The sequence below is a fragment of the Tasmannia lanceolata genome, unplaced genomic scaffold, assembly GCF_043159265.1.
Source record: "Tasmannia lanceolata isolate RefF3 unplaced genomic scaffold, GAP_Taslan_0.1 ptg000023l, whole genome shotgun sequence".
In the NCBI taxonomy this organism is placed as follows: domain Eukaryota; kingdom Viridiplantae; phylum Streptophyta; class Magnoliopsida; order Canellales; family Winteraceae; genus Tasmannia; species Tasmannia lanceolata.
The window spans coordinates 2042213-2112819 of NW_027518700.1; the positions used below are offsets into that span (position 1 = coordinate 2042213).

General features: G+C 38.6%; 5 protein-coding genes and 1 long non-coding RNA gene across 12 annotated transcripts; 3 read left to right on the forward strand and 3 right to left on the reverse strand.

The window, feature by feature from the left end:
- Positions 1-2551: 2551 nt before the first annotated feature.
- Positions 2552-12113, reverse strand: LOC143856353 (uncharacterized). The gene is made up of 2 exons (XR_013238169.1): positions 11618-12113; positions 2552-2754 (listed from the first exon to the last, which is right to left on the reverse strand). It is a non-coding gene; the product is annotated as an uncharacterized LOC143856353 (long non-coding RNA).
- A 4924-nt stretch (positions 12114-17037) lies between these two features.
- On the forward strand, positions 17038-18048 carry LOC143856323 (protein TIC 20-v, chloroplastic-like). The gene has a single exon (XM_077366517.1). It carries the CDS (start codon positions 17200-17202, stop codon positions 17851-17853), a length of 654 nt encoding a protein of 217 aa, XP_077222632.1. The 5' UTR covers positions 17038-17199; the 3' UTR covers positions 17854-18048.
- Positions 18049-25233: 7185 nt separating this feature from the next.
- Positions 25234-31712, reverse strand: LOC143856304 (transcription factor BIM2-like). 5 transcript variants are annotated; one of them, XR_013238156.1, is made up of 8 exons: positions 31523-31712; positions 31304-31425; positions 30790-30895; positions 29061-29130; positions 28870-28965; positions 27168-27616; positions 25796-26097; positions 25234-25575 (listed from the first exon to the last, which is right to left on the reverse strand). XR_013238156.1 is itself a non-coding variant. In XM_077366484.1 (8 exons), the coding sequence occupies exons 2-8, from the start codon at positions 31392-31394 to the stop codon at positions 25465-25467; spliced, it is 1056 nt and encodes a 351-aa protein (XP_077222599.1). In that variant the 5' UTR covers positions 31395-31425; positions 31519-31710; the 3' UTR covers positions 25234-25464. The 5 variants fall into 5 exon arrangements, 3 of the variants coding, with proteins under 3 accessions (XP_077222599.1, XP_077222598.1, XP_077222600.1); XR_013238155.1 differs by having other exon boundaries at positions 25234-25718; XM_077366484.1 differs by having other exon boundaries at positions 25965-26097; positions 31519-31710.
- Positions 31713-34739: 3027 nt separating this feature from the next.
- On the forward strand, positions 34740-36530 carry LOC143856785 (uncharacterized). Its single transcript, XM_077367065.1, has 2 exons — positions 34740-35275; positions 35925-36530. The coding sequence occupies exons 1-2, from the start codon at positions 34823-34825 to the stop codon at positions 36024-36026; spliced, it is 555 nt and encodes a 184-aa protein (XP_077223180.1). The 5' UTR covers positions 34740-34822; the 3' UTR covers positions 36027-36530.
- A 680-nt stretch (positions 36531-37210) lies between these two features.
- LOC143856813 (O-fucosyltransferase family protein) lies at positions 37211-47371 on the reverse strand. The gene is made up of 10 exons (XM_077367096.1): positions 47088-47371; positions 46176-46260; positions 43577-43647; positions 43399-43487; positions 43046-43289; positions 41437-41549; positions 41261-41351; positions 41022-41150; positions 39917-40470; positions 37211-38019 (listed from the first exon to the last, which is right to left on the reverse strand). The coding sequence occupies exons 1-10, from the start codon at positions 47262-47264 to the stop codon at positions 37560-37562; spliced, it is 2013 nt and encodes a 670-aa protein (XP_077223211.1). The 5' UTR covers positions 47265-47371; the 3' UTR covers positions 37211-37559.
- A 3260-nt stretch (positions 47372-50631) lies between these two features.
- SYP81 (syntaxin of plants 81) lies at positions 50632-69665 on the forward strand. 3 transcript variants are annotated; one of them, XM_077367097.1, is made up of 9 exons: positions 50632-50813; positions 60705-60872; positions 60962-61041; positions 61171-61254; positions 61596-61700; positions 64367-64516; positions 66798-67037; positions 67193-67324; positions 69365-69665. In XM_077367097.1, exons 3-9 carry the CDS (start codon positions 60964-60966, stop codon positions 69506-69508), a joined length of 933 nt encoding a protein of 310 aa, XP_077223212.1. In that variant the 5' UTR covers positions 50632-50813; positions 60705-60872; positions 60962-60963; the 3' UTR covers positions 69509-69665. The 3 variants fall into 3 exon arrangements, with proteins under 3 accessions (XP_077223212.1, XP_077223213.1, XP_077223214.1); XM_077367098.1 differs by having other exon boundaries at positions 50813-50915; XM_077367099.1 differs by lacking the exon at positions 50632-50813 and adding an exon at positions 53163-53660.
- Positions 69666-70607: the final 942 nt, after the last annotated feature.

The window sequence follows — 70607 nt, forward strand, 5'->3', positions numbered from 1 at the left end:
CCAAAAACTTCCAAAATTTCAGATTTCATGAAATTTTGGTTTCGGTTTCAACCGAATTACGAAATTTCAGATTTCGGCCGAAATTTAAAACGATGGTATGAGAAAGAATGTAGTGTAGATTGAGTAGCGCAATTCATATACCATAAGAAACACATTGGTTTTGTATTCTTTGTATTTATTCTTTCTTAATAGCCTTCTACTCTGATCATCTCGATCTCTAGGGCATTTCGCGGTTTTCTTTTTCTTTATGAATATAATTCTTTGCCATTAAAAAAAAAATTGAATCGACTTAAGTATAGAATACAACCTAGGTCGGGTTGGGTCGGGTGGGGTTGAGCTTTTGTTAAAATTGAATTGGAATCAACATAAACCTGACTCGAATTAATGGTAAAAGCTCAACCTGAATTCCCAAAACTCGACCCCAGTTGCACCCTTACTTAAGTAGGGATATCTTTGTTACCTCCTGATGTGCACTTGTAATCCTTTCTTTTAATAAAAGGTATCTTTATAAAAGAAAATTAATGATTCTTAGATGGTTATGATCATCGTATGAGATCGAGTTTTGGACCATGAGACCATGTGTTAGAGGGTGCGGAAAGATGAATCCAAGGTGGCCCCACATGTTCAATGGTAGGTGATCTCCCCATTGATATGAGCTAGATTATTCTTGATTTTTTGGTAAAACATTTAGAGTGAGATGATTTAATTACCTGAGTAAAGAAGACTGATTTAGGGGGAATCTTCATGTAATGGGCGATCTTGAAATCATTGATAAATCCGATGGCAGAGAGAGGCTGTTATAGCTGTAGACCCTGTAAGTCAAGCTAGCAAGTGGTTTTCCAGGGTAGTTGAAATATGATTTAGGTAGAATAGATTACCAAGTTTTTTTAAAGTCTACCTGATTTGTAGTGGCTATCATAACTGATATTGGGATTATAAAAATCATGCCTATACCACATGCTAGTATAACTCCCCAGTAAGGAAGTTCGAGTTGTTCTCCAAACCACTACAAGTGATCGTTGAAACTAAGATGGATAAAAACCACCACTGAGGAACACGCTCATACTTCTTCTTCAACCTGTTATGAACATCCCCGCTTTGGTTTTTGCCATGGAAGGCGTCTTTATAATGCCGGAAAATCGTACCAAGGAAAAAAAAAATGATGATTAATAGCCTTGGCTTCGTATAAGAGATAGATAAATAAATAAGTCAATATTTTTTTATAAGGAAATGTTCAGCACTATTGTATTTTGATGAGGGCACTCCTCGCTTTATTAAAAGTTCGCTATGGCCCGCACCATAGGATGATCCAAACCATCCATTAGATGGGCCACAGCCTAAATAGGTTGTGCCCCAAAAATCATTTCCATAGGTTGATCCTAACCCTCCAATCTGAATGTTAGAGGGTTGACCCTAACTGTCTATCGATCGGAGGGTTAGCCCATCTAATGGATGGTTTGGATCATCATATGGTGCGGGCTATACCATACTTTTAATAAAGTGAGGAGTGCCCTCATCAAAATACAGTAGTGCTCCCTTTTTATATGGTGTTCATGTGTAGTGTGACTTCTAGACAGTAATGGTGAATTAGAGTAGAAGTAGAATATTAGTAAGTAGTAAGTAGTGTCTGTTTTTTAATTGAAGTAGTTTCCTAGAGTGGAGTGTCGTTAACAAAATATGGAGGCAGTAGGGGAGTTATTACAGCTATAAAGGAGCCTAGGGGGGCAATTATTTGTTTGGGTTGGCTTTGCTAAAAAAAGGATTGGAATCAACCCGAACCCACACGATCTGATTTTATGGTAAAAGTTCAATCCAAATTCCCATAAATTGACCCAAATTGCACCCCTAGTCGTACCCCATTACGTGTAGCTACGTGCCTACACCATATAATTTTGCATAAATCAATATAATGAGGAAGAAGAGTTTCACCTTCCATGGAAGAAAGCAACATAAGTCAAAGTTGAAGAGCAAACCGCGAATCTCAGCCCGTAACAAAATGGGTAGAAGGTGTTAAGATAAATCGGCGACTACTCATCGTAGCCTTGTTGATTGAAACTGAAGGTTTTCTCGTCTAAAACCCGCGAAATGTTGTAAATTTTCCCATCAGAATCAAACAGATGGGAAGTGAAAATTGAAAATTTCTTGGCACTCATTATGTTATTCCAATAAAGAATGGGGTTCATTATGTAAACTAGTACTATAAATCCAGCCATTAAATTAAGGAGTGTAGAACCAGGAGTAGCAAAGGGACTTCCTGTGTAACCAGCAATGGTAGACCAGTCTAAGCCAAAGGAGCCAAGGCCAAGGCCAAAGCGACCAGAGCCAATTTGTTGCGCGGTTACTGAATCCTTTTAAATCCAACAAACAAATGAGAGTACATATATGGAAGGAAAGAAGTAGTTAGGGATGATAGCATATGCGAAGCTTGAGATTAATGCTATAAGAAAGAATTGGAGTCTTGTTAACTGTCCCTTCGACCTTACTTCGTCTTCATGTAATGCCCTACACAAGTAAAAAAATGGATACCCTGCCACGCTCCAAGATTAGGATGTTAATCTAAATCCCAGGGTGGGACACATCACAAACCTCAAATAAATGATTTGAGTACACTAATATAGAAAAGAACAGTATTCATCAAACAATATTAGAAAGAGACATGTAGAGAGACACATCAAGTAGAGTTGAAGGCCACCACATGTATGGATTGTCTACAAGGAGCTTCATAAGTACACCGGCACATCCGTATCCCATCAGCTATAACAAGTACAAAACATGTATATGTTGTTAAAGTATAAAAGATTAAATAACGCCTTCTCTAACAAGCTTTTGGAGCAACTGGTTGTTTCATATGGTATCAGAGCAAATGCTTGGGTTCAAACATCCCGGATAGCAAAAATCCATATGCAATGGCCAAACCCAAAAGAGGGGCTACGTGCATGTGTAGGCCACCCAAAGAAAGAGGGGCCACTCGTGAAGGGGAGTGTTAAGGTATAAAAGATTAAATAACGCCTTCTCTAACAGCTTAAGCTTTTGGAGTAACTAGTTTGTTTCATATATGTAAGTTTTCGAACATCAATCTAGGGTTTGATGGAAACATAAATAAATAGACAAGCTAAAAAAATTGTCGTATAAAACACACAAAGTTTACGTGGTTCGTCATGTTATGTGAATCACTCCACGGGTCAAGGCCTTCCAGGAGCTTCCACTATACATAAGGATTATTAAACATGATACTAAAATTCTTCCACTCATTAGTAAAACGGGCTAGACTTATCAAAACTTATTATGTAAAACCATAAAGCCTTTCAAAGGTTGGAACTTAACACTATTGGTATATATTAAAAGGGTAGGGCAGTGATAAATCGACCCCCTATGTGTCTTTTGGAGAAAAAGACACATAGGGGGTCAATTTAAGATATTTGGGGGTCGATTTATCACTCCCCATATTAAAAATACGGGATTTGCAGGCAATTTTGCTGAAAGCCATTTCACGGCTGACTTTTGCACGGGAGAATAGCCACACATACTCACTTTTTAGCAGATTTTGTCTTGTCCATACATATTTATATATTGAGTAGAATTCGTTATGCAATATTGGTCATTGTGAATTCAGTTCGAACGTATATGTAATCAACTTCCAACTAGGAAACCAGATCAGGGATTTTGGTTTTGACATTGTAATATTTTCTACCCGGATGGGGTGGGTTTGGGTCTTGGGTATGCTCGATATTTTTTTTTGAAAAGGGCAACAGATTATATATATATATATATATGTAAAAACAGAACCGAGGTGGTCCTGAAGGAACAAAGATAATACAAAGATAGCAGTACAATAATTCAAGGAGGTAGATAGTCAAAGCACTCAAACGCGGCCCGAAAGACTCCTTTCTTGGCAAGGGAGTCTGCTTCCGCATTGGCTGATCTCCTGACATGGCGAAAAACTATTGAGGAGCCCTTAGCCCTGTCCTCTATTTCCTCTAAGAGAGGCAAAAATCGCCAAGGGGGAGAAGCGTTACCCGAAAGCCAGCGAATAACATTTAAGGAATCCCCTTCGACGATAATTTTGTCGCACTCTAGACGAGGCATCGAGAGAAGCCCGCTATGAACGGCTCGGACCTCTGCCTCGTTTGAGTCTGCCACTCCGATAGGTCCCGAGTAGACCCAGAGGACTTCCCCTTTGTGGTTTCTACATAACCCCCCTACTCCTGCCATTCCTGGATTGCCGATAGACGATCCGTCAAAGTTAAGTTTCAGGGATCCCGGAGGAGGAGGAATCCAGGAGGGGAGGATTTTCACTTTGGTAGCCGATTCCAAGCATATGATTGACCATCCTTCCCAGAGGTCGAAAGCTGAAACAAAACGAAACAGAGGAAGGCTTCGAGCCCAGGATATGACCGCAGCTATCAACTGAATATAAATCCAATAGGGAGATCTAGCCTTCCCTTCAAAGATACGAGCATTCCTCTCTTTCCACAAGAACCACCATGAGGCCAGGAGACACATCTTCCACAGCGTTCTGCCTTTCCTTTTCCAAGGAGTCCAGGCCCAACTCTGAATGAATTCAGCCATAGAGTTGGAGGGGACCCAACTGATTCCAAAACGAGAAAAAATAAGACCCCAAATATGGCGAGCAACCTTACAGTGTATGAAAAGGTGGTCAATGGATTCCCCAGCGGATAAACATAGAGGACAGTGATCTACCAACCACATTCCTCGTTTCCTCAAAAAATCCATAGTTTGAATGCGGCCCCAGCTAACCGACCACCCAAAGAAAGCAACTCTCGGAGGGCAAGATTGTCTCCAAAACGAGGAGGACACATGCTCCACTGAAGAAGGGATCAGATGGTTATAAAAAGATTTGACTGAAAATATCCCCGAAGGATTCCAAATCCAAATCCGACGATCTACGCCCGAAGACTTGATGAAGCAAGAATCCAATAAGGAGAGGAGGGCGTTGTAAGAGTTTAACTCCCTAACAAAGAAGTCTCTGCGAAACTTAAGAGACCAAGCCACCTTCCCATGTTCCCTTACAAAACATTCCGACACCCAGACCTCTTTCTGAGATGAAACGATGAATAAGTCAGGAAACATCACTTGAAGAGGATCGGCCGAACACCAAGGATCCTGCCAGAACCGAATCCGATCCCCCCTATATACTCTGAATCGGACGCCAGGAGCAAATAACGACTTCAACTTCAAGATGTCCCTCCAAGCCGTGAGACCTTTGAGTTTAAAATTATCAACAGAGTCCCAATGCCCATGATCTGAACCATACTTACTTCCAATGACCCGGACCCACAAAGAGGATTGTTCTTCGCCAAATCTCCACAGCCACTTGCCCATAAGGGCCTGGTTAAAACTTTGAACCCTCCTGATACCCAAACCTCCATTTTTAGTAGGCAAGCAGACCATACTCCATTTAATCAGGGAGACCCCCTTGGAAGACCCTGATCCGCCCCACAGGAAGCGTCTCTGAATTTGTTCGATGCGTTTAGCAACCGAGGCGGGACATTGAAAAAGAGATAGAAAATATATCGGCATATTGGATAGAACGGCCTTTATAAGCACCAATCTACCTCCTTTGGAAACCAACCGGCGCTTCCAGGTGGCCAAACGTCGCTCAATCCTTTGAATAATAGGAGCCCATAGGTTGTGTTTCGGTCGACCCACACCAAGAGGAAGACCCAGATAGGTTGCTGGAAAGACATCTAAATCACACCCCATAATTCCGGCGAAAAAGGATGCATCGTTCTCAGAAACGTTGATCGCGAACAACCGAGATTTTGCGAAATTAGATCTTTGACCCGAAACCATCTCATAACAACGAAGCATAGCTTTAAGGTTAAGAATCTGGGATATGACCGGAGAACAGAACAGAAGAGTGTCATCCGCAAACTGAAGAAGCGATACTTCCACCTTGCTCTCGCCAATAAGGAACCCTTGATATAGCCCCAACTCACTTCCTTTTTTCAGCAGTCTGCACAGTGATTCGGCCACAATCAGGAAAAGAAAAGGAGAGAGAGGATCGCCCTGCCGCAATCCTCTAGAAGATTTGAAGAATCCTTTTGCTGATCCGTTGATGAGGACAGAAAACCAGGCGGACGATAAGCAGTTCCGGATCCACCCTCTCCACCTTCCCCCAAAGCCCATACGACCCATGAGAAAATCTAATGCTGCCCAATCCACTCGGTCATATGCCTTCTCCATGTCAAGCTTGCATAGAATGCCGCCTTCCCCCTTCCTCCGATAATAGTCAATGGCTTCATTGGCTGTTAAAGAACAATCAAGAATTTGCCGGTTGCTTATGAAGGCACTTTGACAGACCGATATAATTGAAGGAAGAACCACTTTGATACGATCCGCCAGAACCTTTGCGAGGACTTTGTAAAGGCTGCCCACCAAGCTAATCGGGCGAAAATCCGAGCTTTTTGTTGCTCCTTCAATTTTTGGAATGAGGACGAGAAAAGTTGCACCTGTCCCTTTGTCAAGGATGGCTCCCTCAAAAAATTCTATGAAGAATCGAAGAATATCCGATTTTACTGTTTCCCAGCAAGTTTGAAAGAAAGCCAAACAAAAACCATCGGGTCCAGGGGCTTTATCTTTTGCCAGAGAAAATAGTGCTGATCGGATTTCCACCTCAGAGAAAGGGATTTCCAATCCGGCTGAGGCTTCCAGGCTTAAGCTAGCAAAACAAATGTCTTGAGGAATTGGGCGTAACATCCCATCAGCTGAGTATAAAGATCTGTAGAATTCAATAATTTCTTCAATAATTCGCTCCTTGTCAGATACAATCTCCCCCTCCACTTCTAAGGATTCAATTCTGTTCCTTCTTCTGCGAGCACTAGCCATGGCATGGAAGAAGGCTGTGTTTTTATCTCCCTCCAACAACCACTTGACTCGAGATCTTTGGCGCCAAGAGATTTCTTTAAGCATCAACAACTCTTTATGCTCTTGAATTAATCTTCCTTGTTGCTCATAATCCTCCGCCGAGGCCAAACCACTCTCTGCCAATGTATTTATCTCCATCAATCTGTCCTCAAGAATCCTCTTCCTGCCTTGGTCCACTTCTTTCTGCTCCTTATCCCACTCTTTTAATTTCCCCTTAATGAAGCGTAATTTTTTGCCTATAACTACGTCCCCTGGACCTTCAAAGACGCTTTCAGACCACCATCGGACTAAGAGAGCCTCCATTTGGGGATTTTCCAGCCAAGCTAATTCAAATCTGAAGGGGGGCGGGCCCCAGAACTCCATTTTAGGAGACAAAAGGAGAGGGCAATGGTCGGAAACTGAATGGGGTAAAGCCTGCTGATAGACTTCAGAAAGAATTGCCAACCAGTCACCCGAGAGAAGAAATCGGTCAAGCCGACTCCGGTTCGAACCTCTGGCCCAGGTGAAAGAGGAGCCACCCAAAGGTAAATCTGCGAGCTCGTTGATTGCGATGAAATCAGCGAAAGATCTCATGCCCGCAGTGACTCGCTGACCCCCAAGTCGATCTCTTGATCCTAGAACTTCATTGAAATCCCCCCTGATACACCAAGGAGCGGAACATAGGCGACGCGTCTGATTTAATTCTTCCCAAAAAAGACACTTCTCAGAGGATGACAAAGGACCATAGACACCTGAGAAGAACCAGACTGAATTATCATTGCATTTACGGAAAGCAACGGAGAGAGAGAAAACTCCACGCCAAACATCTGTGCTGGCCCACAAGACTGAATCCCAAGCCACCAAGATGCCCCCTGAAGCTCCTTTGGATGCTAAGAAAGCAAAATTCCAGTCAGTATTGAACCCCATGCTTCTCATATCTATGTTACGGATTTGCTCCATCTTTGTTTCCTGGAGACAAACAACCTCAGGGCGCCGATGTTTAACTAATGCTTTGATTTGAATTCTTTTCTCCAGAGAGCCCAAGCCGTTTATATTCCAGGATAAAATCTTCATTAACAACTATATTCCGATGAATTCCTCCCCGCCCTGATACCAGACTTTCTTCCTTTTTTCTGGGATGTGAGACCTTTGCTATGCGATCCAGAATCATAATTGATATCCGATTGAAGTCTCACCAATTCGCGCTCCGTGCGTTTCAGGTTTACTTCGGATATGGAGACTGGAGATGACACTCCAGCGACCTCTCGTAGTTCTGCCTCCTTTATGCTAGACCTATATTCCTCAACGGGACCCGGAAATATTAGACCCAGATGAGAACTAATGTGCATGGTATGATCCACCATCAATTCAAGCACCTGTTGGGAAGAAACCAAGCCCGAGTCATTCCGTGGAGGGACATAAGATAGTTCTGAGTCACAAGGCAGGAGCTGAAAATCCGCCTTGCTACACCATCTCAGTGGACAAAGATGGGAGAAACTTCCAAGCGATACCCTGACGAGCGAGCGAAAAGACCACTCCCTAACTTCACCAGAGAATAAATGCTTTATACCTCCCAAACCACTATAATCAATGATCACCTTCCTTTGCCCCACCCGGCACTGAATGAAGAAACGGTCATCACGAGAGATAAGGATACATCTACTCTTGTGACTTTGCAGACTATGCCCCCACACCCGGTTGTCACCGAGCTCCTCCTCAGTCTCAGAATACGTGAGAGTAGCGCCCATTGTGCTTGAGTCGTGGATGAGGCTCTCCTCCTGGTTCCCAGGACTCGCCAGTGGAGAAGCCCAAAGGTCCTCTGAAGCAACTTCTCTTTCAGAAAATTCCATTGGACCCGAATCGGGCACGTAGATTACATCTACTCGAGGAGAGTCGCTGTGGTGCGGAGGGGATAAGGCTGAGATAATATCTTCAAAGCTGTTGACCTTAGAGTAAGGAGTAGCTGTTGCTGATGAGTCTTGAATAGGACCAGCTACACTGGACCACCTGTATGCATGTGAGGGACCCTCTTTTTGAAATTCAGCATTTTTGCCAGGTGAGATGCTGCTAACCGGTGCCGCTTTCTGCGCACAATAGGCTGAATGTGAAGGAATCTCCGACTCCACCAACCCGGCGACCCCAGCATTTATCTCCGGCACCGACAGCAATGATGAGGTTTCATTGATGGCATTGAAGACATCATAGATTGCAGTTATGGGATGGTGAACTACTTCAGCTTCACTTACCCCTTCAGTAGGAATATTTAAAGGAAGACCCAACTCTTCTTCGGAAACCATCTGCCCAGCCGGAGAAGGAGAGGAGATTTTTGCAAAGTCGTCGTCAACTCTTTCCCGGGAGGCTAGAATCCAACGAATTGTGCCATCGATAGAGCTTTGGAGAGATAGTTCACTTCCGGGGCGTCCTTCAGACATGATCAGCATCCTACCCACTTCATATCCGAAACCCGCATAACACGACAAATCTACCTCCACCACCTGGCCTATTTTCCTCCCTATACGCTGAAAATTATCGGCGCACCATGCTTCAGGCGGAACTCCTTCTATTTTCCACCAGGAAGGCTTCCCCGCCTTAGGAAATTTTGTATCCCACTTCTGTAGATCTTCCAGAGGAGAATGGGATGGAGAGCACCAATCTCTGATTAAGTGAGATCGATTAGCGCCCGCTGGGATGGAAATTTGGATTTCTAAAGGAGCAATTTTATACACTACAGCTTTAGTCCTGCTATTGCGAGAGAGCCAGTCTTCCAGCGCATCCAGATCACCATCCCACCCTTCCTTCATCTTCCCCCATAAGCCTAAGTCTGCATTACTAATAGACTTAAGGGGGACTACTTCAAGGTTGAAAGCTACACCTTCCGAAGTTGCAGGAAGCAACGGCTCCATTCTAACATTCTCTGCTTGAGGCGATGTTGGTTTAGGAACAAGCCCCCTCCTCACCATCGGATCCGCTGACTGTTCTTGGTGCCCTGGAAAATTGAAGTCCGAACTGGACCAGACTTTATGACACTTCCAACATCTAACCCTCCTTCGAAAATTCCTGAAAGCACATCTGCAACATCTCCAATCTCCCAGTTCTCTATTCTTTCTTTTGTGGAAGGCACTCTCCATTCGTCTTCCCTTCTTGCTTCGGACGGGTAGCCACTCCTCCTCTTCATATCGGTGAGGCCAATTTCTCTGCCCAACTGCCGGCTCAGAGCCAAACTTCTTCCAACCTCCTACAGAATCGCCCAAAAGGCCTGCTTCGGGGTTGATCCGCCGGACCCCAAGAGGGATCAAATTCGCCCCACTGGCCCATCTAGGGCGATCTCCCCCAACACCTCTCACCCCGACGGAGGTCATAATTGTCACGGAATCCTCCTCCGCTCTGCAAAATGTGCCGACCACCGAGCCGTGAGAATCCACCGGATTCTGGATCGGAAACCCACGCGGAGACCGAGATGGAGGAAGACACCGAATCTGAAGGAGCTGAAGAAGAAGAGGTAGAGGATACAGATGAGAAGAAGATCCCTCTCCCTGCAAAATTATCCTTGTGCGAGAATCTTTCTGTAGATGGCGACCAGATTTAATGTCGTGAGGTCCACCTGGCCGGGTGCATAGTTACTTGTATGCTGTGACTATCGTCCAGCATACGAACTATGTCCGTTTTACACACAAGGTGTCCAGGTGTTGAGATACTAACGGTGCGGTGGCACTAGAAGGCGGGTATAGCCCTCACGGCTCCTACTTATAGTATCTCTCCGAGAGTAACTTGTATTGAGTGATTCCTGAATGACCGTCGACAATCCGTGGTGCAATCGGCTGAGATTGGTGATGATGAATGGGCTATATAAAGACCGAAAATGGAAGAGATTATATGGGTTTACGCTATGCCCCTTCGCAATATAGTTCGCATAGACGTTTCTTCAAACACCCGGTGGGCATCACTGCTGGAATGTCCCTGCAAACAATAGTTGGCAAGTCTCTTTGAGGCATTTCATCGAACATCAAGGAGGCGTAATTGCAAGAGCATTTCTGCAACTAAACTGCCAAAGAGACCTATACCACAGAACCGTGCCCTTCACGAATGGTCTCTGCAAAGAGACCTATACCACAGAACCACAAAATTGATTCCCAACAAAGACCCAAAACCTCAAAGTTTTCACATACCCCAACTCAAACCCACTTACAGAAAAGTAGAAGCAGAGGGAGAAAGCACCTGTTCCCAAACTCCAAAAGGGCAAGAAATAAAGCTATCCTTCAAAAACCCCCAAAACCCATCTCAACCGATCTGGTGTTGCAATTGAAATATCTTTGAGCGGAGAAAACTGAACATTCTGTACATCTCCTTTTGGGGCTTCAAGAAACTATCTAGAGAAGAAGGGTACTTCTTTTTTCAAGAAACTATCTAGAGAAGAAGGGTACTTCTTTTTTCGGATAAGATTGTGCCATCGTATTTCTCAATATTCAACCCAATTGGAGTCAGATCTTCCTTCCACTGCAACCAGATCTCCCTTTTCACAAATCGATCATCATCGTCACTGGTTCTGCTGTGAGAAACGGGAACTAGTAGGAAAACACTTCTAAAATGGATATTATGATTGTATCCTTTTATTATTAATGAATTTATGTTGCCTTTCAAAAAAATTCAAGGTATTCTATGAGGTAGAAGACAGTGATCTTCTTACTTCATGCTGTGCTTCCCATGTAATCATTAATACATATAGTAGGAAGAGAAAAGGGAGTTTCCGTACCTCAGATGTTTGAGTCAAGAGCATGGCAACTAAGGGGTTAATCCCCCTATGATAAAAAGCTTTCACTACGGAAACCGCTGCCAATGCAAAAGGAGAACCTGCAGAGTTAGCTAGGATAGTGATAAGGACATGCTCTTATATGTTGAGAGGCCCTGGATTCAATGAGAATGTCCATTTTATTCCTGGGATTCTGATGGATTTTGTGGGAAGAGGTGCTGCCATCAATTTTCATATTGGAAGCGCAACAATTTGTACGCACAAAGAAGAAATTCCAATTGGGTTTTGTCGATAATCGAATTGGAATTCCAATTTTCCAGCTTGTAGCTCCTTGCACCCATGTTCTGAATGTTAATGTTGGCAATGTCGGGTCGTCTTTAATTGGAACCGTTAGTCTTACTTCCTCGATCGGAGAATCGTTGATCTCTTCTTCTACACCTACATAGACACGAATATTAGGTAAAAAATTAGCTAGAAATGAGTTCTTGGAAGCTCAACCCCTTCACAATTCACATTCTGATTGGCTTCTGTATTTTTCACCTATAAGGGTCTTAAACGGATCCACTTCGGATCGGATCCACCTATGTCTTGGTCATTATCTGTTTGATCTCTTATCGGCAGATCCTATTAGACTTCTTTTTGGATCTTACTTTTTGAGTTTGGGTAATTGGTAGGGGTGCAACTTGGGTCGGGTTGGGTTGAGCTTTTGGTAAAAAAATGAACTGGAAACAACCCGAACCCGACCTGATTTTAAGGTAAAATGTCAACTAGAATTCCCAAAAATCGACCCTAGTTGCACCCCTAATGGGGTCACGATCCATTTTAAGTGGGACAGTCCATTGTAGTGTCCTATTTACGTTGTATATGAGCTTAGGGTTGTGGGAAAGAAGGAAGAAATTCAAAAGAGAGGCGGATTATCATCAAAATGAAAAGCAAGAAAATAAAATCGTTGTTGAGTAGATTTTTAAATCTTACGAAAATACACTTCATAAATAGACATAATTGAAAGAAAATATGAAGCCTATTTTCATACATTGATACCCCCATTTGGATTTATGACGGTGCACCCGATTTCCTGGCTACGTCTTAGTCACGATTCGAAATAATTTCAGACCGTATCCAACCTTAGGATACGGATCCAATGGACATGCTTAGGATTTGGCTGTTGTACCCAAATCTTTTCCATTAACATTCGGATCCTTTTATCCATTGGACCGTCGGGTTCTATTGACAATCCTATTCAACTGATCCCAACCCAACAAAGAATTGGTTGATCTTGGATACCAAGCCCGGTTGCTCGCAAACTTTGATTGATCTAGGCCTAAAAATCATTATGATATGATTGGATGATTCTAACATTCTAAAAGCCTTTTTGAGAGTAATTAGCCATTGGAATTCAATCTGCATGTTAGATGAAAAATGGTAACACAGTGGTGGGTCCAGACGAAAAATGGTTTGGATCAATGTCTCGTCCCTAACCCAACCATGTAGATTGGGAGGAGCCACCTACCCTTTCACATATAAGGGGCACTCAAACCCAAAACAAGAATAATAAAGGAAATATGAGGGAGAAAATCTTAGTCGTTGGATCACATAGTGCCCCCCTATATACTATGAATCTAACGGCTCAGCTTGTCTACAGAGAGAGAGAGAGAGAGAGAGAGAGAGAGAGAGAGAGAGCCCTGACCTGTGGCATCCTCCATTTTCTTTGAATAGTCCATTTGATCATCTTTGTCATTCTCCATGTTTTTTTGAAGAAAGGTAACTATATTTAGAGCAAAAAGATAATACAGATTCACATCAATGGGAGAGAGGACCCGGAGTAAATTGAGTCCCTCAATGCCCCAAATTTAGCCTACTAGATCATTAACACTTCAAGGGACCTTTGGCATTCTTCATGAGTGGGAAATCAATTAGAGGGTTTGGTCTTGTATATAAGCTAGCTGATTCTGTTCTACTCAACTTCAATTTGGCAAATTCTTTATAATCCCAAGTGAAAAACTTATTAGCTCAAGCACATCCACGTCGTAACATACTACCAAAATGGCTCTTTTGCTTTTGTCCCGTGGCCCTGAGGCAGACCCACAAAAAAATAGATCGACAAAAGACAAGCCAGAAAAATCAAAGGTTTAGCCTTCCTAGTGGTGGAAAGATAAAAGACATGTAGCTTAATTCTAAGCAGATGGTATAGTGGATGCAAAGTTTTAAGAATGATTCGGTAGCTTTCTTCCGAACAGGCCCGGCAACGGGAATCTGAGTGTGACCTCTTGGTAGACCTGGCAAAAAGTGACCCGGACCCGCAGGTCCACCCAGCCTACCCGTAAATTATGGGTCCGGGTCACCAATCAGTGACCGTTTGAAATTGACCCGCGGGTCCACCCGGGCAGTCAAAACTGGGCCGGGCCGGCTGGACCCGCAGGTGGCCGTAGAGAAGTGCAAAACATTTTATTTTAGCACCTTTTGGCGTTTTTCCGTAATTGTCATAATTCTTGCTTTTTCTATGTAGTTTTTTCTGTAATTGTCATATTTTAGAATATTCTTTTCTGTTTTTTTCCATAATTTTTGTACTTTGCTTCCATTTTTCCGTAATTTCTCATTTAAAACTTAGTATGCCATGATTATTATTTATTGCTATTATTTATTGCTAGCCACCTTTTTAGAACTCGTAGCACCACGTCGACAATAAGACAAATCTTCCAAAGAGTCAACATAAATGGTTGGTAAAGGTGGCTAGCAAATCCCTATACAAACAAAAAAAATCTTAAAAAATATGTCAAAAATCCTGGTGACCCATGGGTCGGCCGAGTGCGGGTCCAAGCTTAGTGACCTGTAAAATTTTCGGGGTCATTTTGACCCGGCCCCGCCCGGCCGTTTGCCAGGTCTACCTCTTGGTGATGGAGTAACGCAGCCGAAAGCAACATTTTGACAAAGTAGTTTAGTGAGATTCCAATATAGAAATAGTGAGCAGTAACATGTTCTTGATGGAGTTCCTACTTTGTCCACCTGTTAGGAGTTTAGGAGGCTGTCGAATTGCCAAATTTTTTGGGCTATGTGTTAGAATGTAGAGTTGGAGGTCTTATATTTTATGTTCATGGTGGCTTTTTTTGTATAAAATATAAGAGAATATTAAGTATTAGAAAGTAAGTCTATCACCACCACCCCTTTTTGGTCTGGAAAACACTTAGGCCGTGTTCGGTAAACATCTAAAAAATAGATTCTACATATATTTTAGGTGCGGGAATGACTATAGCACAAAATAATTGGAGAATCTTGTTCGGAAGGTGACATATGAAGAGTCCGTTTCCGATAGTGCCCATTTTTTAGGGCTGACTGATGAGATTTTACGGAGCGACATATTGTCGCATCCACAATCCGCTTCTACCCAATTCTATAGGTGAGAATGGGAAGCGCTACAGAACATGCCCTTAATTTCCCGTTAATTGATTTTAACAAAGGCATTTTATCTGTGTTTCAAGAACTATAGGCCCAGAGATGGATGAATTTAATGAGAGTTTTCTTAACTACAATAGTATGAGCCGAAATTCTCTACAAATTGTTGGGTATATTACCCTAACACAAATAAGGTAGTAGGAAGTTCCAGTTAATTCGCCTCAATGCTTGGAAGGAGTCAAGCTCGGATATATGACAATGATGATGAAAACTGAAACAATTTCTAACAGTTCAAACCCCAATATAAGGCCAATACATAACCTTCTCCTACACTGGACCTTTATAGGATATGTACTTTGAACAACAGTTTCCAAGAAGATACTCGCTTATACCTTATATCACTAGATTTTTCTATTTAAGTATTAGAAATAAGAGATTATAAATTACTAACGTAGGATCAATATGTCCGTTCCTGGTTTGAGCATAGGATATAAGAGATTATAAATTTATGGAGCATTAATTATGAGAGCTCCAACTGTATTAGATCATATCTAAAAATATCTTCAAGATCTGACTGTTGGATTGTTATGGTGGTAGATTACGTAAGTTAGCGGTTAGTTTTTAGTTATGTATTTTGAATTTCAAATACAGGTAGTTTTAGTTGTCTAGGTTCGATAAAAAATAATTTTGATGATAGGGATCTGAAATGTGTCTATGGATCCTGTCAAATTCAGATTGCAATGACCCATGAGACCATCTGGGTCCATTGACACTCCTACCTATCCAATCTAGGTTGGGACCCAATGGTGACAGTGTAGATCACCCAAAGATTGGTAATTTATAGGGGAAGTGATACATTCACCCCCTTTTTTCCTTAGGTATCTTCCTTTTAGTGTATTTATGACTATTTTTTAATTTTACACTATAGAGGGAAGGCCCAAGGAAGAAAACGGGGTGAATAATCATTTCTCAATTATGCAGATAGGGGCAACGAATCCACTTCGGTTCGTATCCGCCTACATCCCAGTCATGTTCCATTCAAATTTCTTATTGGTCGGATCGAATTCGAAGTGTTCTTCGTATCTACTTTTTGTGTCACGGTCACGATCCATTTGAAATCGGACCATCCATCGGAGTGTCCTAGTTGGTCTTGCTTCCATTTTTCACAGTTAAAATTCTCAAAAATTGGAGAGGGAGAGGGTGAGCACAAGCGTGACTTCTAGTTTTGAGGGTGAGTTGCAATGGCGGCTACGCTGTGGGTGATGTGAACTTTGAGCCAATGGTTAGAGCAAGAAGATCAGAGGGCAACACAAGACTTGAGGTATGAACTAAAAAATACTAAAAATAGGAAACGTTTAAAAAATGCATTTGACTCATTTTTAATAAACTACCCTTGAAAAAATAATTAATAGTTTTAAAATATTAGAGGGTGCTTTTATAAAATAGCATAATGATTATTAATGTTTTAAAATATTAGAGGGTACTTTTATAAAATAGTATAATAAATTCAGATTTAGGACTGTCTCACGGACATTTGTAAATTGTTATTTGCAGGGGTGCAACTCGGGTTGGGTTAAACCCACAAAAAAAGCCAGGTCGGGTCTGGTCGGGTCGAACTCGGGTCGGGTTCAGGTTGGAAAAAAAAAAGCAAAGCTCAACCCGACCCGAGTGAAACCCGACTTGTTTTATAATTTTTTTATTTTTTTTATTTTTTTTTTGTAAGTTAAAAAACTCAGGTCTGGTCGGGTCGAACTCGGGTCGGGTTCAGGTTGGAAAAAAGGGTTCCTCGGGCAGGTCGGTTCGGGTTGGAAAAATGGGTTCCTCGGGTCGGGTCGGGTCGGGTCGGGCTGGGTTGGCCAGAGTTGAACACCTAGTTATTTGTAATAAATTCTGGATCCTATGATAGGTCCCAAAACGTGTACATGGATCCTGATAATGTGTCAAGATACTGTTTATTTAAGTTCGGATTCGGATGGTCCATCGGACTGTCTGGGTCGTTGACACCCCTATCTACAGAAAACGAAAGTGATAATGGCAAGATACTTGAGATCAACGTGTTACTCTCTCTCTCTCTCTCTCTCTCTCTCTCTCAAAGTCCAAGACAAACTTTTTTCTATTACTTTGAGATCAATCTCTATAGGTGGGGTGATAGTGGTGGTGGTGTTTTTGCTTATTTTCGTAACCCAAACACTGCCATGTCCAATCAAATGGCTACTCTTTTATCCTTCTCATTCACCCCTCTCTCCCTCCCTCACAAAACCCATCTCCCTCACTCTCTACATTCTCTCCAAAAACACCCTCTTTTCAATCCCAACAACACCAATAAGCTCAAAAACCAAACCAGACCCAAAACATTTATCTCAGCCCAAAACAAGCCCAGCAATTCTGCAGACCCCCCAGACCGCCTAATCTCAGCCATTTGTTATTTCTACCCTTTCTTTGATGGAATCCAATATGGCAAATATGTCATTAACCAATTCTCTTTTGTTCAAATCCTTTTACAACCCTTAGTCCCTGCTATTAGGGTTTTTAAGAGCTTCCCTTTTAATGGGTTCCTGGTCTTTCTAACCCTTTACTTTGTTGTTGTTAGAAACCCTAATTTCAGCAGGTATGTTAGGTTTAATACAATGCAAGCTATAGTTCTTGATGTGTTGCTCATTTTTCCTGACCTTTTGGAGAGGAGCTTTTCCCCTAAGGAGGGTTTGGGTTTGGATTTGGTTATGAGCTTGGACAGTACTGTTTTTCTGTTCCTTTTGGTGTGTATGATATATGGTTCTAGTTCTTGCTTGCTGGGTCAAGTGCCCAGGTTGCCAATTGTCGCTGAGGCGGCCGAAAGGCAAGTCCCATGAATTATTATTTGATTCTGTTTTTTGTATCCACCCTCTCTTTTGTTATGTTGTTTTGATGGCAGATGCTATTGGATTTTATGTTGTATGTTTGAGTGTATCGAATTCGGCAATTGCGTCTGATTTGTTTCTCAGGTACTATTTTGTGATGACGTTGTACTGGTTAATTTAGATGATATTTAAATTTTATGTTGTATATTTAAGTGTATCGAATTTGAGCCGGGTAGATCCTTTCACCTTCTTCATGAAAATTTTCTGAAGGATTCATTAGCCGACCCCAACTAGTTTGGGACAAAGGCTTAGTTGAGTTGAGTTGAATATATGGTTCTAGTTCTTGCTTGCTGGGTCAAGTGCCTAGGTTGCCAATTGTTGTTGAGGCGGCCGAAAGGCAAGTCCCATGAATTATCATTTGATTCTGTTTTTGTTTAACCTTCTCTTTTGTTATGTTGTTTGGATGACAGATGTTATTGAATTTTATGTTGTATATTTGAGTGTATCGAAATTTGGCAATCAGTCCCATGATTTATCATCTGATACCCTTTTTTGTCTCCTCTCTTTTGTTATGTTGTTTTGATGGCAGATGTTATTGAATTTTATGTTGTATGTGTGAGTGTATCGAAATCAGGTACTATTTTGTGATGTTTTGCTGGTTAATTTAGATGATTTTACATTGTGGTTGTAGGATTAAACAGTTTCTCCATCTCTTTCATTATTGTTTGATGCATGTAGGCATGTTTATTCATGGGATGCCATTGAATTCTTTGTTGTAACGGTGGGCTTTTGTTTGTTTCTGTGATTCTGTTGTCTAACATTGTTGTGATTCATGTGCTTAATTTATATAATATCTTGTCTGCCATTGGATTTTCCTTTCTGTTGTTATCGATATGATTCATGGTAGTGTTGTCATTGTGCTTTTTTTCTAAAGTGTCATTTTTATTTGGCTATGCCTTAAAAATCGAGGAAAAAACAACAACAAAGAAGTGTTCTCTTTATCCTTATCAATGTGAACAACACCAAAAACAGGTACATCTACAGTAAAATATGAAAAAATTGTCTAACTTAACCAAATAAGACGGTGACTTCTGACCATAGCTGTCTGGTGTTCATAGTCAGTTCAACCTGTATGATTAACACTTTGCCAAGTTCCTGGCAAAACCTGAACTAGCTCATTATTTAATAAATCGACTCACAGTTTGTGGTGGTAGTGGATGGTTGATGCGTAATTGGTAATTATGCTTGGAAGTGTCAGTTATAGAAGAATTACTTCTAAGTTCTGGTTACTCTAGTTATAGAAGGATCCTCCCCCTGACCTTCTTCATTGTATCGAGTTAGACTCTTCGGGGTCCCTTTTCACTCGCTTGTAGTTTCCTTTTATCTTTTTTTATTGTTCTCTGGTTGGGGTCCTGCCTAACCCCAGCTTATCAATCAAAAAAAAAAAAAAATTTAGCTCTCTCAGTTCTTGATGATAAAATTTACTCCTTTACAACCTAAATTCCTAATTATCTTTTATAAAGCGAAAATATGTTCCCAATCTGTAAATATGTAACTCTTGGTATAGCTAAGTGGTGAGGCAGGACATCTACGCTTTGAACTTTTGGACTTTGGACCCTCCTGGGGCTTGGTTACAAACGTTCCTTTTCGTCAATGAAAGTCCAGATTATGTTGATGTATCAATTCCTGATCTTTTTCTCTTTCTGGTAGCCAAATATTGTGTTGAGATGGCATTGGAATTGCTCAATCTCACCAAGTCATAAATGTGCCTGTGAACATATTTCTTGACCTACCATTCTTGGACGTAGATTTGTTGAGTCTTTTCTCGAGTCCTTGGTCAGAAAATCAGTCTTAGCTGGCTGTGATTTTTCGGAGAAATTATTTCAGATGATACAGTTTTTAAACATCTTGTTGGCGGTCTGCATACATCCTTTCAGATTCTATAGGTCGGTCTCTATACAACCTTAGGTTACAGATTCCCAAGACCCCAGATTTTAAGGTTTGCATACATCTTTCGAGCTTACAAAATGAATTTTTTTCATATTATATGCTCCTTCAACTTCCCCCCTCCCCCCCCACCACACACACACACACACACACACACCCCACCACCACCACCACCACCCACCCACCCACTCCTCCCCCAGCCCCATAAGAAATTTCTCTGAATCTGCTCGATGTGCTTGATCACTGCAATAGGACATATGAACGTGCTTACTAAAATAAGGACATCTGAACATGGATAGGTGGTACATCAGGATATTAGAGACAACAATCTTAATCAAGACTATTCTTAATGGAGGAGGAGATAGATTAAAGGATGTGTTTCCTCTCCAATTTTTTTCAGTCATAGCAAATGGCATCCCTACAGGATTATTTGGGAGCTATAGAAGAATTCATCAAGAAAATCTAGTATCTCCCTACTTGTTCATCATGGTAGCTGAAGCCCTAAGCCTTATAATAACGAGAGTGGAAGAAAGGGGTTTTTTAAGGTTTGAAACCGTGTAGAAATTCACTTTTCATATCCCAGCTTTAGTTTGCAGATGATATTTTTATTTTCCTCATTGAGAAGGTGTAGGAAGTAAGAAACTTGAAAAGAATTTTCAGATGGCTTGAGGCGACTTCAGGCTTAAAGATTAAGATTTCGAGCTTAAAGATAAATTTCTCCAAAAGCTAGATAGTGGGAATAAACATGTAGGATGAGGAGGAGAGAGGATGTAGAAAAGAGGATCTGCCCATCATGTATCTTGAATTATCTTTAGGTTATGGAGCAACATCCACAACCCTTTGAGGAAACTTATAGTGGAAAGAATTAAAAGTAGATTAGCAGCTTGGAAGAAAAAATTGGGAGAACAACCTTAATCAAGACTATTCTTAATGGAGGAGACAGATTAAATCATGCATTTCCTTGCCAATGTTTTCAGCCATATTGAATGACACTCCTACAAGGTTCTCTGCTAGCTATAGAGGAATTCGTCAAGGATATCCATTATCTTCCTACTTGTTCATCTTGGTAGCTGAAACCATAAGCCTTACAATATCGAGAGCGGAAGAAAGGGTTTTTTCAAGGTTTCAAACCATGTATCTTTAAAAACAAAAGGGTTTCAAACAGTGTGGAAATTCACTTTCCGTATTCCATCTTTAGTTCGCGGATGATATTCTTATTTTCCTTAACAGGGTGGAGGAAGTTTGAAAGTCAAAAAGAATTTTCTGATGGCTTGAGGTGACTTCAGGCTTAAGATTAAGATTCTGTGCTTAAAGATTAATTTCTCCAAAAGCTTGATAGTGGAAATATAAACATGTAGGATGAGGAGGTGTTGGAATTTGCAGCGGTGTGTAGAAAATAGTATCTGCCCGTCACATATCTTGAATTGCCTTTAGGTTGTGGAGCTACATCCACAACTCTTTGCGAAGCTGTAGCAGAAAGAATCGAAAGGAAATTAGCAGTTTGGAAGAAAAAATAGGACATCTGAACATGGACAGGTGGTATATCGAGATATTAGTGAGAACAACCTTAATCAAGACTAGTGTTTCAAAACGTGGATGCGGGTCAGAACGCGGCCAAAGCAAATCCTAGTCTACTCGGCACAACGCAGTCGAGTACTCGGTTGACATGGTCATAACTTGAGAGAGTCAAAGGAGTTTTGATTGACTTTGTAGGGCAAAATGCCGACTAGGACAAAGCGCAGCCAAGGTAAAAGGGACTAGAGATGTTCTGTGGAGAATCACTGACCTCATGGATGAGATTAAAGATATGTCTTTGCGTGATGTTTTTTCTCTTTCTCTCATTCCTAGAAGCGGAAACAACTTGGCTGATCATCTTGCCAAATCAGGAGCTTCTACCTCCTCATTTTATGTGGGCCATTGCTTACTCCCCCCCGCCCCTCAACCACCCCCCACCCCCCCCCCCCCCCCCCCCCCCGGCACCCCCCACACACACACACACACAAACTGAAGTGCACTTATTATCCTTTCTTATTTCATAAAATTGTTTCTGTATAAAAAAAAAAATTACTGTTGTTGCCAAAGGTACATCCTTTCTTTGTGTAGCTTTTTTTTCTTTTTTCCTGCATGTGTTTTTCCTGCAATTGATAAAGAGCAATTGATATCCATGTAACATGGAAATTGCATGGTTTTGCAATCTGTAACTGATGTTATAACCTACAAGAACCAATTGTATGAATAGTTTTAGAGCATAATTCTAAATTTCCACCAAAACCAACACAATACGACCGAAATATTTTCCTTCCATCCCCCACCGAAAAATATACTGAAACTGAAACGCATACTGAAACTAAAATTGTAAGTGTATTAGTGGTGTGTTGTACTAATATGTGTTACATAATTATATTTATATGAAAAAATATATATTTATATGAATTACATGTGAAATGTACTTTATGTATTATGTATAAATATTAATATGTATTACATATGAAAATTGATATGTACTAAATTTTCAAACATGCACGGAAACACATGACTAGGTGTTCAATGTTGGTAGACCATTATGGGTGATTTTTTACTTGTGTTCTACTTTTTCAATGTGCACTTGTCCTTGTTCTAGCACTACCTGGAGTTTCATCCTAAATTCCCATCATTTGCATATGTTTCCATACATTTTCATAATTTTACAGGACATTTACCAAAAATTTCATCCGAAAACGTCACATTTTCATTTCCATCACGACCAAAGCACATACCGAAACTGAAACCCAAAACCTTGGTTTAGAGAATCAAATTGGTTCCAGGTGCAAATTTAGAAGTATTTGGTGCGGAAATGGTTACTTGTGAGAGTCAATCTCCCATATTTCCTACTAGTCTAGAAATGCAGTTTGGATTTGTTTGGGCTGATCTGCGTTTCAAGTCTACCTACAAATGCTTTGTTGAAAAGACAATAACAAAGGAAACAACAGGACGAGGTTGTGCTAAATCAAACTGTGATGGTGCCTTAATCTTTGTTCATGACACCGCAGATCAATATACTTTGACATGTGCTGTATTTTGTGAACTTCACCACAATATCTTGGGTACTCAATCCTACGAATCATTGCTTTTAAGCTGTACCTGTCCTGGATCCAAGTCCTGATAAAAGTCGGGGATAACTCAACTCAACTCAGCTAAGCCTTTGTCCCAAACTAGTTGGGGTCGGCTAATGAAGCCTTTAGAAAATTTTCATCATGAATGTTGATAAAAGTCAGGAATCAAATTGATAAAGAATTCTTCTCAACCTGGAAATAATTGTGTCTCATCTTGGTTTTACCATGTCAAATTTGGTTCCTTCAATCAGAATGTCTTCCAAATCCTCCCATGATCCAATTACAACAAGCACTGACAGTATCATTGTATGCAGCAGACCAAACTTGCATGTTTGCTTCTGTAAATCTAATCAGGATCTTTGTTATGAGCATTTAGAAAATTGATCAGATTCACCAAATTTCTTCAAGTCATTCAAGATTTAAGTTCAGTTGAAGGGGGTGACTTGGTGTTTTTAAAAGCACATTACTCAGTCTTGATTGAAAACTTGAGAATCTGAGTTAGCTACTAAATTTTATTGACCTTGTACTAAAAGAATTAGGCATAGTATTAGGAAACTCAAAAGGGTTACACGATATGATTTTTTTTTTCTTTGTTAGGTAAGCTGGAATTTGGCAGACCCCTACTAGCTTTATTGGTAAAACTATTGCAATATAGAGAATTCTACCCCATTGCAGGTGTCAGTTAAGATATTGAGAAGATCATGTGGGGGGGGATAAGGAGCTTGAAAGAGAGTGCCTGAATTAAGCTTTAGTATATTCAATTGGGATCTGGTTTCGTCCAAGAACACCTTTTCTCAATGCGAATAACTTGAATCGGCAATCAAATCTATCGAGGATTTGCAAATATATTCCTCTCTATCATTTCTTCCCTAGCATGTGAAGCTTTTCTCATTGCTATAGTGACTTGCACATTTTCCACAAAAGCTTTTGATGATGCATTTGCCTTTGTTTATTAGCTGGCTTCTGATAATGGAGCGCCATATCCAGGATGAGTATAAAGTCCCTAGAGATGATTTATTGATTTGAATTCCAGCAAACAGAATGTGTTCTTGGGATCAACATGAATGCGTTACTTAATAGCCTTTCATGTTGATTTTTCCTCGGATAATCTACACATGCAATGCCTTGAAAGCGTGTATTGGAATATCCCTTAAACCAGATTGAATGCACAAATTTTGGGTTGATTGGGACTAAATCCGTCATTGGGTCACTTGAATAGTTTCTATCTTCTTGTTTGATAAATCTCACTGCCCATTGAAATTTTAAGTTTTGATGGAATAAACTTCATATGTGATTTGGGTAATTATATGGGATTATGGATGTTCCTTCAGTTGAAGCTTTGCAGATTGAATTGAACATCAATAGATTCGGCAATGGAATAATAAATTAATGTTCTAATGATCTGATTTTAAGTCTGAATGAATAACCGAAAGTCTTTCTCTGGCAAAGAATGAGTACTTCAACAAATTCTCATTTTCTGATTTCCAGAGTGGGTGAAATTAGCATAACAAAATCATGTGGAGAAACGAGTTGGGTTTGGTGACCGCCATTCTCTGGTATTTTTCAAGTTTTTTTCGTTCTCCATGATGAAAAAAATGGACAAAATCGCTGCTGAGAAAGGTTAAAGAGTGCAATGTAAGCTGTTCACAGTGCAGTAAAGAACATGCCATGGAATGTGTACTTCATGGAAGGGTGGAACATGCTATCTCCATTGAATACATAGCACATTTTAAGGTGACCGTGGCTATTGTTCTGGTGATCAACCAATGTGTATTAGCCCCAAAACTAAACCTACAATACGATCTATCTGACTGGCCTAAGTTAATTGATTGTTTACCCTACTTAACCTTGAGTTAGGGTTGACCCTCTTCGACCTGAGGCTCAAGTTAGGATGGGCGAGTGTCAAAGAGGGTCAAAAACCCACCTCTAAATCTCTCTACCCTAACCAGAGCTGTCATGGCCATTAAAAAAAACCCCTAACCCAACCTGTCTAACCCGTTTTTTCCAAATTGGGTAGGGTTTGGATTCAGGTTGGCCTAGCATGAAGAAAAACATAGCCATAAGATTATAAATATCACAATAAAATTAGAGGAAGGGTCAGGTCAGGTTGCCCAAGGCCTCAACCGTAACCCAACCAAACCCGAGGAAATGCCAAGCCGAGTTGAAATCGGGTTGAAAACACCAGGTTCTGATTGAGCCTGACCCAAGTTGCATCCCCAGCTCATCTAGCTCTATTGATAGAGAGTATTATCTATTTAGCAACTCCAAAGTTCCGAATTCAGCACAGACAACAAGGCGTTAGTAAAAAAGAGGAGCCCCTTACAGCTATGAAATTCTGTTACAAACAAATAAGGAGAAAGAAACTAAATGAAACTTGTCATATATGAAAAGAAGCCTTTGAAGAGAAAAGGGGCTTCTCAAATTTACATGGAAGCGTCTGCAGAGAGTATCCAAATACGAATCAAAGAATACCTAATGGTTTGGGAGACCAGCCAAACCGTAAAACACAACATGTACACCGAAAGGTCAGTTTATATAAACCAGGCATGAACAAAGGGAAAAAGGGAAAAAGGAGGATAAAATACTAGGTGTTAACCATCTTGAACCTCTTGTGAGCATGGTCAGAGTCCTCACTACTACTTGCCACCCTTGAGTGCCCCATTGCCCGATTCCTAGATGAAGGGTCCTCGTGATCCTATATTGCAAAGCAAGAGAAAAGATGTAAGTGCATTAGGATTTGTTCCACTAGACCAAACCAACGGGCCAAAATACAAAACCAGGTTTAAAATGACAAATTTCTTAGGATTGGCTTTTGCCGCAGTACAATGGAAATCATCCCTGCAAATGCCGCAATTAAAACATAAAAAGGCTTTGCTCATAGGCGAAAAAATTGAGCTATACTTTCATCCAGGTACCTAGGCAGTTCTGTTTTCAGGTTGGCAGTTTGATCATGGCTTTGTTTCCAAGCCATCAGTGCAATCCATGGTTTTGCTTTCGAACTTTTATTGACTTATGTTCCCGAGAAATGAGAGAGTTTAAAAATTAGTAACAGGGTAAGTTAACCCAATGTAGGTAGTTACGTACCTTGGCACAGGCCGTGGTAGTGATCGGTCTACTACTAGTTGCTCGCTTACCAAGATCAATCTGAACAGAGATGTTGGCTTGTGACAGATCTATGCCTGAGCTCTGCAGTGCATCAGCAAGAGAACTCAATAACCTGTTGCCCACATTGGCATTTTATCATCAGCCCAAAATTCATGTGATTCCAAAGAAGACTCCTACTATAACAAACTGAGGAAAAAAATCTCTCACCAGCCCAAAATTCATGTGATTCCAAAGAAAGACTCCTACAATAACAAACTGAGGAAAAAAAATCTCTCACCCCCCCACCCAGAGTTTCCAAATGAGAGAGAGTATGGTTAGACCATTCCAACTCAATGCACAAGCACACAAACACAAACAAATGCAGTCTTAATAGTATACTTTCCAATAACCAATAACAGGAAATGACTGGATTTGACAAATGAGGTTTGGTATACTGAACTATAACAAATATACAACCACAACATCTCTTTGTTGATGCAACATGTACAACAACTTCACCAATATTGCGCCAAGTATGCTGACTTGCATACCCATCAGTGCATAGTTTTTTTTTTCCAGTTCTTCACAAGTTGCCAAATGTTCAATCATGTTAGAGCAATAAATTGTGGTATATTTTTTCCAGATGCCAGCCAAATTACTACTGTAGCCACCACTTGCATCCCATGAAATGGCACCAAGTGAAACTTTGAATAAAATTTCAAGTTGCTCTCAGACTCAAAAAGTAATTTTTGGTCAGACATAAATAAGTGAAGGGATTTGAAGTTGACAACTAGCTATCAGAAAGGTTATTTCTGATTTTGCACTGTGATTTCATTTGGTATTCTTTTTTTTTTTGGGTAGCTAAGCTGGGATTGAACCCCCAACCTCTAGGTCAAAGAACAAAGCCTTGACCATTGAGCTAGAGGCTCAATCCCTCTCATTATGTATTCTAATAATAAAAGAATTAGAACTGCATCATTCTTAATTCTCTTGAACAGGCACAAATTGATCACTCCAGATTTAATACTGTTGAAAAAACAGCTTTGAGGAGAACAAAACCACAGCAAAGAGTCTGTTAAAGAAAATGCAAAGAGGCTACCAATTTTCATAAGTTGTATATCAAATTCAAAACAAGGAAATGCTATAGTTGCTGTAAAAATATAAACAAATAAGAAGATAAAACTGTGGGAAACATGAACACACCCTTGAGAATAGACATTGGACATACGAATTGTGCCCCCTTCAATTGTAAGCTCCTCTTGTTGGGTAAGCATATTACTGTCATCCGAGCACGGCCTCTGCCATAACTGAGATTGAGGCTGGCATGCCATGTTTTCGGCATCTGACATCGGTCTCTGCGGATATTGGGTGGGTCCACTACCCCTTCCAACCAGAGATGGGTACATGTTTTGCTGCAAAGGAATTGATGGAGCCTTACTTGCCAAACCTGTGCGGTGATCCATGGAATTGTAAGGAACACCCGTGCTCATGTCAGATTCTAAAGGATTCTGCATGTTCACAAGCATTGTTGGGGAGACGGCCATGTTATTATCGTCAAACTTCCCAGCAAATATCAACCCTGGACCAGAGCCATTCTTCATGGCTCGAGAATGGTCGGCTATGCTCTCTCCTGGACCTTGGCTGTGTTTCTGCTTCAGAAAAATAACGGTCGATTAAATTCTCTTAGAAGAGTATTTTGGGTATAAGAAATTCCTGACACCGATGCAAGCCAGTTCCTAGTTTTTAATTTTCAAAATCCTCAAATGAAATTTCATGGACATGATAAACATTTTGAAATGATCGAAGTACTTGTGATTTAAATAAAATAGCCAATATATAATCAAATTAGCAAAGTGGTTGGACAAATCAAATTTTTATGGAAAGAAACTACCATGGTAGAGATATTCCGGAGAAATGACAAAAACTAAAACGATACTCAGAAACCTCTACTGAGTACTGACCTTGTGTTGAATATAATATCAGTATTTTTATTTTTATATTTCCGAGAATAACTTGTATCCCATTCGCCTTTTGTAGTAGGTAAGCTCCTTAGTGGGAAACGAAAACGAAATATTCATGGCAAAAAAAAATAGCAAAACCTTTTGACCCCACGCAAACCACCGAACTCAACCTTACCAATATAATACTACACCAACATTAATTGGAAAATGAGAAATGTAATATGGACTTTCGTTAAAAAATGATTTAACAGCTTAAGAGAAGGTCAGAATCCACTAATTGCACTGGTGACTGCACACAAAACAATCCATTCCAAGCCCCTATGATTTAGCCAACATTTTGAATTTACTGCTAGCATGCATGTGGACATGTCTCGACAGTGGCACGTGCGTCAACATGAAATGACACTCGACACTTGTAAATGTACTGCTAGAAGTGTCAAATTTAATGTGGATGCGTCGACACATTTTTATATCATGCCAAGTGAAATTGTGTTTATTTTTTCCGCTACATATTGGAGACTAAAGAGAACTAGATTAGACTCAAGAATGCATTGTTATTTGATTATCATGTATGTTTTACACTTACGGTTACTTAATCGTAAGATATACTTAATCCAAATATGAAATCACTCGTTTAAGGGTTGCCGTGTCGGACACCTTGTATCCATGTAGGCACTCGAATCACGGATCATATACAAGCCTACTTCATCAAGGGTGGAGAATTTCCCCAATATTCCTTTCAAGGAATGACAAAATATTATCTTATCTATATATTGGGATATGCAGGTGCTTGCCCATGCATGCAGAGGCATACAGATCCAGCCAAATCTCACAGACACATAACATGCCCAAAATGCATGCAATAAAAGGTGTAGTAATTATGATGCCACCAACAAGTATGCTAGTTATCAAACAATGTTTAAAGCAAGCTAATAGTTTTTTACCCATGGCATCAATGTCATGCTATCCGGATTCAATCCAGGGAATGCTGCATCGTACTTGTCTAGCTTCTCTTGCAAAACTTGGATGTATTCAATGACCTGTATAGAGAGATGGATAATTTATCAAGAATGAGAATTTGGCATTGTTAAAGAATGAGGCAAATAGCAGATACAATTAAGATTATACGATGTACCTCTAGAAGGAGCGATGCCTTATCTCTCTTCTGATCACTATTTGGTATTAGTTCTCTCAATATTTGGAACCTGCATGACGAGCATAGAGCCCATCAGGTCTTCAAGAAGAGCGGATAAAAAGTAATTGTGATTTCATTTTTGGATTTTGGATGGATAACGGACACTTGAGTGGTGGGAGGGTGAAAGAGGTGGCTAAAATTAGAAAAAATGTTTTACCTGAACATCAGAAAGATGTTAGAGAAATATGAGCCGACACCAAAAAGGTTACATGTCATGAAAAGGGCTGCATTTATGAAAAAAATCGGCCAATTCACTATCCATTATCATCTTGGGCAATTATTCTCAGAAGCCTAGAAAATGATATTGAGATTTGACAGCTAGATCCCAGCCAAACGAACGAACTCCGATGAGTTCCAAGCCTGAGTTCTGAACCTGTTGAGTCTTGGTTCTAAAATGACTTGCCACTGGTATTGGACTAAAAGTGCTTACCCGGAAAGAAAAGAATCATGGGTATACAGAGTTATGTGGTAAGTTTTATTATTCAAACTTTCTTCTTTCACAAAATTCTTAATTAAAACTAATAGCATCTTTTTACAAATATCAGAAACTAATAACTTGGGCAGGACTTCTGAATCAACATTATGTATGGATACATGAGGACGCAAAAATTTCAATATACATGATGTCATATCAGATTCGTAACACATTTACTGGTGTGCTATTGAAAATATCTAAAAGTGGATTGTTCACTTAAAAATATAAATAAATAATATTTTATATATACATATAGGGACAGCAGCAGCAGTGATAGTAATAATAATAATTGCAGGGGAAAGTGATATCAAGCATAAGCACACAGTTTGTTCAGTTGGGTGTCTTGAATTCAACCTATTGTGTGTGACCCAGTTCGGATAAGCTTGTTTTTTACCCGCTTTGTACAAGGGGATTTAGGGCTGATTTTCGCATTCTTGTTTTAGAAGAAAGTTGACATCTCAAAAGGGAGAAAAGGTGTATAAGCGTTTCTTAATAAGTTTGGTGAGAGATACCGATTTTCTCTTGTAATCTCCAGTTCCTATAGTAAATTTTCTCGTCACCTCTGCCATGGATGTAGGCTTTATGCCGAACTACGTATATTTTTGTGTCTTCATGTGTTTGCTTGTGTTTGACCGTTTCATTTTACTTTGCCATTGAAATTGCAGGTTGTTATTGGGTGGTTTTCAAAACATAGTTGGTGTTGGACCACTCCAAGATGAGAATTTTAGCAATATTTGATTACCATAAAATACTCAAATACTCCAATCCAGTAAAATCTCAAACCCCACGTCGCAACACATCTGAAGATCCCAAAAGAAAATATTAGCATCAGATAAGTTTTTTTCATCCGTGCGGAGTAAAAACTATAGAAATGATATTTACGGGCCGTCCAATAAAAAGTGAATTTAGACGAGAGGGGCTAGAATTAAACACAGAAAACAAAACCTTAAGAAACAGATTCATAAATCATCACAATATAACAGTCTAAAATCTAGAATATCTAGCTTCTGTAGACAGTTGTGAATACCAAATTAAATATGTGAAACTTGAAAATTTATTCAGTAATCTGATTACAGATAATGTTAAATCACCAATCCAATAGAAAATAACATATTAAAACATTTTTCTAAGTATTCATGCCCACATCAAACTGAATTAGAACTAACCCAACAAAATGACCACCATAAAACTTGCCTGTCATTGATTTTGCTCCTCCTCCTCTGCTCAGTCGCAGAATGCTTTGATCGAGGAGTGAGAGCCCTTTGATCGCCCTTGCCCTCCACATCTACCCCAAAATCCCCTGCAATAACTCAAAATATAAGCATTTTTTGTAAGTCTAGTCTAGCTTTCTCTTGGGTTTGGAGCTAAGGTGCTATTGTCCCCCTCTTGTACTTCTTTTTACATATTAACAGAATTTAGCAAAATCAGAATCTATTGACCCCATGAATATTATCAGAATCTAATAAAGAACCAGACATTGACAAAATAAATTATAAATAAAAAAGGAAAATACTAGAAATTACAAAGCATATACATAATCCATCAAACCCACCACGTGGCCCAAATTCAAGAAACCCAGAAACTGAAAGTTAAAAAAAAAATGGATAGAGGGCCCTCTAACATGCGCCGATCATTGATCGGCGTACGTTAGATTTCCTTTGCATGTTTCTACTAACGTATTGGGTATGCATAACCAAAGCAATAATACCTCTTTGGGAAGAACCCTCTTTCTTAACGTACTCTTCATCATCATCATCTTCTTCTTCAGTAAAACCCTTCATAGATTTCATCATCTCCATGAAAGCCAGAATGTTCTATGTGGGTTTTTGCCTGAGTAAAATAAAAAACACAGAAACCCTACAATTCAAACCCAAGAAAAAGGGCACACAAAGAGAGAAAAAAAAATATGAGCAAATAATTCACCAACTTGAAGGATAGTACAGAGCTGAAGTTGCCCCAATTAGTAATTTCTCTGCAAAAAAGGTAACAATAGCCTTACGAGGACGAGGGTTTAATCAAATCCTAATGGGTAACGCTTATAAACCTGCTTGTTTCGTTTTGCTAACATGCGCCTAATGGGTGACGCTTATAAACCTGCGCCACGGAGCGGCTTAAAAAATTGGATTGTAGGTGCATTTTAGTTTTGGCTATGGGTCCCTGGGAGGCTGGGACAAGGTTTTAAATTTCGGCTTCGGTAACTATTACGAATTTTGGGCCGAAATTCCGGTCAAATTTTGGTAAAGGGCGAAATCCGGAATTTCGGCAAATTTCAGTTTCGGTCCCCACCGAAATCCGAAATTTAAAACCATGGTTTGGGAACCGAGTTTTTATATTATGAATGAAAGGCCTTATTGTCCATTATTTTCCCACACTATAGGATGATCCAAACCGTCCATTAGATGGGTTGTGGCCCAAAAATCATTTCCTAACCTCTGATCTATAGAGGGACTGCACATTAGAGGGTTGATCCTAACCCTCTGTAGATCGGATGGTTCCGATCAACCTATGGAAATGATTTTTGGGGCACAACCTACCCATCTTATGGACGGTTTGGATCATCCTATGGTGTGGTCCTTACGTACTTCCTAAAAATAATGAAAAATAATTGGCTATAAGGCCGTTCACCATAGTAACTCGGGTTTTGCGGGAGTCCTTTATCCGGAAATTTTATATGGGGTAAGCACTTAGAGTCCCGTATTTTTTCAAAAGCACTGAACGGATGAACCAAACCTTCCATGGGTCATAATATAGAGAATTTATATGGTGGCCGACCGTCTAAATTAGAAGGGGCAGAGTGTCAAAACCCTACCCCTTGATTTTTGATCAAGTGGGAAGTCCAAAAAGGTGGTTTGACCATGATAAAAAATCAAAGCGTAGGGTTTTGACACCCTGCCCTTCTGATTTGGACGGTTGGCCACCATATAAAAACTCCATAATATAAATAGGTTGTGCCCAAAAAATCATTTCTATAGGATGATCCCAACCCTCCGATCTATAGAGGAACTGCATATTATGGAAACCTCTAGATAAGAGGGCTAGGATCAAAAGTACTGTACATACCATATTTTTCAGAAAGTACTGTACGGACCACACTATAGGATGATCCAAACCATCCATGTTATGGGCCATAATGTAAATAGGTTGTGCCAAAAAAAATCAGTACTTTTTTAAAAATACGGGACTGTAAGGGCTTACACCATTTAAAATCTCCCTTAATCCGTTCCACACCCGGCTCATGTTAGAAATTCTCAAGAGAGAGAGACGCGGTATAATCACGTGGATGGCGCGCGGCTTCACGTGACGAAATGTGGGGATTGTGGAGTGCTTTTTTTTCTACTTTTTCTCTTCGCCGAAAAATAGTTTCTCCACCCCCCTTCCTAGTATTTTCACCTACTTTCTTTGTCTTTTTGTGAATGTAACGAGGGGTATAAGGGTCAATGCAAGAAAAGGGTGGAAATATCAGCTCACGGGGAAGTGATTTATTCTCCCGATTTACTTCCCCGAGCCACCCTCTTCTAGCGTATTTTTGAATTACGACCAAGGTTTAAAATTTCGGTTTCGGTACTTGAAAATTTTGGTACAAAACACGAAATGAATATTTTATTTAATATTAAATTTCGGCCGAAATTACCGAAATTTTGACCGAAATAAATGACCATTTCGGTTTTGGTCAATTTTGGTGTCGGTCTCCACCGAAATCCGAAATTTTGGTCCGAAATTTCGGATTTCAGTCGAAATTTTAAACCATGATTATGACAACTCGTTTTTACACTAATTGAGGGTGGACGTATCCCGATAAATAGGCTAACCTAATTTTGAGAAATGCTAGAATGAAGGGTGCCCTTGCAAAAATCAGCTTCAAGGGCGCCTCTATTGGTTAATTTCTTCAAAGTATGGCGCCGAAAAAGGTGGATAGCGCCTAAAAAAGTGAAACCCGCGTTGGCTTTGGAGAAATCAACCAATAAGAGCGCCCTTGAAGCTATTTTGCAAGGACGCCCTTCATTCTATCATTCGTCCGTAATTTTTATTACATTTTCTGACTTCCTTTAGGGCCCGTTTAGATGCAAAGAAGATTTTGATTTGGATTCATCACGTTTGCAGCCCTTTTTGAATTGTAATTTGGATCCAATGAAATTTTGGATTTCCAATTTAGCTGCTGACAGTGAAAAAAATCAGATTTCCAAATAAGCTATGCAAATAAGAAATGAGAAATCCACGATCTGGCAGTTTCCTTCACCCTCTTTGCTCCTCAACCTCTCCCCTCCAATAAGAAGTACCCCCTTTCCTCTCTCTCTCTCTCCCTCTCTCCCTCAACATGAGCTGCCGGATCTATTCATTTTGTATTCAAAACTCAATTCTAAATCCAAATACAATATATGAGGTATCCAAACTGGCCTTAATGACAATTTAAGAAAATGAAATCCACAGTCCTTGTTTCGATAATGACCCTCTCCATCCTCTTTCACTTTTCTAATTTGATTTAAAAGGCTTTTACAATTCCCAACTTACTCTTAATAGGCCATAATAAGAGGGAATTAGGGGGTGCAACTAAGGTTAATTTTCGGGATTTCAGGTTGAGCTTTTACCTTAAAATCAGGTCGGGTTCAAGTAGATTGTAATTCATTTTTTAGCAAAATCTCAAGCCTACACGAAATAATACACAAAATTATAACAATAATACGCTTTTTTTTCTTTTTTTTTGGAGATCGAAATCAAGTTCACCAATAAGCTGCACCCTTCTTTTTCTTCATTAAACTACCCAAATAAATCTCCAATTGAATTAACATCTCCAATATCATCTTTCTGGAATAAATTCCATATACACCTCGATTATAAAGAAATCTTATATTTCAGTATGAACCAAACCAACAATATTATAGTTTATCTTCTTGGTGGGGATATTTTAGTTTTGTTTAAACACTTAATAAAAGGCGATGATATTTTCACTCCCCCTGCATGATAGGGCCCTGAGTTGCTGAGTTGAATTGGTGACAGGGTGCAACGTGTATGTGGATAAACCCTCGACTTTTCCAAATTTAGCTAATCTACGTGTGAATAAAACCTACCACATTTTAACTCATTCCCTCTCTTTTGTCTCCACGTATCAAACCCATAAAAAGAAAGAATTGGATTAGTAAAAAAAGTTTAATAAAATGGTTTTTCAATCATCAAATTGCTTGAAAGCTCTGAAAATCCAATACCCATTTCACAAATCCTTTGAATTCTCATGCCTTCAGGCACATCAATCTTATTGCAGGCATGTAAGCTGTCTGCAATCCTTCTTCTGCTCCTCCCTTCTCTTTTCTTTTCTCTTATCTTCCTTTTCTTCTTATCTTTCTTTTTCTTCTTGCCCATCATTTGCATTCTCACATCAACCTTTGTTTTCATCGCGGCTCTCAGCCGAATTCCTATTATATCTGTAACGAAGCATTTCTTGATCTATGTCTTGGTCTACGACGACCCATTGAATCATGTTGATGTTCCTATCGAAAATGTGCCCGAGTGTGTCGAGCTTGATTGCTTGGAGGTTCCATTCGACAATGAATCCGAGGAGGAGGAGGAGGAGGAAGAGAAGTGGGAAGATAGAGAAGAGGATTTCTCTAATTTTGGGGAGGAGACCATGGAGGACTTATTGGAAATTCAGACTTTGAAGCCTATTAGGTGTGGAGAAGATTATAAGGTACATTATTATTGAATTGTTTGCGTGTATGAGAGAGAGACTCTTTTCATGATGGCCGACCGTAAAGTGCCGCCAAGATGGTACATCAAACGTGATTTGATGCATACTGAAATATAAGATTTCATTATAATCGAGGTGCCTTCTGCCATGGTCCCTAGCAAATAGGAAATGAAAGTTGCACCCCGTTTTGTTTCTCTTGTTCAAAAATTAAGTTAGTTTTCTTGTCCAAAGATCCCAACATGTTCCATTAAGCTAGCTAATTATGTAATTCGAGAGTATTGATCGAGCAGTTTGATCTCTTAAGTTTAGTGTTTTGCTTTTGTCTATCCTGAATTTTTGGATCCCCCTCTCTCAGGTGTTCCGAGTTAGGGATGATGTCTTGTACCCACGAATGCAACATCTTTTTTTTTATCTAATAAACCAGTAGGGAACCTGTCAAACCCCAGCTCACATATCCAAAAAAAATAAGTTATTTGTTTATTTGGGGGAGGATATGTGAGCCATTGATTCAGATATCACTAATGATGGAAATCCAATCATTAAGTGCAAATCACTGTTTATAACAAGAACATTTTCTGTTTAATCTATGGTCATTTTAAAGATAATTTTACTATCTTCCATTTTTATTTTTATTTTCATGTTTTTGCAGTTCTCAAAGCTTTTGTCATTTTGGAGAAGGAAAGAAAGAGACAGGGATGTGGTCAAATTTCTTCAAATAGGGAGAGGTAGAAAGAGAAGAGAGTGTTCTTGAATTTCGTCTTTTGGCAGTTTATTTTAAGATTATGTGCTTGCCAAAATCAATTTTGTTAATTTTATAGGTTTTCCAAATTAATGGTGATAGTAGTAATTTTGCATTCTAATCAATGATGGAACTTAAGTGTAACAAATTGGACATAGAGGAAAATAGCACGCTTTGAAGGATTAATCAATGGGTTGGGATCACCAGATGAAGGATTAATCGGCTATGGCCCATCTGTAAGTGGGACCCTTCAGATGAAAGTTGAGATCATGAAAGAGGCTTCTCCGATCTCTTCTCCGATCTGCACTTCTTCCAGCTTGTCAAATTACACATAATATAATTCAGTCATATTGAAGCAATGCACAGCATGAAAATACCCAGCGTTCCATTAGGATGTCGTAACACCTAATTTCATTTTCCCTAATTCTTAAGAGGGTTTGTTTGGTAGCATGTTCCAAGTCAAACCGGTAGAAGGTTACTTTCTTGTCTGCTCACGTGTCATGATAAAAGCTCACAATTTGCCTTGTCTCTCCTTTATCCGCTCCGGGCTCACAATTTGCAATGTCTCTCTCTCTCTCTTGTCTGCTCACATGTCACGATAAAAGCTCACAATTTGCACATAATCCTTGATTCCACGAGAGAGAGAGAGAGAGAGAGAGAGAGAGAGAGAGAGAGAGAGAGAGAGATCATGCTTTCTTTCAGTGAGGGGTTGATCATGCCACATATTTATTAAAATAAAAATTAAAACCCTATCAACTCAACCAGCACTGGAATATAGGAGACCAAATCCTACCACACTAAGAAACAAAATCCAACTTAACTATAAAAAACTCCCTACCAAAAGAAAACCTACTACAAGAATCCTTGTAGTATTAGAATCCCTCTAGCAGTGTACTTCACATAACTCTTTTTCCCCCCACCAAACAATTTGGCAAAACCAAAAAAATAAATCTTAGTAGAGTCTTTGGATTTAACACTCCTCTCTTCTTCTTCTCTTTATATAGTTAATGACACCCTTACTACCCTTATTTTGGTCATGAACCCTCCACAGCAGGAAACTACTTCAGATGACAACCAAACACTACATATCAATACTCTACTATTTTACCTGTTAATTTCGTCAATTATAATTCATCTACGGAGATTAAGCTACATTCTTATTAAACTAGCATGATAAAGGAAGAAAGGCAACAAAGTTACAACACCAATCATTGGTTTTTCCATTGAGAACACATAAATAATATATCAAAATTGGCTGTTGGTACATGAAAGGACACACATTATCTGCCCCCACTCTATCAAGGAATGAACTGAAACACAATCCAGAACCAAACACAACCCTCTATCATATCTGCCTTAACAATCATCAGAGCCATCTTAGGGTTGAGTTATGTCTGTGTCCATGAGGCTTTGAACCTTGAGAGATCGCCCACTCTTTTCCAACCTCCCCAGGCTCCACAAACATGGACTGAAATGAATATATACAAGGGTGCAGAACTAGACCATCGGCAACATTGTTAATCCAATATAATTAAACCTCTATGGTTATCTTTCCCCACCTTCAAGTTCCTCTTGATCATCCATCTGGATATCTTCTTTGTTACTTGTTTCGGCCCCACCAACTATATCACCACTATGCTGAAAAAGCTGTCCTGATGAAGAATCATCTTCGTCGAGTTCCTCTTCACTTTCCTTGTCAAAATTTGTGATTGTATCATTGTCCATCCATGCAGGGCATTGAAACTCAACTCCAAGGGATAAATGAGCTTGTGAGCGAATTGAAGGGCTCAGAGCATGGGTTGATGTTTTAAAAGTCGAATGTCTCAAGCACGAGCATTCAGGAACGGGGTGGGAGAGGAAGGACAGTGGCTTTGAGTTTAAGGATGCTTCATATAGCCCATCTAGTACAGTTCTGCCAAGGTGCTTGCGCACAGCTGCCACCCATGTTCGATTTGCTTGGTATAGATGGCTGTGGATTTCTTCTAAAAGCTTGGCAACTATTTTCCTGTATTATATTGCACTAGAAGTAAGAAGTAGCAGTACGAAAAAAACATGGAGAGAGAGAGAGAGCAATTTTGGAAGCATTTCATTTAAATTGTACTTTTGAGTACACACACCATACAACCACTTACAGAGTGGTAATGTGAGGTGAAACCATCTCAGTTCAAAGCCAACATATCCAAGACCACCCTGTATGATTATGTGCACCACACCCTCAAGAAATTTACATATTTTACCTTTGAATAAGTTCTTGAATTTTTGGGACTTATGTTTTTTTTTCCTTTCCCATTTTCACATTTCTGCAGCTGTTTCTTAGTGGTTAGCCCTACTATTTGGTCTATGCAGCTTAAATTTTAGCCTGGTCCTGTGATGTTGACATGGAAGCAGAGAACACTGCAAAATTGTATATAAACTTTTTTTTTTGAATGGTAAAATAGTATAATAAACTGATTCCATATATTTACTATCATTTTGCTAAAGAAATCACAAGCCTCCAGTGTTCCAGTCTCAGATTCAGAAGTGAAGCAAGCGTGATCTGAACCATATATCTGACTGAAACCAATAAAAACGACCATATCTGACTGAGTACTTAAAGAATAACCTAGGGTCATAAACCCAAGCAAAGGTATATTTGTATGAGAACCTCCAGGACCAACAAAAATGAGTCCAGGCGTTTCTTATAGATCAATGTTAAATTACCATCATTCAGTTTTAAAAATATCGTAACATGCAAAACCCGGTACTGTAACCTAACTTCATTACCCTGCAGTTCCTAAAAATCAACACCTCACATCCTAAAACTTTTTCAGTGATCTAACTTTTATAAACTCCAACATCCATTATTCTCCGTCTGCTCACCATTTATTCAAATTAACCGTATGCCGTCTGCTGCCTCCCTCTTAAATTTTCAGGTCCTCCTAGTTCCCTTCTCCTAAGTTAGCATCCATTCTGGGCGATTCCTTTTTCTTGATTAAAAATGTCAATATTTGAGACCACACCTGGCCGAATCAACATATACAATTCCAATTTCTAAGTTCAAATGACAAAACTATAGTTACTGTGTTTCAATACCTGGATATGTGTGTGGTAAACAGCAGATGAAAATTAAGGTAGTATAGCATGATTATCTGCAGAACATTGCCATTAATTTCAGTTAAAATAAGAAATTGAGTTCAATTAGACAGTGGTTCTCCGTATGTCCCATTTCTATTGATGTAATATCACAGTCTCGGGGTAGTTGCTCTTCTTTCTGGAGTGAGGGACAACTTGTTCCTATCGGATTCCTTTACAATTAATACAAAGTCAATTTTTAAAAAAAAATAGACAGCGGTTCTAACCCAGTTTAAAGTTCTTGGCTCTGTTACTGACAGCAACTAGGAAGCAGCAGAGGGGGTACAGATTAATTTTATCCGGGTTTAGAATTTAGATCCACATTGCTAAAATATTTTAGACAGCTGCAAGGAAGACAAATACGTGCAAGGGAGCTTCCTAACAGCCATCTCCATTGCATCACTTTCCCAACAAAACCTTAATGACCATCTTTAGGAAAAAAGTACCACTATCTCTTTGATAAAATGACAAAACATATCTCTATTTTAGGACAGATGGCAATATGAGGAAGGTTTTTTGGAACAACCCTGACACAACTGTGTGTTTTCATATCATTTCCCACTGTTTTATATCCAACTTCATTTTACACAAAAGCTAGGCATCGGTTTTATGTAATTTAGTCGACCAAGGTCTAGCCTGACTTTCTCCCGGGAGGATTGTCGCACCCTTTTGTTTCTCTCTGACTTAGCATACTTTATGTGTTTGCATTCTTAGTTAACTTATAATTCGTACTTTCACATATGAAATTTATTATAAAAAAAAACAGCAGTAGAATGTAAAGAAATGGATACCTATCAGGTCGGAACGTTTTTGAAGCGGCGGACTGATAGAGCCTGTGGCCCATTACAAAGCTTGCAAAATTTGGACGTCCCTTTCCATCTCGATCAAATCCAGGGATGAACGCATCAGCTTCAATGCAAATTATATAGTCAATTGCTTCCCAAAGTAATTTATGAGCATTTGTTCTCAACTCCATAATCGTTGGCTCTGGCTCCTTTGCGGTTTCACCTACCCAACCCCACCAGCCCTCGATATTGGATGGATATTTAGGCCTAGCAGGAGGCGGTGGAAGTGGCCTAGGACGTGGACCCGAGGTTTTCCATGTTTCAAACTTCATTTCCTCTTTAATAAAAGGTAGCTTTGTATGGGGAGAACTTCGCAAGCATTCCTCACCTCCATAAATACTTGTGAGCTCCCTAACAGTGCTTAGGGAGGTCCTATCAACAACATTTTCAAATATAGCGTGAAGAGGAATCAACATCCTCTGTCCACCAAATATTTCTCCTCCTGAAACATATATTATCGTGTCTGATGAGTAGCCAAATGAACGAAGAAGGATACCAACCTGTAAAAAGAGAATGTTTGCCAACCAATTACAACCTCCACTTGTGCATCATAGACTAGATTGTGAAACTTGTGAACATAAATGTTGAAGTATAAAAAATTATATAACGCCATCTACAACAGCTTAAGCTTCTGGAGTAATTGGTTGTTTTACATGGTATCAGAGCAAAGGGTCCTGGGTTCAAGACTCTTTGATATTAAAAATCGACATGTAATGGCAAGCCCAAAAGTGGGGCCACATGTGCCATGTGTAGGCCAACCCAAAAAGAGGGGCTGCACGTGAGGGGGTGTTAAAGTTTAAAAAATTAAATAATACCATCTCCAACAGCTTAAGGCCCTGTTCATTTTAGATTATGACAACCGATTGCCAGCCCTAAACCTATTATTGGACTCAAATTTAAATGTAATTTTGAGCCTAATAATAGGTTTGGGGCTCACAAGCGGCTGTCATAACCACAAACAAACAGGGCCTAAGCTTTTGGAATAATTGGTTGTTTGACAATACATTTATATCTAAACTTAATATGCTTGCATATATCCCATATGTCCCACCTCTTCCGGCATCAGTGGGCAAGAACCATTAAGGTGTTGCTTCACAGAATCAACAGAAAGTTCGCCCTTGACCAACCCATGTTTGGTCATCCATAATCTTCTATGTTGTATGAGTTCAGTATGAACATCCTTTGGAAGATTTTCAAGAAATGATGCACGCAATCAGATACCAGAAAAGGTTTGCAACTGAGGAATATAATTAAACAACATATTATTTTATAAGGGTACGAACTCCCTACCTGGAAGAGTTCAGAGCAACCGTGATAAGCTAGGGCATCTTTAGTCATTCCATGATCAAATGCTAGAAATGGCCGCCCGGAAGCCCGCAACCTGAAAGTTTTCATTATGATCACAAAGTAAGATGGCAGATAAGAAATTAAGGTACAAGATAACTACGACGGATGCAGCCTATTACCTATTTAGTATCTTAGCTGCAAGGTCCTGGACCTCCTGTCGAAATTGAAGGGCATGATATGCAACCCTACATCTCAGCCTTTGGAATTCTTCAAGATGGTGCGGAAGAATAGCCTGGCCCATACAGTGAAATGATAAAAATCATTTGAACATGAAAAAAGTTATCAACAAGTCCATTAAGGACATCAAACTGAGAGTCACAGTGCAAAGCAACAAGTCAACAAGTTACCCCAAACATTTCGAAGAATCAGTGCTAAAATGTAATGAATTGACTCGCCATTCTTAAAATCTAGTTGTAGTAAGGACTAAGGAACACTAAACAAGCTATTAAGCCAAATAAACCGGTCCAGTGTCTCCATCCATTGATTTGCATTGACAGCAGTGTTTCAAAATGTGGATGCGGGCCAAAATTTGGCTAAATGAAATCCTAGTCTACTAGGTGTGGCATGATCGAGTACTCAGTTGATGAGACTGAGTACGCTGTTGACACAGTTATAACTCGGGAGAGTCAAAGGAGTACTGATTAAACTTTGTAGGGCAAAATGTGGACTCGGGCAAAAACACAACCAGGTATAAGGAAGTCAACTTGGGCAAGTAGATGATGTCAAGGGATTTTTGAAACTATGATTGACAGGCTATAACAAATCATACCAATTAGTTAGCCCTACTATTGATTTCATAACTATTTACTTGCGTCCAACGTCACAAAGTCACAAAACCAGCTGTTATCTATGTTGTGTATACCGATCATACATTCGTGTTACAAAGCCTCACGGATAAAAAAAAAGAGAGAAGTTGGTAAATACGATCAAATTGACCTGTTTTCTTGTGCTACACTTTGTAATAACCATGTAACAGAGCCACTAAGAAGACAAAAATGATATCCTGTGATCACCATGCTTCTTCCAGCCAGCGAAACTGTTATGATACTTGATTTTTTCATACAAAAAGACCAGAGAGGTAATATGGCTGTCATTTTCAGTTGTTAATGTGGTGATACCTTGGCCGCACCCTGATTTTTACTAGACTCACACACCGGTAGAGCTGAGTCAATTTCACCAAGTCAAAGTCATAGGCTCCCACTCAAAAATTTCAAATGCAAAATACTGATCAAACTAGGACACTGTTGAGTCTCTACTTAGTCATCTCAGACTAAGAAGTGCCACACTGAGCAACCTGATGGAGTCTGAGTCTACGTTTTTTTATCTAGGATTTAAAGCACTCACAAATATCTCGACTTTTCCCGATATTTTGATAAAACGACACAACCCCGAAATAATCCCAAGATTTAAAAAAATAAATCAGGGTATTTTAAATTTATCATTTACTGTGAAAAATATCACAAAAATTTTACGGTATTTTTATTTTTTATTTTTCTTAAATTATATGCTTTTATACAAGTTTAATTATTAATTTTTTCCCACTTTGTTTCCCAAAATAAACCCGAAAGTAATAAAAAATATATAATCTCCCAAGATATACACTTCTTGGGAAATTCCCGAGGCAAATATTTGTGACTATGATTTAAAGTGAAAAAAAATTCTTGAAATTAATATTCCAGGAAAATTAACATGCAAAAGTATCAGTAACAAAATGCTTTTGGTCAGTACCTGCAAGCATCCGCCATCTGAAACAAGCAATTCGACTACCGAATGCTTCTTTAGCACTGGGAGAACTAGTTTAAGATAAAAATCTGGAGAAGCTGAATAAGACACTTTGAACACAGGAATCTCCTTCTTCCTCTTTGCTGCTTTGAAACTTTTGGGAAGGCTTCTCACAACTACAACATCTTTTGCTAATGCTACTATGAACTGATCATCGTCATAAAGGTATGCGAAACTCTTGAAATCAGAACTGCAAGAAAAGAAAATTGAGATACACGACAGCACTGACTAATTCTATCAATCATAAGCATGGTTACACTTCTAACAAAAATAGAAGTTCAATTTGGAACAAGACAGACCTGATTCCCTTGGTGCTTGTGGTTGGTTGGAGCTCAGGAATAACTAAGGTAGCATTGAGAAGCCGAGAAACAACAACTGCGTCACAAATCTGTAATAACAAGAAAATGAACACCCACACTCCATGCATGCTAAATTTTTCATATCAAGCAAAAACTGGTGTGGATACGATATCCTTACCGAATTTCTGATCTCATGGAAACCTCCTTGTATTTTGACAAAGACAAAGCCATTGGTTTGTAAATCAGGAGCTGTCATTACGTACTTAAGGTAAGAAGATAGCAATGACATAACTTGATGAAAAATTATCCAACCAAGCATGAATAGCTAAACACTTTTTTTTTTAAAACAGAGAAACAGAAAAAATATAACAGAAGAGATGGGATAAGCCACAAAAGTAGAGAAAAATAATCATCAAAATACAAGAAAAGAGGCCTCAAACAGAAGCACCACATCAGGTGCACCAAATGCCCTGACAGCTCAGTCCTCTTAACACCTCAAGCAGGCAAGTCTGCTGAATCATTGGCACTTTGTACCTAAGGAGTGACAAATGGACTTCACAGAGGTAGATTCCATAGTAATGTTTGTTAAGTGTCATGCTCAAAACTAGTACGTTTTTTTAATACTCCCAGACTTGTATTTGAAGCCAAAGAAATCACATTTGACGAGTGCCACTCAATGTGTAGGAGACCTGAGCGAGGCTACTTGTTCATTGAAGATCAGTGAGTAATGCTGACACTTCAGATTTACTACTTCTTCATGCCCATAGGCCTGAAATGCTTTAGTTATCTGCCCAAAACATTTGATACCATTTTTTTTTTTTGAAAAAAAGAATATTAAAAAGAAAAAATTACAAAGGCAAATTATTGGGCAGAGATTGCCCAATGGAAAAAACAGATATATCAACACCACATTTGGCAAGGCTATCGACTAGGGCATCAGCACTCCTAGGAATAAGCGAAAAGGAAGTTACTCTGTCTCTACATCTATTAATGATTTTGTAAATCTGAACCCATTCAAGCAACTCTTTAACGCTCCTTTGTATATAAACCGCATCACTTTTTTTTCCTTCAGACACTCTTGTTTCTTTCTTCCCATAAGACTCAGAGCACTGCATATGGGATGACAGTATATAAACTTTTGCCAAAAGATCCCAGCCTTGAATGCCCCAACCTTCGATCAACTCTTTAAGGATCCTTGGGAAAACCCAAGACACCAATATACTAATTGCTAATTTGCAATGAATGAACATGTGGTTGACAGATTCCTCCTCGCTTTGACAGAGGTAGCATTTGTTGGTGTTTTGTGGGAAAATCGTCAGTGATTTACAATGACATGATCATGCCACATGTAGGGATGACCCGGAGATCAAGGAGTAAGCAATGTGAAGAGGCACGGGCAGGTTAACCATAGTGAAGAAGTGAAAAGGCTTCCAAATATAAGCCAACCACATATAGAAGATGGAGTGGGTAGCATCGCACATCGAAGCCATCACCTGAGTCTGCACACGAACGACAAGATGACAGTACGAGAGATGCAAAAAGACATTACGAAAAGATCCCCTGAAAGACTAGGCGAGCTGACTAGGGGAAGCTACACGTGCATTGGCCATGTTGACCGAGTCAAGTGGAATCAAAACCAAGATGATTTGATGGTGTGTAATTGGAGATTTAGAAAGCCAAGGGTAGTTTGTAGCAGCTGCGGATCGGTTATATTTCATCATGTGTATTGGTCTGCAAATAGTGAGGCTTGCAATTCTAGGACGAGTTTGGAGCTTCTTCTTTTTTTTTCCTCTTAAATTTATGTTCTTTTTTTCTCAATTTCTTTTGTTTGGCTTGTTCTTGATCACCTCGGTCCCCAGGATAAGCCCTTCTTCTAATAAATTGTTGCCATTCACAAAAGGGATTTTCAAGAAAACAAGAGAGAGAAATTAATTGCAGAGGAACTTTTTATGAGGGAGATCAGACGAGAAAAAGAAGATTCACATTGTTAAGTGGTAGGATGTATGCAAACCTAAATTTGCAGGAGTCTAGGTATCTGCAACCTCAGAGCTACGAATTATGCACTTTTTGGTAAGTGGCTGTAGAGATTTGGAGAGGAAAGGAATTATATTTGGATGCAGGTTATCGAACAAAAGTATGGAGATAGTTCACGGTAGATGGATGTCGGATGATACCTATAAAAATAGTGGAGCCAGTGTGGAGAGACATTTTGAAACAGAAGACCTATTCAGAGCTTATAAGAGCAACATAATTAAATGATGCATCCACAGTGTGCATCTTATATCTTGATCCATTCTTCTTTAGAAAATCTTTTATTATATGGTTGATTCTATTCTCTTCATTACAAGTTTACAACCTTGAGCAGTTGGAGAACATGCAAAGATCGAGTGTCAGTCTAAGTACCTTCTAGTCAATTGTAACAAAGAACAGTTACCTTTAGTATAGGTGATGCTTCATACATCATGATACAGTTATCAAATTAAGGAAAGTCATGATAATTCCAGAAGATACATATAATCTGGGTTACCAGATAAAATAGCATGTAAACTGACAATGTTGCATTCTGGACTACGAAATCTCGCCATACCGAAAATTCAAAATTACGTGCAGAAAATTAACCATCATTCAACTCTAACAAAAGATTCAAAAGAAAAAAAAAAAGCAACTCCTTTCCTCTTCTTAAAGCATGAAAATGATAGACATCCATAGCATCGTAACAACTAATACCTGCAGATATATACTTAAGAGAACCAAGATAATGGCACGAAAGATTTAACCTTCATATTTTTCTCTGGGATTTGCATGTGGATGTAGTGATTCAAGAGGCCTTACAGGACCCCATAATCTTTTATAAATTGAACCCTGAGTCACCAAAAGAAGAGTACAGTCAAAGCCCAGAATGAAAAGCAAGGTATAGGAGGAAAAAAGTCAGACCAGAAAACAAACCCCCAAGGGACTAATCCAATTTACATTTTAAAGAAAAGTAAAAAAGAAATGATCCATGAAATCTCAGTTGGATTGCCCATTCTCACCCAAAAATTAGTACACTGAAAACCCAATAAGGAAAACAAACATAAAGCAAATCAAATCTACAGTAAAACAAAAAGATGGACCTAGATTGTGTTTCTCCACTTGTCTGCATATGATCCACAAAAAGAGGTAGTACTCAAAACCCAAACATAAGAACAGAGCTAACACCCAAAAACCCATGAAACTGATCAAAATTACAGTCAGGAAAACTGATAATAGCTTGGTTTATTTTCCATTACAAGTCAATAACAAGTACAGTCAAAACCCAAAAGAAAATAGACAACATAGAAGAAAGTGAGATTGGAAAAAAACAAATACCCATGAAAGATTGAAAATTTTCAGCATAAAAAAATGAAAACTTGATGGGTTTTGGCCATTATACTACTAGAAAGATCTGCATTCTCAAAACCCAAAAGAAAATGGACAAAATAGAAGAAAGTGAGATTTGAAAAAAACAAATACCCATGAAAGATTGAAAATTTTCAGCAAAAAAATGAAAACTTGATGGGTTTTGCCATTACACTTGAGAAAGATCCGCATTCTGAAAACCCAAAAGAAAATGGACAAAATAGAAGAATAACATAAGAAAAAAAAAACCAAATACCCATGAAAGATAAAAAAAAAAATTCAGCAAAAACTTGATGGGTTTGGGGCATTACACTTCTAGAAAGATCTGCATTCTCAAAGATGGGTCTCCAAGTAAAGATAGTGATTGGAGGTTGGTAAACATCTATGCTCTTTCCAGTGTATCTTGCAAGAAGAAAATGAGCAGAGAGAGATAGAGCTGAAAGAACAAGCCCAACAAGAGCTACCCATTTCATCTTGGACTTCATCATTCATGGCAAAAAGAACAGAAAAGGAAAACAAAAGAAAATCCTAAAAAGAGTTAAAACAGGAAGTTAAAAAATTCTCTCTCCGTTATCTGTATTAGTTTCCCTGTAAGATAAAGAGAAAGGTCAAGTGTGTGGCCTGTGGGCAATCGTGTGAAGACATGTGTGGTTGATGTTAAGGTTGACAGCTGGACTTGGCACGTTTCTATGCCTTTTCTCACGTGACAGGGTAGTTTCCTACAGTCTTAACTTATTTTTCTAGCTATTTTCCGACAGTCCTTGCTAGGGTATCTAGAGAGAGTCTCACAGAGATATGGAATTTGTACGGCCTGTTTGGATGCATGGAAATGTTTTTCCAGAATTTTTATTTCTATGGAAAATGGATTTTATTCTATTGTTTGGTAAACTCATTTTTAATAGAAAAATTTTCTTGTTTTCAAGGAAAATAGCAAGCCAGTACTGTACTGTGAAATTTTGTTTTTTTCATGGAATGTTTTTTCCATGAAAAATGTTATTTTCATAATTTTCTTTTCCCTAGATCCAAACACCTCCATAATGTTTAATTTGGTGGATAGTGAAAAAGAACGGGGCCTACATTATGGGTGATCTAAATCATTCATTTGTTGAGCCACATGTAGATATAGGTCGGGTCGTGCCTCGGTAAATCTTCTCCATAAAGGCCCTATTTGGATTGCAGGATTTATTTGGAAAAGTTTGGAAAGGAAAAGTATTTCTAAAAGTTCCTACCTTTTTTACACACAACAAGGATGACCTTGAACCAGCCCTATTCAGTTTTTATCTAGAGGGTGGGTTCAATTTATGATGATTCCCTCTAAATTAACCATAGTCATATAATTTTCCTCTAAAATTCTGGAAAGAAAAGATTTTTCCAATAAAAAAAAATCAAAGAGAAGTATTTTTCTTACAATCCAAACATGGCCAAAATAATCCTAACTATCCGATTCTAGGGGTTTCTATATTGTGCAGTCCATTTTAAATCTCCATAGATCGAAGGGCTGGGATCATCCTATGAAATATATTTTGAGGTGTCCATTTCAGCCCAAAAATTAATGATTTAGACCACCCAATAGCAACGGGCCAAAGTGTAGACACTTGCATTCACTGTATAAAGACTTGGTAATAGACAGCACAGTAGTCAGAAGTCTTCTTCTACTTTCAACTTTGGGCTTTAATGTGCAATGCAGCAATGGACAGGCTTTGTTGTTCAATAAATGCATTTATATTGGGTTGGAAAATATGTCTTTCTTTCTCTTTCTGTTTTTTTATGGGTAAGCTGGGGTGACCCCTACCAGATTTCATTGAGAAAATAAAAAGAGCAACTATGGGCTCGAAAGCCAACAAGAAGAGAACAAGCTCCCAACAGGACAGCAGCCAAAACAGGGGCCTATGGCCAAGAGGAGAAAAATACAATGAGGGCCTCTGGCCAAGTAAGAAGAAAAAAGGGGAGGCTCAAAGGCCAACAAGGAGGAACAAAAAAATATGCCTTGCTTGGCATGGCCTTTAATTAGGAGATACAACTCCACGTAGGAGTGTAAATGGATATTCAAAAATTCGATTATCGTCCGCATCCGAATCCGTTTAAAGCAAATATACTATCCGGATCCGTTTCAAGCGGATATTATCCAAATCCGTTTATGAGATATCCGGCTTTTAGCAGATGCGAATCTGGTAAATGGTATATCCAATCCGTTTAACATTCAAATCCGAGAAGTAAATCTTTTTTATTTATTATTAATAATAACATTAATATTTACTTTTAGTAATGACACACTATCTTTTTGTTTCTAAAAGAAAAGTGAACTTTCTTTTTAGAAAAAAACAAAAGCAAAAAGTGTTTTTGGTAGAAAATAAAGTAATCTCTCATTTTAAGGGCGTCCTTGAAGTTTGACATCGCTTCTTTATGAAGCAACAAATGTGGGTTGTAGGATGAAAGAGACAAATGGATGATGGTGATTGAAAGAAGATATCATAGTTTCTAGAGAATTCTAGAGCAAAAAGGCCATAGTCATTTATGGTAAATGGATGGTTCAGATCAAATTTTCAACTTAGGATTATATAAAAACCTAAAATGCAATTAAAAGAGAGGACTTCTAAGGTTTGCAAGGAGAAGCAGGAGAGAGGAGAAAGGAGGAGGCTGAGACATCATCTTCGGCATTCCTTGGTGCCTCAAACCCCACCAAAATCTACCGCCGCGCGTCTCCACCTTCTCACAACCACTTCCGTCACCGCCAGTCACCTCCATCTCTAACCCAATCCCCATCTCCATCCCCATTTCTCTTCATCTTCCACAATCAGCACTCCCACTTCCCTGTTCAAAATAGCCCAAACCCATTCCATCATATACATAAAAAAAGAAAAAACCCAAAGACCACTACCAACACCATCATCCATCTACACCGCCTCTCTCTCTGCGTTTGTTTTAAAAGGAAGAAAATTATCTCATATATTTTAGGGTTTGAGAGTTAATTTTGTGAAAAGAAGGTAGAGGTCTGGTTTTAGGGTTTGAAAAATTTATTCGAGGAGTAAGAAGGAGAAGAAAGATAAAATGCTGCAATAAAATGTTCAAATTTACCGGATAAACGGATACGGATAATATCCGAATTCGAACAATATCCGACGCATACGAATTCGGTAATAAATATTAAATATCCGTCAAATTCGAATCCGAATCCGAATTCAGATAGTGTATACTGTAATCGAATTCGGATATAGCCATATCTTATTCGAATTCGATCCGTTTACATCCTAGCTGCACGATACACGAAAACTCAATGTATAGCATCATTGTCCAGTTGAGTAGCCACATATCACGGTAATCAAATATTGATTGGGTGTGCAAATAGTTTGATTGAAAGAGAAGACTTTGACCATTGCGGAAGTGATGCCTGTAAAGTGCAATATAAAAGTTAAAGTACAATCCTAACAGAAAGATCATAGTATACATACATTGTCACATTGAGCCCAAAATGCAGTTGGATTTCAGCAAATTGAGCCTCAATGCAAGTTGGGTTAGTGGAATACATAGAAATTATATGATGAAATGGCATACAAACACGTACTCACCATCCCATCCTTGGTATTTGATCCAACAGCAGCTCACTTTTTGAGGAGCTGTTGTTGGATCAAATATCAAGGGTGGGTCTTTGGGCATACCACCTCTACATGTTTGTACACCCTTTCATCTTATAGTTTCTCATGGAATACATTCTAAGTGAGCCGCAAAATGACTTTCGCGAAGTTGCCCAGCAAATCTTTCTTAAAAAGGATTACAGTACAACTTTCAGATTTCATAAGATGACTTTCTTTATAAGTGATTAAAACAATAAACACAGTGATATGATACGGAGCCAAAATGGGGCTTCACCCAACCCAACCCAACCCAACCCAACCTGAGCCAAAATGGGGTTCGGTTTGAGTCCAACCCTTGTTGTACCCCAGAGAGACTCTTTTAAACGGATCGTCTTTGTTGTCTCTACGATTCCCCCTCTCTTTGGGTCCGGTTTCCCCTATCCCAAGCAACGCATAAACCCTAAGGTACTCTCTCTCTCTCTGATTGAAAATGGCAGTACTTGTATGGATTGTGCGTCGAGAATGGCAGTTTCTAGGGGAAAAAAGGATTTTGAAAAACTGATCATGGTATTGTGGGCTAAATTGTTTTAATGATCATGGTTTTCAGTTTTTTTGTACCTAGGGTTTCATGATCAGGGTTGTAGTTTTTTTTTTTTTACTGAATTTTACCCATTAAATCATATGGATTCCTTCTCCTTGTTGAAGGTTTTGAATTCTTTGGACCTTTGCGTATTTCAAGTGCATTTTTTTTTTTTCAATTTGAGTTTCGAATTTTATTTAAATTAAGATTATTCTGAGTTTTTGATGCAGTTGGAAATTGCCATGAACATACAGCTTGGAAGACCTTCTATTTTTAATTAATATTTTTCGTTATTTTATTTGTAGCCTCCATTATCGGCATCAAATCACATCCGTTTGGCATGATTTTGGTATCTTTAGAAAGGTTTCTCAATTACATATCTAATGAGCCCAAGATCACACGATTTGGTTGTGATTTGAGCAAGTTATGGGCATTTTATGTAAATGGTATATGCTTATTACAGGATTACTATTTTAGGTAAGTTTTAGTCAAGATTTTAGGTTCTATTTATGTTATTTTAGATGGACGGCTGTGATTAGTTGCTTGGGTATTAAGTTAGCTTTAGGATTTTCTTTTCGTATAAATAGAACTCTTGAAAGCATTGTAATGTAGAGACATATTTTCTTTGATTCTTGAATGAAAATTTGCCATTAGGCTTTTTTTGGGTTCCTCCAGAACTTTTCTATGAAATTTATTTGATTTAAGCACGTATTGATCGTGGTTTGCTTCATTGTTTGTTTGATTTTTGGAATATTTTTGGGGAAATCTAACGTCTTACTAGATCTGCCGAAGTATTTCCAACCTCATCTGAGTTTGATTCGCTTCTAATTATTCGGTTTCGCTCCAATCTCTTCCGGGATTGCATCAGTTTTTCTTAGTTATGACCAAGGTTTTAAATTTTGGTTGAAATCCGAAATTTTGGATTTCGGTCGGGACCGAAAATGTCGAAATTTGGTAAATTTAGGTCGAATTTTCAGAAATGTAGGTAATTTAGGTTGAAATTTTGGAAATTTAGGTAATTTCGGCGAAATTTGGGATAAAATATTAATTATTTATTTCTTTACAAAATTTCAGCCGAAATTTCAGCCCCAAAAAACTGACATTTTGAGCCCTTCTGCCAAATTTCGGCCGAAGTTTCTGAAATTTAAAACGTTGGTTATGATGATATTGAATGTTTCACATTCCATTATTCCTGATAATTCTAAACTTCAGTTATTGTGTAATTTTATTTTTATTTGGGGCTCTGTGTCCAAGAGATATATCTTTGGATTTCCCCAATTTAGTCATAAATTTCATGAAAGTATCTTAGTGAGTTCAAGATCACTTCATTTTTCTAAAAGCTTGTTGTGGTGCGTTCTTTAATTATAAGAAACCTTCAGAAATTGTTATTCCCCATTGTAGACACCCCATTTTGACCGAACCCTAATAAGGCCGGTTAGGTTAGAAATCCTATCAAACTAGTATTTTTGGCATTCCCAATTTGTTCCTAGAGTAGGTTAGGGTCTCATTTAGGTCATCATAAAATTTCATCCGAATTTGTAGCGGTTTGCCTAGTAAGCGAATGAAGTTTGCAGTGTAGTGTAGCGTAGGAATAAATGTGGCAATTTAGCCAGAAAGGGGGGTGTGCTGGAACCTGAATAGCCAGTTCAAATTTACTGCAGCGGCTGTCCAGGAAGATATTTGGGTGTGCAGATTAATGTGTAACATAATTAGGGGGTGCATTATCCGAGGGCAGGACAATTTTGTAAATAACAAAGATTCTTTTCTTCCTTTTCAAGTCACAATTAGAGCTTAATCTGATTAATGGAGGCTTGTGGCTAGGATTAGTTAGGGGAGGATTTTAGGAAGCTTCCTTGGAAGTTTTCTAGGTGGTTAAAAAACCCTCAATCCTCACCATTGAACATAAAGAGGATTTGGAGCGTTGAGATCAATTTTTAAAAGAGAAATTTTTCATAAAATTTTCCCCTTCGTTCGTACCTGGACCACCTTCCCATTTAAAGGGTAGTTGCAAATGTATTAAAAGGGGTTGTCCGGAAAAGAAATAGAGCCAATATACCATTTCCATTTTCGTTTACCCCTTTCTTTTACTTGAGCCGCACCCTTGCTAGTATAAAAAATAGTTATAAATACACTGGAGATGGGCTGCCTAGGGAGGAAATAAGGGGCTGAATTTATCATCTCCCATTATAATAACCCATCGAATGAGGGCATCAAGGAGGTTTTTCCCATGTTCGTTAGAAAACAGAGAAGAGGGAGAGGTAGCTGAGAGAGAGAGAGAGAGGCTGATCATCTTCCTTGGCCTCTCCCTTGCCGCCGATCATCTCCTACCCCATTATCCATCTCCACCATCTAGCTCTCCTATTGCCGCCATCTCCACCTTGCTCTGATCCGTTTTCTTATTTAAACCCTCTTTTATCCATTTCAAAACCCACCACCATCTTTACAAATTTCACCCAAACCTCTCTACGACCATCAAACACTGATTCTCCGGTGGGATTCTCGCCAGAATCCGGCCACAACCTCCATTAGATCCGGTCCTCCATCCTCCAAACCCATCTCAGCCATCTTCTACAAACCCCATCTCCTCCTTTGATTTACACTCTCCACCATAATCCCCATCATCTTCCTATTCAACCTCCACTTCACAGCCACCTCATCATCGTCAAACCCTAAACCCATTTCGAAACCCTAATTGCAGAGGCGAGAAGAAAGAAGAAGAGCAGTGCATTGAGGTATCTTTATTTATTTATTTATTATTCTTTGCATTTCTGTCATATATATATATATATATATATATATATTATCTTGCTTCCAGAGTACATATTGTGATGGCAGTAGCGTTAGGATTTGAGTGTGATTTTTTTTCTTTGGATGAATCGAGATTTTTTTTTAGTACTTCCTTAGTACTTTTGAAATTTTAATTTGAACAAGGGCATAAGACAAGATCTGGTCTGAGCATGACAAGTACGGTTAGTGCTCTGCTTCAGCTCATCATATATGTAATTTTTGTATGAAAATCTGTTGAAAGGGGATGGTAATATCTCGTAAAATGCCAAAAATGTGGACAATGGATTGCATGTCTGTCCTTGAGCTCATTTTAGGTTGGTTATTGCTACTTAGCATGTGGGATTAATTTACTAGGGTCTGTTTTGTTGTTGGCTTCAATTTTGATTAAATGGAGTCATGTACCGAGAGCCTTATGTGGGCATAAGAGAAGTGATTTGCAAATTAGTCTTTCCCAAATTAGAACCCTTGATTCAAAGGAGTTGAATAGCGCTGTTTGAATTTATTCATGAACCGAGGTTGGAATTTCCATTCTTCTCTTGAAATCCCAATAAGCCCATTAAGACGAGTAACACACAACTTTTGAAACCAATGCTCACGAGTTTGGGTTTTGAACAAAATACATGGAGATGGGTTTTATTTTATATGTCGCGGTTTCACTTTGTTTCTGAAGTGCTGAAATTTAAATGCTTAGAGGATTAATCCAAGATGTTTCTGTTGTGCCAAGGGTATTGAATGGTATGCATGCATAGTGTTTGGGTAAATGTGTTTGAAGGCCCTTTTGTTGGAGGAACTTGAAATCAGCTAGCATTTGTTGAAAGTCACACAAGACAGCAGTTCCCCGCCATCGCCTTGTCCTGGGTCAACTATCTAACAGGATTGTGTTCATATTGATTTTTTTTTAATGTCAGCACTACGATGTTAAAATACCTATGTTGAACCAACTCGGCTTACTTGTTGATTTCTCTATATCTGTTTTTTTATAATTTGAAATAGAGTAAGCTTAGATTTATGGACTGATTGATCATTGTCATTGGTCTATCACGGTTAAGGAACCAGGTAGGAATTTCTATTCATTCAGATCAATGGTTGGAAATGTTTTGTGTAGCTGGAGATTTTATCATACCCTGTAAACTCCATGAGATTTTGTTCTTTCTGGTGTGGTATATACTATCTTTGTCTTGGACATTTATCTTGCCTTATGGGCATAAATTAGACCTAGGGAGCTGATGCAGTTATTTTTTACTTTAAACCTGCATATACTCCCTAAAAGATGGAGTGTGTACAGCCATATGGTGTTGTGTGCATTCCCTGAACTCTATTTTTTCTTTATCACTTGGGAAAGTTATCAGGTTCATCATGTTCTGAAGGGCTTTATAGATGTCGTCATTGAGTGACCATGTCCAAAGTCATGGATAAGCTTCATTAGTGATACAAGATTTAGGCGCCCCTAATGTTGTGGAAATGATGCTCACTTTAGGCAGTAATGCCTGGTAATTAATTGAGCTAGACATATATGAGCAGAAGATTTTTGGTAGATGTTTCTTGATTTTCCACCGATGCTACCTTACATTTTATTCAGATTAATGTAATTTGATTCTGTAATTAGGAATGCAGGAAAGGATTTTGAATATATTTGTTGAGAGGTTGAGTCATTTAAAATGTTTACTAAGATAAGCTGATAGAGTGATGGTAGCGTTTATAAGGGCAGCATTTAAAGAAAGAGGATGCTATTTAGCACTATTATGCTGAGTGTTTCTATAGAGTTTTCTTTACCGAGTTGTATTGCTTGTCTTTAGGAGTTGTAAAAGAAACTAAGATGTCTATCATGGTAAAAGGAAGAAAACAATAGGAGGTAGGGTAATTAGAAAACATGGAAATAATGTCTGTCTAGTTGTAAAAACCTGAAAATGCAGTGGGGATTTTGACTTGCAATAGGGCATTTACATTTGTCATCTGTTTTTATATGAATATGAGTGGGTGTGCATGTGCCTGTGTATGGAATGTATATGTGTGCATGTTCTGTACGTGTGTGTGAGTATATGTGTCTGTGTAATTAGAAAATTTTATTTTACAACATGTGTAAACTCAAAAATTGTTTGGAGTAGTTTCATGGGCAGTATGATGATAGGTTAAGGTCTAAGTTGTTTATGCTTGTCTACATGACTGAAGGAAAATATTGTTCATATTGCCATGCCGTGGTACCCATTTGGTTCTTCAAACCCTGTCCCATCGTGCCTTATTCTCTTTATTATATCTTTTACTGTGTAGCTTGTTTCATGTTCATCTTGGTATATTATTTGATCGTGCTTTTTGGGCTATTGTAGTAGTACTAATTAGCAGTTATGATAGTTAGGACAAAATGAGTTTATGCAATTAGTAGAAATAGTTGTGGAAATAACATTCTTTTGAAGATAATAATGAAAGATTGTTACTGGATCAAATATTGTTTGATGTATGTGAGGATCTTTACAACTGATAAGGCTGTTTGGGCGATGAAGGTGTTAGCCCAAGCCCATCATCTCAGGGGACTTGCTCAGTCCTAGTAGCACTCTCCTCTTTTATTTTAGTAGATTTGTTTAGTCTTTTAGATACCCTCAAGTCATTAGTAGCCCATTCATTGCATGGGCAATGAAAGAGTCATATGGAGCCTTCATTTAGGAGACCATTGTGGTCTCATTAGTGAGTTGCATTAGGAGACATGCTTTGTCTCATGAGGTAGTTTTGTCTTGGAAACAACCCTCGTTGTTTAGAGCCTATCTCTTAAGGAATATACCTTGGATTTAGTATAGATTTAACCCTTTGGAGGCATGCTTGACCTCATTTATAAAACTCTCTCTAAGTTGTACCTCGACTTGTCCCCCTACTAGTTGATGACCAACTTGGTCTGTTAGTTGCCTTAGCCCTACTTATCCATTGCAAGAGCAATGATAGGGATACTTGGAGCCCTCCTCAGTGTCTAGGAGACTTGCTCAGTCTCACTAGTACCCTTTGTTTATCTCTTTTCGTTTAGCGAGTCTTTGACTCATTTGCCCTCCCTTATAGAGTAATAGAGAGTCTTTGACTCATTTGCTTCCCATTTAGAGTTGGTTATCCTATATGTTAGGAGTTTGCCCCATAACTTTATGGTTTGCCTGTTAGATAGAAGTTTATCCTTTAGGGTTGTTAGCGCTTTTCTTTATTAGAGACTAGCTTAGTCTTATTGGACCTTTACCTGCTTGGGATCTTAGATCGTTTTCATTGTTTTTGGGGCACTTGTTTACTTGTTTGTGAATTGTTACATCTTGTTTTGGGATACTAGTTTGTTGGTTTGAGGTTTCTCCTTTACTCTAAGGGTTTTATCCTAGGGTGTTGCATTGTGTGTTCCCTTTGGCCTTTGACCAAAAAGGGGAAAGCATTTGAAATTTTAAAATCCATAAATATTGAAATACTTTACAATCGCAAGAACATTGAAATAATTTAAAATCACAAAAACATTAGAAATTTGAAACCCAAAAGCAATTGAATATTTTAAAATTCAAAAACATCGAAAATTCAAAAGTCAAAAGCATTTGAAAATATCAAAAACCTTAAAAAAAATCTAAAGTGTTGAGTTTTATGAGCGTATTAGGAAAGTTGGATTTTGAAATATGTTGGCTTGATCCTCTTCCACGAGGTACGTAGTGCAGCTTGAGATCTTTATCCCAAGTCCAGCCAAATTTTGTAAATAAATCATTTGAATTCTTTAAAAAGCACAAAAATCTTTTATAAATTGTTTTTCCAAAAGCTGTTCCTTTGGAGTTAGGAATTTGTTCTAGATAGAGAGTTTTAGAGCTAGGAGTTTATCCTTGATTTGTTGTGTGTTTGTGTTAGAGTTAGGAGTTTGTCCTAGCTAGGAACGCCTCCGTCCGGTCAGTTGACGATTCACATCGCTGACTGATGACTAGAATATGATGCCGTTAGTTTGCCTACTGTTTTTCTTAGGATACACAGCCTAGTTACACATAAGTTGTAGGAACCACCTGCATTAGCTTAGGACTAACCTGCACTTAGTTAGGGCATATAGGGTGTCATAAAATCCACAATCCACTGGAATATAAATAATCGCACAAGAAGCTTTAATAACTAGTCCAGTCTTTTAGGTCAAGTTTAGGATAGAGGTCTAGATGTCTTAAGCATCATAGCTTAGAATAGGTGCGAAGAACTACGTGACTCTGATTCTCGTGGAGGCGGGGATATGTAGGCGGCTTGGATGAATATCAGACCATCCAAGAGTCAAGGAGTACGTTTAGAGTTTAGGATTTGTCTTGTTGTATCATATGTGATTGTGTTATATGTTCTGTTGTATTTTCTTACTTTCCTGTACAGACCTTACACCTTTAGCTGTAGCATGCATGTGTTTGTCCACCAGAACTTAGACACTAGTTAGGCATGTCACTCATAACCTAGCTATGATTAGGCGACACTTCTTCCATTTTTGTGCATGCTTGTTATTTTATCTCCGGGTCATGCATGTTTAAGTAGATGTCCACTTGGGGATATTTGTTCTTATTTTACATGATTTTCGTCCAAAACTCTTCAAGGTTAATAATAAATGGCATAAGAGACCAAGTGCTTGCACTCGGACGAATTGGGGGTGCTCTTCAGACATTCTCCATTCGTAATCAAGCACAAGCCCATATATATTTCTGGTTATCCATGGTATACAGAGCATATTTGTTTTTTGGGGCTCCATGGCCTATCCATGGATGACGACTCTGAGTTATTTTAGGTACGTCTTGGTTTCGAGCCTTGGCTCCGGATCAAGAGGTATCTCTCATTTATATCACCACTCGTGCTATGCTATGAGGGTGGCATCCGTTTCGAGAGTTCCTTGGTAGAGCTATTCTTCTCACGTGGATGATCCAGAGGCCGTTGGGGGCTCGTCCCCCGACCTCTCTCCTCCAGATCGGGGTCCACACCCACTACTATACATTTTGCCATTTTGGTTTTTAATTAAAACGCTCGAAGAAAGCGCCAAAATCTAACCCTTGATGTTATCCGATGACATGCCCTTGTAAGATCCCCAACTTTGAAGAATTGCGACCATTCCAGAAACCCTAATCTGAGCCCAATCACGAAATCCTCACCGCCCATTTCACGAAATCCATGGCCACGGTGACTCATCAGTTAGAGTCCCCCGCCACTGCCATTTTCCACGAAGTAAGACACCAAACTGATCTCAGGAGAGAAATCGATGGTTGAGAAGGAAGCAGTTCCCTTTCAAAAAAAAGAAGAAGAAGGAAAGCAGTTTTGAGTTTATACTTGTTCTGAAGATCTAGATTCTAGATGCATTACAGATACAAAAGTTGCAGAGAGGGGTGGAAAGAGAGAGAAAAAAAGTTGGGGTTTAGCAAATTTATGGATCTAAGAAAGAATAACAGCTAATCGGATAATTAAAAATCTTTAATGGAACCTCACAACGCTAACTTAACCTTTGGGTTACTAGAGACTAGATACAGTCGAATTGTGCGAATTGAGCTGACTGCCTTCAACACAATATCTTCCCACTCTGCAACTGTCTTCTTCTCTGTTTCCCATCCTTTCCGTTCAACGCCTTGGCCAGGCCTTGTTGAATAAGGATGTCTTTCAACATTATCTGCTATACTTTGAAACTATCCTTTCTGTCAAACTTGTCAATGTTGAACTGAGTAGAACTCGACTTTACACCATTTCAGACCATCTCGCTCATCTAAACAACACTATAAATATGGTCATTCCACACAAGGCTGAAAACCAATGAAAGACGAATAGAAAACCCTCTTTCTACACACTGATGAATCTAATCAATCTTAGATTGATACATTAAAAACCATTTCAAAAAAAAGATTGATACATTAAAAAAAGGACGGCCCAGTGCACGAGGCTCCCGCCATTGCAGGGTCTTGGGAGGGCTGGATGTACGCAGCCTTACCCCTGCTTTGCAAAGAGGCTATTTACGTGACTCGAACCTGTGGTGGTGACCACCAGGTCACAATGGAGCAACCTTACCATTGCGCCAAGGCTCGCCCTCTTAGATTGATACACTCATCTTTCAAAATTATAAAGAAATATTTAGATGATAAATACCTTGTTGCATGACTCCATCTCGAATGAGAATCTCTCGAACAATTTTTCCACCTCCGATGATCACTCTAACCACGATCCAACCACAACACCCATGATTGCTCCAACTGTGACCCAACCGATGATCGCTCCAACCATGGCTCGATACCATTTGTTGAGAATCGTCGGGCAAAAACTGATGCGATCGTGCACAAATAAACTGAATAGTAGAAATTAGCAAACCATAAGATGCAGACACCATGATTTTACATGGCTAATTTGTATGCAAACAAAACTATTGTAACCATTCTTTGCGTATAAAATTATATGCAAATAAGAGTATTTTTTTATGAGAGCTTTCTGTTGAGAAGGATACACCCAAAACCTATGCTAGATGCAAATTTGTGTGGTTTGATTCATAAATATTGAAGAAAGAAAGTATGAAATGTCAATTTAGTACGTGTCTAGCATAGGTAGCTCGGACATTTAGAAGAATCCATGCAATATTGGTTGTAGTTTTGTAGGTGTGCAATTATGGCTTAGGAGATGGCATGCCAGTGAATACCTTAGCTTGAAAAAGCAATAAAACATGTTTTTTATACTGTTCGAGAAGGGTATTCCTCTGTCGTTCTTGGAGAAATGAGAATCTCGGTAACAATCACTTTTTATGCATTTGTAGGCTCTGTATGTTATGACATTGCATGTGCATACCTAGAGGCTCAAATGTAAATATCCATCAAATGCATGAATAGAAGTGTCGAGAATTTTAATGCTCAACTTATGATAATAACCTATTTGATTTCTTATTATAGTTTATCGATTCAAATGCCTTGGGCGTGGTTCTTAAATTCTCTTCTTGGTTATGTTTCATTCCTTGCTCTTCTTGGTCATGTTTTGTTTCATGCTTGCTACCTTTTTTTTATATTCAGTTTCAGAGATAGATGCTGAAAAGGATGGTTCAGAAGAAAATTGATACTCTTTCAAGTTAATTACACGTTTCTTGGGGTTGGAGGTCTTGTATTATCCTCTGATGATTTTACACTGGTAGAACAACATTTGATCACACGCCGGATGTTTGGTTCTTTCCTTGTTTCAGAGTAATATTTTTCATGCACTTTAGAATTTTCATAATTACTGCATATTTAATTCGTTCTAAAGTTGCTTCTGGTGTGGTCAATGGTAAAAGGAATGGCAAGATTCAAGGACAGAACTGACGATTTCAAGGATACTGTGCGCTCTGTAGCGCTCTCCCTTGGATATAATGAGGTTGCTAAATACTTCTGAAATCACTTACTTTGGTGTCTTTAGTGATCAATGTGGAACTATTTTCAGGTTATATTCTTTCCTATATTTCTGGCTTAGAATTTTTATGTGATAGCATTTTGTCTTCGGCAGTCGAAAATGGCGACCATATTGGCATCTATGATCATGCACAAACCTCGTCAAAAGTCACCTTTTACCAAAGCAGCGCTCAAAACGGTATAACAATCAAATATTGTTAGGGATGTCATCTCTAGTCCCAGTATTTGTAAATTTCAGTTTGCTCTATTTAATACTCTGTTAAACTACTTTTTTGTAATTATCAACAAATATTGGTGGGCGGTTGGGCGCTAGATTTTAGAAACCTTTCTTGGGCTATTTGGTAGGGGTGCAACTCAGGTCGATTTTTGGGAATATTGGTTGAGCTTTTACCCTAAAATCGGTCAGGTTCAGGTTGATTCTAATTCATTTTTAGCAAACGCTCAACCCGACTCGACTCAAATTGCACCCCTACTATTTGGTGTTTTTCATGGTAAAATTAACTCTTCCTAATTTCTCAGCTTGAAAGCATTGAAGAATTGGAACGCTTCATTTTGAAGCATAGGAAGGATTACGTGGATCTCCATCGTACCACGGAACAAGAACGTGACAGCATTGAGCATGAAGTGAGTTCTTTTGAAAGGCCTTGCAGGACACAATTGCTTATAACACAATCTACTTGTTAACTTTTTTGGAACTGCTCTTCGTAAAATTACAAATTTGGCAGTTAGGTGTGATGAATTTCTGACTTATATGCCTCTTACTTTTTGGTTAATAATTATTGAATAGGTTTGAGTACTAGAATTTTGGAGGTAACAAAAGTAGATAATCCATCCAATCATGTTTTGAAACATGTGGGAATGTTATGCATGGACTACAATTTTATCTTCTTGTCTGTTTGTTATGTCTTGACTTAGTCAATTTGAGTCGGGTGGATCCTTTCACCTTCTTCAGGAAAATTTTATAAAGGATTCATTAGCCGGCCCCAACTAGTTTGGGACAAAGGCTTAGTTGAGTTGAGTTGAGTCTGTTTGTTATGTCTTCAAAGCTTCCATGTGGCACTATAACCGTATTACTGTGAAATCTTAATTTTCTATTTCCTTCTAATAACCTGTTGTCAATAAGGCAGCATTTTTTCAGTTGCTCTGGTATGTGACGACTTGAAATTGGAGATGTCCTGGGTTGAGTCGGAACATGACTTTGTCGTAATGTTCACTGATGCATCTTTATTGGTAGGATAAGAGGTACCATGTTGCAGTTTTTTTTTTTTTTTTGAATGGAACTACTATGTTGCAGTTATATAAAGTGAATTAGTTGGAATGTGCCTAAAATAGCCTCGTTGACTGACCCCTTGGGCACCTAGTTGATTGCATAGGCACCTTGGTGGTTTCCCATTGACTAAAACAGAAAAAGTTAGTGTAAATACATAAATTACATCCATGTATTAACTTCATATAATTGCTAATGCAGAACCATTATAATCATGGTGAAGGAGAACTTTTTATCTTTGTTTTTGAGGTTCGACTTAAAATGTTGGGGATCGTCAACTTAAAGTCATAACTTAAGCTACTCTGTCTGATCACAAAGGGGAGGTTCTTTCCCCCACACTGGCGCACAACCAGGAAGCACTATTCTTGATGTCTTTCTATCTTTCTTGCCTTTTTCTTTGTTGTTACTCTTCTCTATCTCTTATATCAGATCTGTTTGGATATGTTCCTTTTGCTGTGCCAATTTTATATAACATTTTTTCTACTTATAACTCCTTATCTTGTAATTATATTCTGTTTACTCATTGAGAATCAGGATTTAGCCAAAAAGAGCTTATTGAAAAGATTGTCTAATAAACCCCTAAATATTGCCTATGTTAACACATTAGACACTGTTTTTCTTTTTTCTTTTTCTTTTTTTTTTCACAAAAATGGCATTAACTCTAGAAGCCAAAATTTAATTCTTTTTTATTCATATGAAAACTTCAATCATTTTTAATATGAGATACACTAAGGCTAAAAAATTTCTAACATCATGATTTTAGAATTGCTTGAAAGGACATTGTTGTCAATAAAGTTTTGTATAATATTTTTGGATTTTTAGGAATTTTTTTTCAAAAGTTCAATTTTTTTGCCATTTCATGATTTCAATGACTGATTCGGATATACTTTGCAAGTGAGGGATTTATAGGAAAAATCTGTTTTGTAAGTGATAGTTTAGTTTTAGTACTAATAAAAATTTGTGTTATTTTCAGTAGTTTCGTCCATAAATATGGTATCATATCTTTGTATCCGTATCTTACACTATTAAAGTAGATATTTTTAGCATATTATTTCCACATAATATATAGCTTTATGTAGTTTGATTTGTGGAATGGGGTGGGGAGTAGAGTTTTTCTAGGCTCTATGGCTTGATTAACTAGGCTGTCATTGCTTTCCTTCTGATAAGGGCAATGTTTAAAATTCCGGTTTTGGTTTCGGACATAGCTGAAACCGAAATTTGGCCGAAATTTTGTTTTAAAAAAAAACAAATTTCATTATTTTGCTGAAATTTTGGCCGAAATTACAGAAATTTCGAAAAAAATTAAAAAAAAGAAATTTCGGCCGAAATTTGGGATTCTGGCCGAAAGTTCAGATATAGGTGGTTTCGGTGTCGGTCCCAACCGAAATCCGAAATTTGGGTATATCGCCCGAAATTTAAAACCATGCATAAGGGGCAAGCGGCCTTTTATCTTACAAAGGGTTGTATGAACTGCTCCATGGTTCCAGGCCTGTGTGACCATGTAGAAACCTAGGCAGCCTGCCTAGACCTAGGTTTCAAAGGCAACCTTAGGAATTTAATCCCCTTTAGGGCTCCTAGGGCTGGCCAAGGTGAATATGGATTTGACTACAGTAATGCAGATTAGGAGGCATATTCATGACGATGAGATTCTTGCACTTCATGGAAACTTGAATTTGTGAACAGTTCACATATCAATTGCTTAATGGTGTTTTTTTGTTTTCATTGACTCATTCATGGATTCAATCATTTGAATGAAGTTAACTAGTGTTGATATCAGAAGTTTATATCACTCACACAAAAAAAAGTTCAGAAGTTTATATCACAAATTTCAAGGTATTTAAGCAAATTGGCTTAACAGTATTTTTCATAATCCCAGGAAACCTCTGGAGAGATTACTAGTCGCAATCTATTTGTATGCTTGGTTTTGTTTTCTGTAAATTTCATTCATAAATGCATGGCTGTATATTTTTCAGGACTAAATTGTTCTTCCTCTTCCTTTCTAACATGTTTTTTTTTTCTGCAGGTTAGTGTTTTTATAAAAGCGTGCAAAGACCAGATAGATATTCTTAAGAATAGGATAAATGTTGAAGATAAAACTGGTGGTTCAAAGGTGTGGCTCAGCATGTGGGAAAGTAATTCTCATGCGGATATTATTGCTCACAGACATGGTGTGGTATGGCCAATGTCCTTTTTTATGTTTTTAAATCTGGAAGCTTGCATGCATTAAGGAAGTAAGAATCCATATCTTAATTAGAGCCAATGAATTAATTTTTCTTTAGTTGGAAAGTACCTTATGAACTGTATGGATCTGGAAAAGTGGTAGTTCAACAATGGAAATGCCTGTAGCTATTTTTCCTTGAGTGACTGTTATTTGTTAATTCATTCCAAATGTTTCCTTTCAAAGGGAGCGTTGCGCTTTCTGATAATGATGTGCTTACATAAGGTGAAGGCAATATTTGTTTAATTTTTCCCGTAATTACAAAAATACTTTTAATTGTTTTCACATGCTTGTTCTGAACTTCCAGTAATTTAATGTGCCCTATTAAGCTAGAACTATTATATTTTATCATGCACATTCCACAGTAGCGTTGATTAATGATTACTACTGCGACCATAACATAATTGCCAAACACACAACACAACTCAACTAAGCCTTTGTCCCAAACTAGTTGGGGTCGGCTAATCCTTTTGAAATTTTTAGGGAAATGATATTCCCCCCCCTCTCAACGTCAGCCGTGAACTTTCAAAGGTAAGGAAAAACGTTAAATGGGGTGAATTTATGCTCAAGCAGCAAACCATTCTCATGGCAAACGTTAAAGGGTGGGGGGGGGGATATCATTCTCCAACTATTAAACAAAAATAAGCTGCCCTTCCTATGGTTCACCTGGAATAGCAGTGGCTTGATTTCATAGTTTGAAAGCTTCGGGATGTGTGCATTGTTTTGGTTGGGTGTTAAGGGTAGGGGTGGGAAGGACTTGATTTGGTGTCCGGATGAGCTGGTGAAGACTACAATCCTTAGAGACTAGGCCTGTTTGCTGTCACAATAAGATCCTTATTTTTTGTAGGTTGCACCTTTATGGGTGTGTTTGGTTGCACAAAAGCTAGACAGCCGTCAGAATTTGGCTTGGATTTGGAATGCCATTCCACGTTTGGTTGCCAAAATAGCATCGGACAACTCTTTGACTCCCCTGGATGTCTCCCATGCAATAATTTCATATCTGCTGAGGTGGATTCCTTGTCCCTTCCTTATAACTTTTAAACCAAATTCTTCAAAAAGTAAGGAATTCTACTTGAATTTTCTAGGGAATGATGCCCTCTCTCTTTCTCTCTCTTCCCTCTCGCTCTTCTCTCCCTATATTGGTAATGACACCCCGTTCTTGTTCTCCTACTCTCTAAGTATATGCTGCGCAACCAAACACTACTTGCACTATTCTCCGAGGTAATCCCAGACAAATCAAATGCTTGTCTCCTCCCTTTTGACTTCCTATTCCACTACTCTGAGTCACCCTGCGCAACCAAACATATATGTTGTTGTTGGAGCGGGGAAAGTGGTGTGTGAAGGTTTTTCGCAGGGTGATTGTAAGACCAATTTGGATCTTGCACCTGTCCAACTTATTTTTTAGAATGATATTTTGGACTTCCCTCCTACTTTTATCTAAACACGCTAAACTTATATTATTAGTATATTTATTACTTCAAATAGAGATAGATTTAAGGTTTTTTACTAGTAGCACATCAATTTGTGCCAACGACCATGTTCAACTTGTATGTTGGACACAGGAACCTTTAACTGTACAATGCCCATGTTACATGTTCTAGTCCTGAAAGTGAGGAGTTGGGTTAGTGAGCAAAGATATGCTTCTGCCTTATACTTCACCTTGAGAGTAGGAAGAGAGACAAGTTCTTGACCGTAGTCTAGTCAAACACAGGCTTTGTTTATGGATGGCAAATTCTTAAAGGTGTGGGACTGCCCAGACTTCTAGGAAGTTTGATGAACTCTGGCGGTCTGTTCCACATTGGCAATCTTTTGGACTTCTAAGCTGCCTTGTTCTAAGGTATGTGTTTTTGGAGAATGAAATAGGTTAGATACCCATTTTACACTGTTTTTAGAGTATGAAATAGGTTAGATCCCCATTTCACTTTGGTCAGGGTCTTGGAACTGAAGGTAAACATTACAGATGAAACTTCAATGAGTCAGCCCCTTTTATATTATAGTGCAAGTGGAACAATGTAGTTTGCTTAATTTTGATGAAAAAGAGGAAGGAACATAGGACTTTTTCACAACTCATATATAAGGTACTTGGATAGGTTTTGTTCATGACTTATTTTTGATATTTTGGCTTGGCTAATTCCAGATTTTCGATTTATCCAGTTTTAAGAATATTTGATTCCTCTAATCTTTTTTTTTTTTTTGAATAGTGATTCCTCTAATCTGTTGTCTTGATAATCTACAGGTTTTGATTCTAAGTGAGCGACTCCATTCAGTGACAGCCCAGTTTGATAGCCTAAGGTCCATACGCTTCCAGGATGCCATTAATAGAGCAATGCCAAGAAGAAGGATGCATAAGATGGACAATACAATTTCTTCAGATGCCACTAAATCTAATCATTCAGATCTCAGGGAGGAAGAGCTCCCTTCCGAACCTCTTAGAGTCCAGCAGCAATTTTTGGATGATGAAACCCGGTCACTCCAGGTAATTAATAGATGTATATGTGGTAAACTGAGTGTTCCCTGAGTGGTTCAATTTATTATGAATTTTAGAAATGCATGATATTTTTGTCTGTTTAACTCTTGCTAAAACTACCATTCAAAACAAAAAAACTCTTGCTAAAGCTGCTCACCCCACAGGTAGAGTTGACCAGTCTTCTCGACGGTGTTCAAGAAACAGAAAGGAAGATGGTGGAAATGTCAGCATTGAATCATCTCATGTCTACACATGTTCTCCAGCAAGCTCAACAGATTGAGCATTTGTATGAAAAGGTCAGCCATTTGCATCATTTGATAAACTGATTGTTTACTTGCCTCAATTATGTAGGATAATAGAGGAATCTCAAATATCTTCAATTTTCAAGTAAAGCAATCCATAAAATTGATGAATTTCTGATTTCTTCCACTTTCTAAAAATTGATTTTAATCTAATTTTCCAAAAACTCTTGAAGTCCTTAATTGGGGTCAATCTTATCAATCCCAGTCAGGATCCACTAGATCTGACCTTTGGATCTCAGATTCTAATTCATATTAGAAATCCGATGGGCTCTATGAATCCGATCTGACCTTTGGATAGGAGATCTGATCTATTCAGTTTACTTCTATTAAATATTAATGCACTTACAAAAAAAAACCTTATGAAACGAACCATAATTCTTGAAGCTTTGGATTGATTGGAATATATAGGAATACGACACGAAGAAGAAAGTAGCCTGATATTAGCTTAGAGAAGATAGAGCAGGCAATTCAAAGCCTCACACCTCTGGAGCGTAGGGCATCACACCTTAGGTTGATTGAGCATTACACCACAATCAAAGGAGAAGAAATTATTTTCAATGCAAAAAGTTAATCAATATAATTTCAAACCATAACGTGAAACGAAATGTGCCTTAGGCTACACATGAAAAGAAAGGAAGCTAAAAGGTTCTCAAAACCCTGAACAAAAACACTTTGGACTAGAATATCATTCAGTAAGCCCATGAAATTAAAAAACTCAAATCCCCCGTTTCTTGCGTGCGAAATAAACAGCCCCCTCACCATCTCCCTTGTTTTAACTTAGTCACTTAAGTGACTTTATGTCATACTTTCAAAACACCCGGCCTTTAAAAATCTCTCCGGCCTGATGCATATGATAACCATGTCACCTTGAAACTCAATGGACCTGCTATGCAAATCTACTTGTGCTTTGTTGGATTATTTGCAAAGGCGATCTTCCTCTGAACCTCTTCATGTTGCTTGTGCATAAGCCTTAGTGAATCTTTCAACTTCCACGGTACTAGATTCGCGGGCTTCTTTCCTTTTTTTTTTGATTGAGGAACAGTGACTTAATTAATATCCAAAGATAAGTAAAAATGATTCCTTTAATTAGATGATCATTAACCCGTAATTCCTTTTGCAAGATAAATAGCAAATGATCCACGGGCCTCTTCGGTTGCATTCCAAGAACAAACCGTCAAACAGACCTTTTTCGGTTGTATTGTTGATGAAACTATTAGAAGCAAACTCATCCATGTGTAACACATTGTCCCATCATTTTATATTATCTTCAACTAAATATCTCACTAAATTGCCAATTCTTTGATTAACAATTTAAGTCTGCCCATCTGTTTGTGGATGAAATGAACTTAAAGTTTTCTATATCATCTTCCAAAAATAACTCATAAACTTGACATCACGATCTGCAAGAATAGTCTTCGGAAGTGTCCAGCCTTGAAGAAAAGCTTGGCAATATGAATTGCATCTGAAGTTTTGCTGCGGGCTAAGAGATGTCATTTTTGAAAAAAGTCAACCGCCCCATAAATTGAGTCGTATTCACGAAATGTCTTTGATAACCCCAGAACAAAATCCATGTGGGTCCATCCGCGGTTTATGATGTACTCGTAATAACATTGGCGTGTATAACCCTGTGTTCTGTTTTCTCGTTTTACTAATCGACTAGTCGGACCCCGTTCGATTGACATCACAGCATACTTCTTGAGCGATGACCAATAGAAGCAATCTTCAACCATCGTAGTAGTTAAAGTTTGCCGATGATCTTCCTACATGTAATTCCTAGATTACAGACTCTCTCAATGACATAGTAGTGTCCTTGAATAGGCAACCTTTGTGAATGGTTTAAGTAGGATGCTCATGTTGCTGCCCGGTTGTTATTGTTACATAAATAGTCCAAAAATCCCTGTCTCTCTGATAATCATGCTTCAACCTATGAATGGAATAAGTGCTTTATCTCTTGTTACTATGTTTCGTGCATGCTTATTTATATTCTTAGTGTTATTGAAGGCTTGTTTCAGCATCCCATTTGTTACTTTTCAGGCTGTTGAAGCAACAAACAATGTAGAGAGAGGGAACAAAGAGCTATCCCAAGCCATTGAGAGAAACAGAGGTAGCAGGACATTTCTTTTTCTTTTTCTATTTGTCCTTACGTTTTCCATCCTCTTTCTTGACTGGTATAGCTGAAGAGTCTCTCTCTCAATTCACTTTTTAACTTTTCTTCCCCACTCTTTCGTTACCTTGCTGGTAACACGATGTTGCATGTAAAATGAGCACAGGATTAAATTAAAATGGACAAAAATGTCAAGGAATTTAATTTATATAGGCATGGTCACATTTTCAAGATGGGTGTTTTTCGTCGACATAAGTTATTGTCCAGGATTTCTTTCTCCTGGGTTGCTGGTTGATTGTGGAATTCGGCCATCTGGGGGATGCAGATGATTTTTTTTTTTCTGCTTGCTGACTTCCAGAATTTAATGGATGTTAGGATGACTAAGAAATTTAAAATGAAGGTTCTATGAAGAGGTTTCAGTGAAGTTCGCTGACTATATTAATTAGTCCAACGAAAATATATTTTGTATATAGATTGAGTACAAGTTCTCGGGTGAAAGAAAGATACGTATTATAAAGATAAGAGAGATATAGTAGGATCAAGGTTTAAAATACCGGTTTCGGTCCCCGGAAAAACCGAAATTTCGACCGAAATTCCGAAATTTTGGTCGAAATTTGGTAAGAAATTAAAAACAGTGTTTAATTAATTTTGAAAATTCGGACCGAAATTGTGAAAGTTCGGCCGAAATTTTGTGACAATTTTTTTTTAAAAGAAGTCCCAAAAAAGAATTTTCGGTCGAAATCTGGTATTTAGCGAAAAATTGGATTTTGGGAAATTCTGGTTTCGGTCGGATTTCGGTCGAAATTTAAAACCATGAGTAGGATACTCTTTTATCTATCAATTGGGTTGGAAGGTTCAGTTGAGATAACCTCTGTTTGATAACTTTGATTGATCAATGTATGATATTCCGAATCCTCATTACAAATGGAATAAAAGTTCAAAATGATCGATGGATTGTTTGGAAGATCCTTTCAATTGACTAGAATCCGTCAATTGAACGAAAATAGATCTTGTGGAATTATATTAAATATTGGGAAATGAAATCAGCAAAACCATGTTTTGTTATATGCACAGTCCTAGCTTGTTTTTTCTTTTTTAATTGGCTTGTCAGAGCTTTTTGGGAACTGTAATAACCCTTTGACAGATCTTTAAATACTACAAGACAAGCTAAGA

What these genes read in the sequence shown, in the direction of transcription:
- LOC143856323 (XM_077366517.1), top strand. Translation starts at nt 17,200, where the DNA reads ATGTCCAATCAAATGGCTACTCTTTTATCCTTCTCATTCACCCCTCTC.
- LOC143856304 (XM_077366484.1), bottom strand. Translation starts at nt 31,394, where the DNA reads ATGGAGATGATGAAATCTATGAAGGGTTTTACTGAAGAAGAAGATGAT. An exon ending in AGGCATCGCTCCTTCTAGAG is followed by an intron (nt 28,966 to 29,060) that starts GTACATCGTATA and finishes CTCTCTATACAG; the next exon opens with GTCATTGAATACATCCAAGT. An exon ending in CTACCACGGCCTGTGCCAAG is followed by an intron (nt 25,576 to 25,964) that starts GTACGTAACTAC and finishes TTTGCAATATAG; the next exon opens with GATCACGAGGACCCTTCATC.
- LOC143856785 (XM_077367065.1), top strand. Translation starts at nt 34,823, where the DNA reads ATGCCTTCAGGCACATCAATCTTATTGCAGGCATGTAAGCTGTCTGCA. An exon ending in GGTGTGGAGAAGATTATAAG is followed by an intron (nt 35,276 to 35,924) that starts GTACATTATTAT and finishes ATGTTTTTGCAG; the next exon opens with TTCTCAAAGCTTTTGTCATT.
- LOC143856813 (XM_077367096.1), bottom strand. Translation starts at nt 47,264, where the DNA reads ATGATGAAGTCCAAGATGAAATGGGTAGCTCTTGTTGGGCTTGTTCTT. An exon ending in ATGCAGATCTTTCTAGAAGT is followed by an intron (nt 46,261 to 47,087) that starts GTAATGCCCCAA and finishes TTGGTGACTCAG; the next exon opens with GGTTCAATTTATAAAAGATT. An exon ending in AAAACGTTCCGACCTGATAG is followed by an intron (nt 38,020 to 39,916) that starts GTATCCATTTCT and finishes AATATAATACAG; the next exon opens with GAAAATAGTTGCCAAGCTTT.
- SYP81 (XM_077367097.1), top strand. Translation starts at nt 60,964, where the DNA reads ATGGCAAGATTCAAGGACAGAACTGACGATTTCAAGGATACTGTGCGC. An exon ending in CCAAAGCAGCGCTCAAAACG is followed by an intron (nt 61,255 to 61,595) that starts GTATAACAATCA and finishes CTAATTTCTCAG; the next exon opens with CTTGAAAGCATTGAAGAATT. An exon ending in ATGAAACCCGGTCACTCCAG is followed by an intron (nt 67,038 to 67,192) that starts GTAATTAATAGA and finishes CTCACCCCACAG; the next exon opens with GTAGAGTTGACCAGTCTTCT.